This window comes from Lampris incognitus, chromosome 3 (assembly GCF_029633865.1).
Source record: "Lampris incognitus isolate fLamInc1 chromosome 3, fLamInc1.hap2, whole genome shotgun sequence".
NCBI classification, from domain to species: Eukaryota; Metazoa; Chordata; class Actinopteri; order Lampriformes; family Lampridae; genus Lampris; species Lampris incognitus.
Window position 1 is genome coordinate 96,434,450 of NC_079213.1, and position 72,089 is coordinate 96,506,538.

Sequence of the window (72,089 nt, forward strand, 5' to 3'; positions counted from 1 at the left end):
CTTATCCATGCACGTTACAATATTAAGAACAAGTATCCTTTGCCTCTAATCAGTTCCGCTTTTGCTCCCCTCCACGGGGCTAAGGTCTTCCCAAACTGGCTCTCTGGAAGCCTACCGCATCACTTGCATTAGAGAGGGGGATGAGTGGAAGAAGGTGTTCAGCACTCCACTCAGATATGTAAAATGTCTAGTAATGCCCTTTAGTCTGACTAACGCCCCGGCAGTTTTCCAAACCCCAGTTAATGATATTTTAAGACACATGATCAGAGGTTTTGCATTTGTATATCCTAGACGATCTTCTAGTCAAGGATCTTGACTCACACTAGCTACAGGTTTGTCAGATACTTCAGCGCTTGCTGAGAACAATCATTATCATCAGGTCGAGTATCCTCGGGTGCTGAGAATAAACTATTTGTTAAAGTCGAGAAATGTGAGTTTCATTCATGCTGACATTGCATAATTTTTAGGCTATATATTGTAACGTGCATGGATAAGTAGACACGTTGGTCCTTGACTAACGGGTCGGACCCTTTTTAGGGATGGTGAGACCGTGAGGTCATCGGAAGCGCGTGCGCCCACAGCCGTGAGGGAGCTGATATACTGAAACGTAGGGACGCGCTTCTCGAAGGAGGGGGGTAATGTAACGTGCATGGATAAGAAGACACGTTGGCCGCTGGCTAACGGGTCGGACCATGTAGTCGACTGGTTAACGTTGTCGCTTGTGGAGTGAGAGATACGCGTTCACGTCCCGACTGTGGCGGTACCCGGGCTGCCCCCCCCCCACCGCGAATTCGCTACATTGGTGTCAGAGGAGGGATGGTGAGACTGTGAAGTCATTGGAAGCGCGTGCACTCAGAGGCGTGAGGGAGCTGATATGCCCCGAAGGGGGGCACAGCCCGGACACGAACCCGTATCTTTCAAGGGACAACGTTAACCAGTCGACTACAGGGTCCGACCCGTTAGCCAGCGGCCAACGTGTCTTCTAACGTGCATGGATAAGTAGACACGTTGGTCTTTGACTAACGGGTGTGACACTTTAGTCGAGTGGTTAGCGATGTCTCCCGTGGTGCGGGCGATACGGGTTCGCTTCCCGGCCGCGGCAATTCCTGTGGTTGCCTCCCGAATTCGCTACATCGGTGTCTTAAGTGGGATGGTGAGACCGCGAGGTCATCGGAAGCGCGTGCGCCCAGAGCTGTGAGGGAGCTGATATGCCGAAACGTACGCGGTTCCCGAAGGAGGGGGGTAATGTAACGTGCATGGATAAGAAGACACGTTGTCCGCTGGCTAACGGGTCTGACCCTTTAGTCGAGCGGTTAGCGATGTCTCCCGCGATACGGGTTCGCGTCCCGGCTGCGGCAGTTCCTGTGGTTGCCCCCCCCCGAATTCGCTACAATATCATTGCACAGGGGCAGGTGCAGATGGACGCCGCCAAAGTCACGACAGTAACTGTAGGGCCATCTCCATCCACCCGCAAGCAACTGCAATGGTTCTTGGGGTTTGCCCACTTTTATTGGTGTTTTATAAAGAACTATAGCCGCCTGACAGACCCTCTCACTTCGACCACCATGCCATTTCACTGGAGGCAGAGTCAGCATTCCAGGAATTGAAGCGTCATTTCACCACTGTCCTGGTGCTCTCAGCCAGACACGGAATTACAATTTGTGGTGGAGGTGGAAACCTCCAACACCAGGGTAGGTGCAGTTTTATCTCAGCACTCTCCTTCTGATAAAAAAAAAAATCACCCATGTGCCTTCTTCTCTCGCAAGCTGTCCTCTGCGGAGAAGAACTATGACATCAGCAACCATGAACTCCTGGTGGTGAAGATGGCACTGGAGGAGTGATGCCACTGGCTGGAGGGCGCAGAGCACCCCTTCATTGTCTAGACAGTTTAAAAAAACCTAGCTTATAGTCAGACAGCCAAACGCCTGAACTCCAGGCAAGCCTTATCCTTTGACCAATTTAACTTTAGTCGTCCTGTAGCTCCACTCAGTAATCACAACGAAGCAAGTCTTGGATAGTAACGGGGTTTATTCTTCGGGAACAGGCCAACCCGTGAGACTGGGTTGAGAGCAAATAAAAATAAAAATAAAATGCATACATGTACGTCAATTCTCAATAACTGCACAGATAGTTAGCACATTAGCAAATTAGCTAGCACAACAGACAATTAGCAACACATAACGTTACCTCGTCAGCTGCTTAGTACTGAGAGGGGCTAAATTCTTCACTTCGTCTGGACTCCGTCTGGTCTCCGTCTAGATTATCTTCTTTCCTCAGGTCTTACAGGTAAGTATACAATTAAATCTTCTTGTTATCTTAACTTGTCTTTCTCTTAATTAGCTTTGTCTTGTGTGCTATTTTCTTGTTGTCGCTGTTAGTGCTATTATTTTTGGCGCTTGTTATCGAGGCGCTACATTCTTAAATTGCCGGTAACAATAGAGCCGCGGAGATTAGTTCCGCCCTCCGTACTACAATATACAGGTGAGAAGTAGGAACCAAAATTATAATGCAGAAAACAAAACTAAAAACTTAACTGACACTGTCTGCAGTTACACTCCCACCAAATCATTAGTGATTTCTTAGAACGACAGACTTTGAAAGACGTCATGTTGCATAGAAACATTAACTTAAAAAATATACTGTGAACCACCTGAACTACTGGTGGAGGGATTGGAGATAAAGACAGCTTTAGAAATGATTATTATACTGTCAACTTAATTCACAATTCTTATCTTTAATTAAGCTGTTAACTACCAGCTTCTACTGTATTTGTATTAGTCTTTAGATATACTAAAGCCTTCAGTCTACAGCTTCCAACAGTGTAACTGTCTTCTGGATAGGCCTCTCCAGGTGAACTGGCTTGGAGATGCGCTTTCCTTTAGAATCCAGAGTTGAGTCACTGATGAGCAACTTGAGTCTCCTGACTCCTCCATCCTTTCCTGGGTACACTTCGATAACCTTTGCCAGCTTCCACTGGTTTCGTGGCGTAGCATCCTCTTTCAGCAGAACGATGTCGTTGATCCTTGCGCTTCTGCGGTCTTTAGTCCACTTCTGCCTTTGCTGGAGGTTTAGGAGATACTCCTTTTTCCACCATGCCCAGAAACTGTTGGCTAAGAGTTGCACTCGGCGCCATCGCTTGCGGAGGTAAAGATCTTCCTTGGCGAACTTTAGTCTGGCAACAGCTTTCACCAATCTTAACCAGTCGGAGAACTTGTATAGGCAATCTAACAATGACCTTACTTCCTCTGCCTGGGTGTCATAAACCTGAGCTTTCTTGAGCTCTGGGTCGCCACTTTTAATTTCTCCCACCTTGACTTCTCCACTTGGTAGCTCTTTGTGCCAGAGAAAATCTGGGCCTGTGAACCAGTTACAGATTTCTGATTCTGGGACCCTTTCTGCATCTCCGCATGAGATTGTTTCATCCATGAAGGTCTTATAGTCTTAGTTGTATTTTTCATTTTTCCTCAACTTCCTTTCTAGGCATCGGAGACGGTGGATGGCGCACACCTTGTTATCAGGTAAGTTGGGTCTTTCTTTCTTAAATGGCAGTGGCATTTCATAGTGTCCATCATCTTTGAGCCTGATGCCTTTTTCCATTGTTGACAGGAATTGAAGCTCTTCTTGAGAAAAGTGGTCATCTTCTGACGCTCTTTCGACAAAGTCAGATTCCAGCACTTTGATGACATCCACAGGTGAGTATGCCTCCCTGATCTGTGTTCTAAGGACATAGTGCACTTCACTTGTGAGATCTGCAGGGCACTGAAGGCATGGCATCACTTGCTTCATGATGACCTGGTGACTTACTCCAATTACATCTCCATAATCGAGACATGGATTGCCATAGCCGACTACACTCCAGCCCAAGTCTGTTCTCTGAGCGAAGGGCAGATTGTCCTCCTTACTTGACACCACTTGTCTTGTGAGGAGAGCTTGAGGACAGTTGTAAACAATTAGCAAGCCAACATCACATTTTTGCATAGGAGCGATTTCATGCGCAATGTGTTCAAGATGAGGCCAAGCCATTGCAGTCTTTGGTGTAGGAATATGATCTCTGTTTGCAGGGATGAACTCTCTAGTGTAGGTCCCTGGCAGAGGAATTATCTTGTCTGAGAAGTATCCTCTCACTTATAAACCAGTCAGTTTCCTGCATGACACAAGCGTGATTTTTGCAGCCATTGTGGAGAGCTTTAGCTGAACTGGTGCATTCTTTGTTTGGAGAGCCTTTGCTGTGTCTTCGAGGATAAACGTTGTGTCACTTTGTGTATCGAGAAGTGCATACACAAGAACTTCGTTGGTGGGCTCACTTGCTGCTGACACCCACACTGGAACAATTGAGGATGTATGAGTGTCCTTGACATTCTGAACAACTCTCAATGACCTTGCTTCGCTTGATGTGCTTGGTTCACTTGAAGTTGTTGCTTTACTTGATGTTCTCACATCACTTGATGCTCTTGCCTCACTTGATGTTCTTGCTGGTGTATCATGTAAGCGTTCCACTCTCCTTTCCTGTGACTTGTCAATGTTCCTTGCTCCATCAGGCCTTGTTGCCATCTTTTCTTCTTTAGTGTGATTATTGTGGAGGCAAGTTGGATGTCTTTTCTCACAAGTATCACAATCATTTTTGTTCTTACATTCATTTGAGCGATGGCCGTACTTCAGACAGCCGAAGCACAATTTCTTCTCCTGAACAAACTTGACTCGCTCAGTGATTGTCTTATCCATAAATGTACGACATTTGTGTAGACTGTGACCTGCCTTCTCACAGAAATCACAGGATAAATAGACAACCCTCTCGTCTGAATTGGTTGCCAGCACCTTTGCTCTGGGACTTCTGCTTTTTGAAACCTTGAACCTTTCGCTCTCGTGTAGTTTTAGAGCGTGGAGGGATGATACTGGATGACAAGCAATCTTGGCTTCATGTGTGAGGAACCTAACGAACTGGCTGAAGCTTGGGTAGGTGTGACTTTGCTCTCCCTCTTTTATGACTTTCCTATTCCATCTTGAGGTCAGCCAGTCTGGAAGTTCAGTGAGTAATTTATGGTTCTCATTACAGTCATTGAGTACTTCAAGCCCTTTCATCTGCAACATGGCAGCCTCACAGCTGGCAAGGAAATCTGTGAATTCTTGAAGTTCTGTGCTGCCCTTGGTGCTTATCTTGGGCCATGCATCGAGTTTGTCTCTGAATGCTTTAGCAATGAGGAATGGGTTGCCATATCGTTCTTGCAAAACGGCCCATGCTGCATTATAGGCTGACTCTGTGCCTAGAAGGAAGTAGTTCTCTATGGCCGCCTTGGCAGGTCCACCCACATACTTTCGCAGATAATATAGCTTTTCTTCAGCTGGTATGCTTTTTCTATCAATGAGTGTCTGATAGGAAGCTTTCCAGTCGTTGAATCTAAGTGGGTCACCATTGAATGTTGTTGGTTCAGGCACAGGAAGTCGATTAGCACTCATAGACTCTGCGAATGCTCTACCAAGAGCTGCTGTGCTGTCTTCTTGCTTTGGCTGTATCACAGCCATTGGTTGTGTCACAGCTTTTGGCGAAGGATGGTACTGCGATGGGCTTTTATGCTTGACTTCCTTCCTCAGAGAGACACGATCACGGAGCATGTTATATATTTCTTCGTCGGAGCATTCACTCTGCTCATATATTTGGAGTCTAGCCTTGGCAGCATTTAGCTTCTTAATTGTCTCCAGATGCTCTACTTGTCTGCGCTTGGATTCTATCTCTCGTTGTCTTTCTGTATTATCAGCTTCTTGTTTAGCTCGTACTTGAGCAGCTTCAGCTTGGAGCCTTCCAAGTTCTTCCATATAACGTTCTTGCTCTCGCAGTACCTCTAAAGTGGCTTCATTGGCAGCAATGTCAGCAGCAGCATCTTGTCTCTTGGCAGCAGACAGGCTTGAACGTGAAGATGATGTTTTTGAGGTCTTGCTGCGGTGAGTGTTGATACTTAATTTTTTTAATTCTTCAGAAGTAAGTGCAGGCGCTATCTCCTTCCTGCCTTGATCATTATCCCCATGACCATCATTCTGTCTTGTGTCCAGATGATCCTTTGAAGTCTCAATTATCTTCCTTGCTATTGCTTCACAGGTGTCTACCCTGCGACGTGTGTCATGGTCAGGACTGTCAATATCCCGTAATTCATCATAGATGAGGAACACATTTGATGTGCCGCTTACCCTTCTGATGTGCTCTTGCGGCAGTTCGTTTGAGCATTGTTCACTCAGCGCTTGATTGGCGTCTTTGGAGATAGCCTTCCACTTCTTATAACTCATACTGAAACGGTGTGCAAGTCTTCTTACTTGCTCATCGTGCGGCTGGCCCTTTTCCATTAACATGTGGATTCTTTTGCCTCTTTGTGGCTCTTGTGAGGAATTAGGCTCATCAGCTCCTTTGCCTTCAGCCGCTAATGGTTGCGTGTCTGTGAAGTGCTGCAAGTTGTCATCTAAAGGCTTTTTGCTACCCTCACGATAATACTCATTCTCTGACATTTTACTTGACTTATCCTCTTACCTTAGTTTGGTTTAAATTGAGTCTTGTCTTTAACTGTAATTTAACCACATTTACAGTTACATGTTATGTTCTAGTTTAGTTGAATAGCTACCCCCCTTTGATATAACTACTATAACTTACAGCAAATAGCACTATTTTTGACTTATTTGTTATAGCCTTGTAGTCAAACCTTAGTTGAGCAGTTATTTTATTTTGGTAATTAACTATCTTATCTCGAGGCTAATGACACTCAATTGGGTTAATTTTATACCTAATAGACTTATTTCACCTTAAATGACCAATGTAACAACTTAAATTAACCAAAATGTTCACTGAAGTTAACTTGTGCAATTAGTAAATAGCTGCAATTCACCTTTAAATTTACTATTCTTATATGAACATTCACATAACAACCACACACAAATGCAATATCAATTATTAAATGACTTAAATGAACTTCAGTTGAAAAGGTAAGCAAATAAACTTAATTAACTTGGTATAAGAAATGCAAATAAATGTGTTTTAGTCTCTTGGTAGGACTTTAACTTAAGATAAGAGGAGCACCGATGACAGTCTATGACGGTGAGTGATGGACCTTTCCATGTTGGGTTGACAGCTTGGGCTGTCTTTTGGCGGCGTCTATTGGTCGAATCCGGACGGTGCAGTAGAGTCTCACTGTAGCTCCACTCAGTAATCACAACGAAGCAAGTCTTGGATAGTAACGGGGTTTATACTTCGGGAACAGGCCAACCCGTGAGACTGGGTTGAGAGCAAATAAAAATAAAAATAAAATGCATACATGTACGTCAATTATCAATAACTGCACAGATAGTTAGCACATTAGCAAATTAGCTAGCACAACAGACAATTAGCAACACATAACGTTACCTCGTCAGCTGCTTAGTACTGAGAGGGGCTAAATTCTTCACTTCGTCCGGACTCCGTCTGATCTCCGTCTAGATTATCTTCTTTCCTCAGCTCTTACAGGTAAGTATACAATTAAATCTTCTTGTTATCTTAACTTGTCTTTCTCTTAATTAGCTTTGTCTTGTGTGCTATTTTCTTGTTGTCGCTGTTAGTGCTATTATTTTTGGCGCTTGTTGTCGAGGCGCTACATTCTTAAATTGCCGGTAACAATAGAGCCGCGGAGATTAGTTCCGCCCTCCGTACTACAATATACAGGTGAGAAGTAGGAACCAAAATTATAATGCAGAAAACAAAACTAAAAACTTAACTAACACTGTCTGCAGTTACACGTCCAGGTTTGAGAAATGTGAAACTCGATTGCTCTCTCCCAGCAGTTCACAACAGATGACACCAGCCATGAGTCTGAACCCGTTCGGCCCCCTTCGTGCATCATGACTGTGCTGTCATTGGAGCTCGAGTCCCCTGCTGAGCCCAGGAAACCCAGCCAGACCCAAGCGATGGACCCATCAACACCTGTTTGTTCCAGGTGCTCTCTGCTCCGACGTCCTCCAATGGATTCCAGCTAGCTGCCCTGCGATCCAGGAGTGAAACGGACCTTCGTCTTCCACCATTGGCATTTGGGCCACCATGGAGGACACAGACATTATTGCGGCCTTCTTGGTCTGTGCCCAAAGTCAGTCCTCCACCACCCCCTCCCCTCCATAGTCCATCCCCTACCTGTACCCAGCTGTCCATGGTCACACATAGCCCTGGACCAGTTGGTTTTCTATTGAAGGAAAACAATGGAATGCAGGGACATTGCCGTTGTGTGGTAGGTCGATGGGCAACACACTCTCTATCCAACCACTTATTCAGGCGTTTCCGTGTATTTGAACAGCCACGCACCGCACAATCTGTCCCTGAACCATTTTTTGATTTTCTAATGTTCATTTTTAATGTTTAATGTTGTTGAAGATATCGCAGATCTAGGCTTGCATGTTCACATCCGGCTACGGATGTTTAGACCGGAAGAACAATGCGCCCACCCCGGCGCCCTAGGTAAGGGCGGGAAAACTCATCTATAGACCGCTACGCTACCCGGACGCCCAAAGCGTCATTCCTAAACATATTTCAATCATTATATGATAAAAATTGCCCAATGGAATAATTCAAAGGTAAACAGAAATGTAAAGATAGTCCATGGATCGCAAAGGGACTACGCAACCCTTGTCATAATACAGTAAGTCGACTAAGGTGGTCAGGGCTTTTGTTACTTTATTTTTGCACAACATAACACCCATGAACAACTTCAATTTGCTTCCGCTCTTTCTCATGCGCTGTATCTTCTTCTCTACCCCAGCATCCGCCTTCGCCTTCATAAAAAGGTCTATAAAGAGTTCATCAAGCACAGAACCATTGAAGTATAAATAAAATACAAAAAAATACAAAAACAAGCTTACTGTAGAGCCGAAGGAACGGAGAAGACCGTAGGTTCACACTTTAGCCGTGTAGGCAACTTTCTTTAATCCACGGTAAATCAGAGAGAGAACAAAACCACAGCTCGACTGAGCGGAGGTGGCAAGAATAACCAGAAAACTGGCTGGACAACCATAACTTAACCCTGCGTTAACCTGCCAGGGCAACCATGACTTAACCCTTAGTTCCTGGGTTGAATTCTGTCCCCAATACGTGTCCACCACATGAGCCCCCCCAGAATTCGCCCTAGTAATCGAAGTCAGGCAGGCGCGGGGGGACGACAGGCCGTCCGAGGCGGCTCCGGATAACAGGGGCCGGAGTGTCTCTGGGAGGCATTGACGCGGGCCTGTGGAGGTCGGCCTGAGGAGCAGAAGAGGCAGCTCGGGCCTCCACGGGGGGAGGAGGCGGAGCCGGGGGACGACCGCGACGAGGAGGTTGGGCTAACTCCAACGGCTGCGTCAAGTCCAGGTGTGCGGGTTTAACTCGGTCCACTGAAACATGCTCGGCCGTGCCCCCAAAATCCACCACCAGGTGCTTAGTTCCCCGTTCCAGGACGCGGAAGGGGCCGTCATAAGGGGGCTGCAGAGGGGGGCGGTGTGCGTCGTGACGGATGAACACGTAGTCCGCTGACTGCAGACCTGGGGGCACCTGGGACACCGGAGCGCCGTGTTGGGCGGTAGGGACGGGTGTGAAAGCTCTGACCCCGTCCAGCAAGGAGGCTCGTTGGTCCACAGCTGACCAGGGACGCGTTGCATTGGGCATGAAATCGCCTGGGACTCGCAGCGGCGTGCCGTACACCAGCTCCGCAGAGGAGGCTTGTAGGTCTTCCTTCGGGGCGGTCCGCAGGCCCAGCATGACCCATGGGAGCTTGTCGACCCAGTTGCAGTCCTTGAGAGTAGCCCGAAGCGCAGCCTTCATGGACCGGTGGAAGCGCTCACATAGGCCGTTCGCCTGAGGGTGGTAGGCGGTAGTGCGATGAAGCTTGACACCCAGAGCCTCACCCACAGCATTCCATAGCTCTGAGGTAAACTGTGGCCCGCGGTCAGATGAAAGGTCGGAAGGCATACCGAAACGTGAGACCCACGACCCAATAAAAGCCCGGGCCACATCAGCAGACGTCGTGGATGCCAGGGGAACAGCTTCAGGCCAGCGCGTAGTCCTGTCCACCACAGTGAAAAGGTAGGTGAACCCATGGGAGGGGGGTAGGGGACCAACCAGGTCGACGTGGACATGGTCAAATCGTCTCTCCGGCACTGCGAAGCGTTCCAGGGGCGCCTTAATGTGGCGGTGTATCTTAGCCCGCTGACAGGCAACACACGAGTCGGCCCACGCTTTCACGTCTCTCTTAAGTCCCTCCCACACAAACTTAGCAGAGGTCAGGCGCACGGATGGCTTACCGCCTGGATGAGAGAGGCCGTGCACAGCTTCAAATACGGGGCGTCTCCAGCTGTGCGGGACGATGGGCCTGGGCTGTCCTGTGGAGACGTCACACAGGAGGGTGACACCTGTGTCGCTGAAAGGAACGTCCTGCAGGCGGAGCCCCGTGTCGGAGGCCCGGAGACGGAGGATGCTCGGGTCCGTGGCCTGGTCAGCAGCCATCTGTGCATAGTCAAGGCCTAGGTGGACCGCTCCAATCACCGCCCTAGAGAGGCAGTCAGCTACCTGGTTAGACTTACCAGCGAGGTGCTGGATGTCGGTAGTGAATTCCGAAATGAAGGAGAGTTGTCGCTGCTGGCGAGCGGACCATGGCTCGGCCGTCTTGGACATGGCAAACGTGAGGGGCTTGTGGTCCACGTACGCAGTAAACTCGCGGCCCTCTAGCAGGAAACGGAAATGCCGGACGGCGAGCCAGAGACCGAGGAGTTCCCTGTCAAAAGTACTATACTTGCGCTCTCGGGGTGTAAGCTGGCGACTGAAAAAGGCCAAAGGCTGCCAAGCCCCCCCCACCCACTGTTCGTGAACCGCACCAACAGCATAGTCCGATGCATCCGTGGTTATGGAAATAGGCGCTGTAGGTGAAGGATGCGCTAGCAGGGTAGCCTGGGAGAGCGCAGCTTTAGTCTCGGTGAACGCACGGTCCCGCTCTGCTGTCCAGTCGACCGCCTGGTTGGGGGACATGCCTTTCAGCGCCTCGTACAGTGGCCGGATGATAAAGGCGGCTCGGGGAATGAAGCGGTGGTAGAATGTCACCATCCCGATGAACTCCCTGAGCGCACGAGCTGTTTGGGGGCGCGGAAAGGCCGCCACCGCTTCCACCTTTGAGGGCAGGGGGACTGCCCCGTCCCCAGTGATGCGGTGCCCGAGGAAATCAATGGCTGTCAGCCCGAACCGGCACTTCGCCGGGTTGACGATCAGCCCATGCTGGCTGAGGCGTGTGAAGAGGGCATGAAGATGGGACAGGTGTTCTTCCTCGGAGGCGCTGGCGATGAGTATGTCGTCCAAATAGACGAAGATGAAAGGAAGGCCACGGAGCACTGAATCCATCAGCCGCTGAAAGGACTGGGCCGCGTTTTTGAGTCCAAATGGCATTCGTAGGAATTCAAATAGGCCGAATGGGGTAGTCACCGCTGTCTTGGGGATGTCTGAGGGGTGCACGGGAACTTGATGATAACCACGGACCAGGTCGACTTTTGAGAAGACGCATTTGCCAGACAGGTTTGCAGAAAAGTCCTGGATATGCGGGACAGGATAGCGGTCGGGCGTGGTGGCGTCATTTAGTCGGCGGTAGTCCCCGCATGGGCGCCAACCTCCATCAGGCTTAGCGACGATGTGGAGTGGGGACGCCCACGGGCTGTCAGAGCGGCGGATGATCCCCATGCGTTCCAGGTGCTCGAACTCAGACTTGGCAATGGCGAGTTTGGCGGGGTCGAGACGCCTGGCTCTGGCGTAGACCGGGGGCCCCTTCGTAGCAATGTGATGCTCCACCCCATGCTTAGCGGTGGGTGCAGAGAAGGTAGGCTGGGTGAGGTCAGGGAACTCAGCGAGGAGGCGGTTGAACTTGTCTGCCTCTGAGAGAGAGTTGGCTAGACCTGCATAGGCCGCTTCCCTCCGCGTACATGCGAAGGAGGAGAAGGTTAAGGCATCGACCAGACGGCTGTTCTGAATGTCCACTAGCAAACCGTAAGCGCACAAAAAATCAGCTCCGAGGAGGGGAAGCGTTACATTGGCCATGACGAACTCCCACGTGAAACGTTGTCCACCAAAACACAGTTCTACAGACCGCACGCCGTAGGTGTGGATAGGGCTGCCGTCAGCCGTCGCCAACTGGGGGCCCCGCTCCCCGCCCATGATGTAGACGTCAGTAGCAGGGAGCACGCTTCTCTGTGCGCCCGTGTCACAAAGAAATCGCCGACCGGAGATGGTGTCGAGGATGAAGAGTAGCCTGCTCGTATCGCCAACACTCATGGCCACTACTGAGTGTTGGCCCTCTCGTTTCCCGTCGGCCTGTAGTTGCAGGGGGAACGGCACCGTTTAGCTTTCGCACCAAATCGAGCGTGGTACATACAGAGTCCAGAGGGCTTGTAGCGGTCTGATGCTGTGGCGCCACCGTCGGGCCACGCCCGCGATGTCGGCGGGGGGCCAGTGAAGGTAGGAGCCAGCACCCCGGCATGGGAGGAACGTTGTGTAGCGACGAAGAATCGGTCAGCCTCCTTTGCCAGCTCACGGGGATCAGTGATGGTGGAGTTAGCGAGCGCAGTCTGGACGTCGGGCGGCATGTTGCGCAGAAACAGCTCCATAAACAGGAAACATGGCTTTTCTTGACCCAGTAGGTTTAACATCCTGCTCATTAGCTCCGATGGTTTGCCATCTCCCAAGCCCTGAATTGCGAAGAGGCGACGTGCTCTCTCCGTTGCTGACAGTTCAAAAGTTTCAAGGAGGAGATGTTTAAGTGCGGCGTATTTACCGTCGGCCGGTGGGTTGGTTATGAAACCGCTTATCCTGGAAGCCGTAGCGCACCCCAGCGCTGCCACTACGTAGTAGTACCTGGTCTCGTCTGCTGTTATGTCTCTGAGCGCGAACTGTGCCTCAGCCTGCGCGAACCACGTAGCCGCAGAAGACTCCCAAAACTCCGGCAGTTTAATTGCAACGGCGTTCGTAGCCATAATGTGTGTGGTTTCAGAAAACGTATCCGAAAACCGACGTCGGGGTCACCAGTGTAGAGCCGAAGTAACGGAGAAGACCGTAGGTTCACACTTTAGCCGTGTAGGCAACTTTCTTTAATCCACGGTAAATCAGAGAGAGAACAAAACCACAGCTCGACTGAGCGGAGGTGGCAAGAATAACCAGAAAACTGGCTGGACAACCATAACTTAACCCTGCGTTAACCTGCCAGGGCAACCATGACTTAACCCTTAGTTCCTGGGTTGAATTCTGTCCCCAATACGTGTCCACCACATTACTAACATTATGAGCGCTATATAAAATGCAACTTGAGTGATTGGTCTAAGAAGGAATACTAAATCAAAGAATTGAAGACCAACAGAAACAACACTAAAGGTATATGGAATGTGTTGAATAGTATTATTAGAAACGGATCTAGAAGCCCAAGCTGCCCTCAATATTTTACAGGTAATGATAAGACTATAAATAACATGGAAGACGTGGTCAATGGCTTTAACAGATTCTTTGTAAATGTGAGCCCAAAACTGGCAGAAAAAAAAACAATGACACACAAACAAGCACAGTGATAGTGATTAGGGGGCCAGAAATTCCAAGTTCCATCTTTTTAGAGCGATGGAAGAGAGGGAAATCGTGGACATTGTAAACAAATGCAAGAACAACAAAAAAAACTACTGACTGGAATGATATTGATATGACAATCGAAGGTACTGCAAAACCACCAATCCACATCTAGTATAACATGTCCTTTCAATCTGGTAAAGTTCCAAGCAAAATTAAAATCGCAAAAGTCATACCCTTATATAAAACCGGAGATAGACACCAGTTTACAAACTACAGACCCACAAATTACAGAAAACTCATTTCTAAAGGTTGCAGGAAACCTGTGCTCCGAGGACAAGATGGAGTGATATTTCTTTACAACCACTGGGAATCAACGTCTTGATGCATGCTCAATAATCCAGGTAAGAAATTCAAAGGAGGTTGAATCAGTTCATCTGGACACAACGTTTATTGACAAGTACGTTTCATCGCTCATCTAAGTGACCTCTTCAGTCTAAACAGATTGCAGGTATCCCCACCCTTATAAACAATACAGTGGCATAACGACCGAAACCAATGCTCGGTTTCATATGCAAATATGGGTGTGACCACCGTTTCAATGGCCATGTGTACTATCCACACAGGATTTGGGAATGGTTGTAATCACAGCATTGTAAATGGTCACGCCCTTATTTACATATGAAACTGGTCGTTGGTTTCGGTCGTCATGCCACTGTATTGTTTACAAGGGTGGGGATACATGCAGTCCGTTTAGACTGAAGAGGTCACTTAGATGAGCGATGAAACGTATCTGTCAATAAACGTTGTGTCCAGATGAACTGATTCAGCCTTCTTTGACACTGGGAATCAAGTTCCAGCATTTTGAACTACCTGGAGGTGTTGCTTTCCTCTCCAAGGCATCGTTCCAAGTGTGAGTAAACAAATGCATCACTGAGCTTCTCCACGTCTCATGAGGACAGGAAATATTATCAGTATTTTAGTCGGGTCTCACCTCAAAGGAGCATGATTGAGCGCACATTCTTACCTGTTCAAACTATTTCTGCTTAGATGGTGCAGATGTCAGTCAGAAAGGACGACGGTGTGAGCCAAACTGAAGCATGTTTTATACTGGTGTAGTTGTCACAGTGTCGAGCTTTAGGAATATAATATTGCCTTTGTCTTATCAAGCATGATTTGCAAACCATTATAAATGAAGATGCATAAAAAGTCAACCTTTTATGTGTCATTTGTGCAAGGCTTGAAATGCAAAAAAATTCGTGTTCTTGTATTGTTTTTGGTGTATCCCTTTGGACGTAATGTTGTTAGCTCTTTATAATAATTAAAAAAAAAACTAAAATCGTCAAACGGTGTAGCCTTCCTATTGGCTGATATTCGCTACCGTCCTCCGTCATTTGAAGATGTTGGAGTATCTTTGTAGAAAGCCTACTTAGCGGAATATGCATATCGGCACCCAATATAAGCACCCAATGCCCATATGTCCAGCATTAAAGTAAAGCGCACGTAAACATCCAAAATATCTGAGGTATTCACAACACGCCATAGTTTACACCAAGCTCGTTAAATATGCGTAGTGAAATTCAAAAATCACCGCATCGGTCGCGTTTCGGTTAAAATAGCCCACATTATTTATGTATACACTTCAGACACAGGGCCAATACTTCATCGTGCGCACGCACATGTAGGCTACTTGTCTGCAGTCGAACGCCTCGACGGGAAATGTAGTTTTTTCCTCCGCCCTCCCATTTTCCATAGGTTTCGCGAGGTTTGCATGGGCGGATTGTGTGTGGCCACATTTCTCTGCAAGACGTACTCAACAATACTGATATGAAATCTGCGTAAAGGTAATGAAATACCGTCGGCTGGGCAGGATAAGGCTGTCAATACCCGGTCGGTGGTTTGGTTTGTCGGCGCCGGCAACATTGAACAGAGAGCCGCCTCTACTTTTCTCAACATCTGCATTGAGGTAGAGCTTGGGTAGACCACAAGTATTGACAGCCTATTGCCTCTCCAACATAATGTGACAATGGTGTATTGTCCTTATAGTCCGGGACGGGTAGTCCACAGCTCGGATGGTTGTGTAGTCTACTAAATTTACATCAGTGTGCTTGTTATTTTTCTTAAATTGTGCTTAGCAGAAAGGAAATAGCTGCGACAAACCGAAGCGGATATTTTTTCAGACGGTGAGATGGCTGACGTATCCTCAAGTTGTGTCACGGCAAAATCTGTTTTACTGCTATTTCCCGTTTCTAAATCCGATTGCGGTTACACACACAGCAGCCTTGTACGGTGAAATAACAGACAACACATTTTTCCACAGCGTTATAACCAAGGCCGGACGAGCCGCTCTCTGCTACCACTACTTTAGTGTGGGTTATAAACAGTGACCTCCATGGTTGTGTAGTTCAAGAAATTAACCAGGAAGTTATTCAGTCATGCTAAGCAATTGGCTGAAGTGGTTGTCAGTCTCTCGGTCTCCGCCGCGCGTAGCTGCGGGCTCAGAGAGCGAGCGAGAGAGCACCCCCCTCCTTTTTTTCTTTTGATGACGTAGCCAAAGTCTGGAGCATGGCAGCTCTCATCACCAGATAACCGTTTAACGCTGCCCTCTCTTTTTCTCTCACCCAGAAGTCTTTGAATTTCTGGAGGCATGTCCAAGAAAAGGGGCAGGTACGTCAAACACGCACCGTGTGTCATCGCATGATGTCATTATTATTGCTTGCAATTGTACTGTGTATAACAATGTAAAAAAAAAAAGACACAAAAAAACATATGAAAGTATTGCATGGATTTCATTTGATGGTTGAGCAAGGTACACTGTACAGCATTGTGATGGCTTCCCCAGTAGTTTTATACTAAAGTGATGTGACTGATTGTGCACTTAATGAACAGGTCGATTGTGTGACTACTATTTAATGAATGTGTCACTTGTAGGCTATTAATTCTGTTGGAGATCCAGGGGAGCTTTCTAAGATAGCATGCCTCTATACAAAAACACACGGAAGAAACGTTTGTGATAATCTGATTAATCCTCTGCATTTAAGTATTGTTCAAGTTATTATTATGGAATGATGATAACGTAGCATTAGGCCTGAACCAAAAGGACTCGGGAATAGTTAAATCACTTGATTTGGCCTTTATTAAGCATCCATTTAACAGTAACTTGCTAGGTAGCGAAACTGTCTCAAAAAGGGGTAATATCAGAAAGACTTGGCAAATAATGCTACTATGTTAAAAATGAACAGACACTGGAGCTGTATTCTGCTGCAGTTTGTCACAGGTCTAGTGACTGAATCTAATGAAGCTGTTTGTTTATGTCACGTTCCTACTTTGTCTTTCACCCTTAACCACTCGCATACGGACAACGATTGTATCTTATCTTACCAGAAAGCGGAGTAGTGGGGAACTGAGTGACACAGTAACCCCTGATCCCAGTTGCATTCTGGGAGTCCGTATTCAGCACAACTGGCGTGAGAAGGGGAACCAGAGCAAATGGAAGGGCACTGTGCTGGACAGGCTCAGTGTTAACCCCTCTCTCTTTATGGTCAAATATGATGGCTTTGACTGTGTCTACGGCATTGAGCTGTTCAAGGATGAGAGGGTGTCCAACCTACAAGTACTCTCAGAAAAAGTGGGTGAGTGGTGTTTTTTCCTCTGTGTGTGTCAACTATTTATCATTTTGGCCAAGATCCCTTCACATAATAGTTAACTTGCTTGTCATCTAAAATTTCCTCTAAAGGAGTAATATCAGCAAGATAAGACAAATCAAACTGTTTAGATCAAAAACAAACATTGGAACTGTATTCATCTGTCACAGGTTTAGTCCGTTAAGGTGCCTTATTAAATATGTATTTAACTTTCTAATAGTTCAGATGAAATTAAAATTAGCACACTTCGCGCTATAAAAAGCATTAGTGCTGCCAAAACTGATTGGCACACATCGTCAAAGGAGCGGTGAGAGAGGGAGCAGCAAGTCTTATTTCCACACATTCTTGTTTTCTTATTTAAATTTCCTATTTCATTTGTGTTACTATAGTAAACAACAAGCTCAAGATACCCCATGGGGCTGAGGAGCTGGTGGGCAAAGCAGTGGAGCATCTCTTTGAAAAGGAGGATGGAGAAAAGAATGAGTGGAGGGGTATGGTCCTCTCCAGAGCACCTATCATGACCAACTGGTATTACATCACTTATGAGAAGGACCCAGTGCTTTATATGTACCAGTTATGGGACGACTATGCTGATGGGGACCTGAGGATTCTGCCTGAAGCAGGTAATAGCAATGAGCAATAAAAAAGGTTAATATTTTTCAAAGCATTATTATATGCTTTGAAAAAGATATTTATATATTGCCAGTCTTAGTAAACTGTTTGTTATGCACAATGAGGTCACGTGAGACTCGGAATAATATCTCACTTTGGTCCTACATTTTCTTTCTTTTTTTGTGATGTCAAAGTGAAGTGTCAATTTGAAATGGATATGCACCATAAAACAGAAGTCCCAAAGGGAGCTTCCCCTGGACAGCCTAGACTTGTTTTCATGATGTAAGACAAGTAGCCAAACACTCCAATTAGTGATGTCATCAAGCAGTGCTGTCTGACAGTGTTTGATTTATAATGTGCTTAAATACACATAAACGGCTCCTCATTTCATGTTATTCCAATGTATCTGTATTGCATTGGAAATAGCATATTGATTTAATAATGACCCTGAGTAGCGCTAATACTAATTATGATTTACTAGACTAAGATTCCTTGGTATTCCAGCTTTATCTGGAATACTAAGGCATGCAAAATACAGTACTTCATCAGCACTGTCGGTTTTAATGTGTTGATGCATGCTCCATAATCCAGGTGTAGAAATCCCAGAAAAGTTGAATCAGTTCATCTGGACAAAAAGTTTAGTGGGGAAACGTTTCATCACTCATCTAAGTGACTTCGTCCAGTTCTTAGCTAACTGTAGGTATCCCCAATGTTATAAACAGTACAGTTGCATAATGACCAAAACTGGTGATCTCACACCGGTTTCATATGCAAATTGCTGTGACCATTAATCAGAGTTACAACGGTCACATCGTGTACTGTTCCCAGAGGATTGGGGAATAGATGAAATGACTGCTGTAAGATGTTTACAGATGTACTCCTCAGTTTAGGCATGGTCATTCCCTCTTCATGTGGATGGCCTCTTTGACTCCCCGGTCACTTAGATGAGTGATTAAATGTTTTCCCACTTAAATTTTTGTCCAGGTCAACTTTTCTGGGATGTTGGTTTTGCTCTTCATAGATGCTGTAGCTATAATACAATCTAAAGTATTTAGTTTATTCATGTATAAAGGTGTATTAGCGAGCAGGAAATGAAGATGCACATGACTGACATTTGCAGCACAAGAACTAAATGGAGCTACATCTGCTGTTCATTCTTGGATTGATGTAAACAAAACTAATCAACTGGACACAATGACTTTGCTAACACTGTTCCTTACTGGTACCTAGTTTATTTCAGGGGATATAGGTACTTTATCCAGTTCACAGCAGTCTACAATTGTTACGAAGCGTATTTAGGTGATGAAGCTTATATGTCTACAAAAGTAAACTTTTTCTACATCATAAGTGTAAATAGTCACAGGGGCAGTATTATTTTTCTAGAGTCTAGTTTTGGTGGAAATTTATTCATCTTGAAAAATAAAGATTCAACAGTACATGTTTTGCATTGGATGATTTGAGTCCTAATTAAAGATAGATCTTAACTTTTAAGGGTGACAAATACCAATAAATACTCCAAATGACACAATTAAGACATATAAAAAACTGTTTTTACTATAATTATCTGTATAAGCCCAAATTATCTCTAATTTCCAATTCATCACTCTCTCCTCAGAAAACAAGCACCTTTTGCCTGCAGACAGAAAGCCGGGAGAGGAGACAGAGAGCCTGGTGGGGAAACAGGTGGAGTATGTTACCGATAAGGGTGTCAAGAGAACAGGCTTGGTCATCTACCAGGTCCCAGCCAAGCCCTCTGTCTACTACATCAAATACGATGATGACTTTCACATCCACGTCTATGACTTGGTCAAAACCACCTAGAGATGATGGACACTTTATCTCACCCTCCCCCCAGCCTCCCATCCATCCGCTTACTTTTCCACACACTATCATTTCTCATTCAATGCCTTTGTGGAGTTTAAATGATAATATTCTGTATTGTTCAGAAAAAAAATTACAAACAAAAAAAATTTGGTATGCACGGCAGAACTAGCATTGCTATGCTAGGCTATTGAGAGGAGGGCGAGGACCTCTTTTCATGTGAGAGAAGCTGTAAAATCAATGCTTTTTGTTAATCTGCAATGAAACGGTTTGGATAGTCCTGAGACCTATACTACGAAGCAGGATTTGGGGTTAGCAAGGTAACTTCAGGTTGTAGTGTTGTCATTCTGTGTCAAGTACACTAAGAGAGCCATGAAACCGGAGTCAAATTCCATGTATGTGCAAACCTACATGGCCAATAAACATGATTCTGACTCGGTACCCTGGGTTTTTAGTGTCACAACAGTGGTTCCCTTTTTACCGGGGTACATCGCCATAGTAACTAATGCTGCACACCTTATCTCCTCCGGAGCAGGTTATGTTCATAACAGATCAACGCATAAAAGCATTGTCTACTGACCAATCAATTCTCTTGGAAAATGGGGTCACCATCCCTAGAAGATCCTGTTGACATCAGTGCAGGTATAGTGAGAGGATCTCTTAGGAAGGCAAGAGTTTCAAGAGACTGACAACCCTTTGGCTCTCTCTGACAAGTTATCTATGAAAGATATAGAGGGAATGGCTTATATTTGTCAGCTTCTTGAGCCGTATGTTGCCAGTGTGACGCGTCGATGTGATGCCCTTACAGTTCCGCAAACTGTATGCATTGGCTTGCGTTTTGTTGCTAGAGGTACTTTTATGTATGCTGTGGGTGATGCAGAGAACCTGAGCAAAAACACGGTCTGCCGCACAATTTGCAAGGTGGTTCTTGCTCTAACAGAGCTAGTTGATGCGTTTGTTGTGTTCCCAGGCCACTTGCCCACGCGGCCAATAAAAGAGGGCTTTTATGAAATATGTGGACAATAACTTAAGTTGAATTCTTGATCTATAAATAATGTAGACCCTATGAATGCAGCCTGCTCCTTTCATAGGGCTCCCTAGACTGATTGGTGCCATAGATTGCACCCATATTCCCAACACAGCATGTCTGTGAAAATAAAGGTGATTTTGTCAGTCGCAAGCCATTCCACAGCATCAACGTTCGGATAAAGGATAAATAAGGATATTTATTGTTTGGTCATTCTGGCACATTGCCTGCATGGACAATAAGGGTTTGCAGAAAATGCAGTGGCCTGGATAAATAGAAGATTTTCAAGTAAACTTACTTACCGGTTTGAATTATGTTTTTATATTTGTTCTTTATTTGCCTTCAAGACCATTTAACACTGCCGGGGTTGTAGACGGTAGACTGGTACACTTGTCCATGTTTGCGATTGGTCATAGGGTGCAAACACCGCCCCTTTTGCGTGAATGCGCTCATAGCTAGATTGGGAAAACCTACGTAATGAGTTGATAACCACCGTTGTGACACAGCTTATGCACAGTTGCGGCTGTTGGGCTTAGTGAAGCCAGCTAACCAAAAGATATCCTGGGTATTGCGAACTTGCTTCGTAGTGTAGGCCTCTGGAGTGTGCTACAAAGTTATTGTCCCTAGGATACATACTATTCTGGTCTTATAGCAATTGGACTGATGAAATCCCAAAATTCAGCCTCTTCAGTGTTGCGTGGAGGTCAGGGAAAGTACCTGTGGAGTGGCAGACTGGGGTGGTGGTTCCCATATTCAAAAAGGGGGACCAAAGGGTGTGCTCCAATTATTGCGGCATCACATTGCTCAGTCTCCCTGGGAAAGTCTAACTCCAGGGTGCTCGAAAGGAGGCCCCCGACCGATTGTCGAACCTTAGATCCAGGAGGAACAATGCGGATTCCGTCCTGGCCGTGGAACAACGGACCAACTCTTTACCCTTGCAGAAGTGCTGAGGGGAGCATGGGAATTTGACCAGCCAGTCTACATGTGTTTTGTGAACTTGGAGAAGGCTTAAGACCGTGTACCCCGGGGCACTCTATGGGGGGTACTGCGGGAGTACGGGGTACCGGGGCAGTTGCTACAAGCCATCCGGTCCTTGTATAACCAAAGTGAGAGCTGTGTCCGCATTCTTGGCACAAAGTCAAACACGTTTTCAGTGGGTGTCGGACTCCGCCAAGGTTGTCCCTTATCTCCGATTCTGTTTGTGATATTCATGGACAGGATCTCAAGGCGCAGCCAAGGTGAGGAGTGTGTCCATTTTGGGAACCTCAGAATTGCACATCTGCTCTTCGCAGATGATGTGGTTTTGTTGGCTTCATCAGAACGCGACCTCCGACACGCACTGGGGCGGTTTGCAGCTGAGTGTGAAATGGCCGGGATGAGAGTCAGCACCTCCAAGTCTGAGGCCATGGTTCTCTACCGGAAAATGGTGGATTGCTCCCTCTGGGTTGGAGATGAGTTGTTGCCTCAAGTGAAGGAGTTCAAGTATCTCGGGGTCTTGTTCACGAGTGAGGGTAGGATGGGCGAGAGATTGACAGGCGGATTGGTGCAGCATCAGCAGTAATGCGGACGTTGTACTGGACCGTTGTGGCGAAGAAGGAGCTGAGCCGGGAGGCAAAGCTCTCAATTTACCAGTCAAGCTTCGTTCCAATCCTCACCTATGGTCATGAGCTTTGGGTAGTGACCGAAAGGGTGAGATCACGGATACAAAATTAGTTTTCTCCATAGGGTGTTTGGGCTCAGCCTTAAAGATAGGGTGAAGGGCTTGGACATCTGGAGGGAGCTTGGAGTAGAGCCGCTGCTCCTTCACATCGAAAGGAACCAGTTGAGATGGTTCAGGCATCTGATTAGGATGCCTTCCTTTGGAGGTTCACCGGGCATGGCCAACTGGGAGGAGACCCCCAGGGTAGACCCAGAATGCGCCGAGGGACTACATGTCCAATCTGGCCTGGGAACGCCTTGGGATCTCCCAGGAGGAGCTGGAGGGCGTTGCTGGGGAGAGGGACGTCTGGAGTGCCCTACTTAGCTTGCTGCCACCGCGACCTGACCCCGGAAAAGCGGCTGAAGATGAGATGAGATGAGATGAAATCCCAAAATTTAATGTTTACATTGAAGCCGAAAATAGCCTTTTAAAGCCATTTCCTTTAATTGTCTTGATGAGTTACGACCATGGTAGGTTGCTGAGCAGGCCTTTCATGGAACAGCTAAACTATTACGGACCAGCAACCGTTTATAGCATCAAAATAAATCTTATAACCACCTAAATTCAAAATATCCGAGATCTAGGGTTTGCTAGTGTGAAGCATTTCCAAAATGTATTCATGTTTAAGTATCGGACAATCATCTAGTCCTTAGGGTTCTCAATTGTTTTCATGTCATAGACACATCAGATCCCTATTTGAAAAGTTCTTTTTTTTTTTCCAAGGAACTACATACAGATAGTTATTGGTTGTCGTCAATTTCGTATCGAATTATAGAGCTATCATTGTAATGTAAACCATTTACACTGTACATTGGGATTAGTGAGAATAAAACCCAAGATTAGAAGAGCAACCTTATACATTCTGTAACAGAAAAAGTTTTAGTAAGTTCAGAAGTTAAATAACGATCCCGGGAACCTCTTGAAATCCGATGACAGATCCCTTGAGAACCATTGACTTTGTGTTGACGACTCTTAAAAACAAGACAGTTTAGGTCTGATGGCACCAGCCAAAGAGAAGAACACCACCACATGTAGGCCAAACAGGTTATGTCCTTATGTATGGTCTTCCCTAGAGGTAGCTATGGATATAGCGTGATTGGGCAGGAAAAAAACGTGGAGGTATCATGTTAAACTATGACGTTGGATCAGAGAACAGTAAATGAAAAGGACAAATTCAGAGACATTGGAGTGCGGCCCTTGTAAGTTAAACTAGGATAACAATAGTCTTTTACTCTAATTTGGAAATACACCAGTGCTACTGCCCATTCAATTCATGTTTAATAGAAAAGCATCCATGACTATGATTAGGCTTGGCTAGATTTAGCGTATTTAATAAAGCCATCTCTTAGTAAATTCGAAGTCTGGGTTTCTACCTAGGCACTCGCACTCCTTAAATAGCACAAGGAATATCAGATCCTGTGTATCAGCAGTGAAGGTGTAGTTCGTTAAATTATATCATACAAAATTAATCCCACACAAGTCATTAAGTGCCTTCAGGCCTATCATGTTGCAATATTGTATAGATCTGCCATTTGCTCTCCTAACATAGCTTATGAAGGCCACCATTCGGTCTTTAAAAATGTAACACCGATAAGTATTTTGCAACCCTCAAGTTTGTTTTGGAGCATATGTGCAATTTTTTTCCCTGTTCATGCAGTTTGAACATATTCTACAAATATAACATGTTCAGTCATTGGTTGTTAATTCTCATCATTGGTGATATTGTAGGGAGCACTTAATTATATATATTATATATTGTATAAAGTTTATAGGTGTTTAGGTTGTGGTACGCTGCATCATTTCCTCAGCAAGCTCTTTTGCTCAAAAGCAACTGTGGCAGATTATGCTTTACGTCAAACGCATGAAGAAAACTTATAACGCACTTATGTTATAATACATTCATCAATACAGTATTTTATCTGTAACTTTTGTGTAAAATGTAATGTTGCCTGTTGTGATTGCCCTCATTTATGTGAATATCTCCATAAAACACCAGCTTTTCTTAAAAAACCAAATAACCACAAAAAAAGTTAGTATACCGAAATATATTAAATATGTATCACAGTGCTATTATGAAATGACATTGAACAAATCTCACCTAGACAGTGATTAAAATTGGGGTCTGACTCTTCAAAATGAGATAACTTTGTCTCCTGCAGTCAAGAGAAATATGTCCGTGTAATTTCATGCCAAAATTTATTCTAATTTATTTCCAGGAATCACACCCATCACCCCTGTCAACCATCCGTATTCAGGGTATTCAGTGTATCCCTCTGTAAAGTAGTTGATTGGTAGTTTACTGTGATATTCATGCTGTGATTCTCATGCTTTTCTACTACCTGGCTGTCAAAAATTTGCATGCATCAGTTCAACAAATATGTGGAGACATTTCAGCCTGTTATTTTGGCATTCGAAGAAGGAAAATGTTTGGCATAATTTGGACTGTTTGCCCCACGTTTTAAAAAAAAAAGTGATTAAAAAGGTGATCAACCTCATTTTGGTTGGCAACAAATCCAACTGTATCTTTGATGTACAGTATCACCAACTGTTGCGTTGTGGTGTTTCTATGTTGAGTGGAGTGGAATAGAAAATAACGGTGCACTCCTTCGCCTGCCCGATCCCTCATCCTTCCTGTTCTGAAATTGTAGCAGCATTGACAGGCAATTGGTGTCATCCCTCTGTCATGAGTAATAAAGATTTTTGCACATTTCTTTGTGCTGGATCATTTACTTTGAATACAGTGCAACTGTACAAATGCAATCAATGGAAAGTGCAAATTAAAAAAAATGAAAAGATCAAGCAAAATTAATCTACAGAGTACATTAGTATTCAACAATGGAAAGCACAAATATTTCCTGGCCTAAATACAACATTCGTATACAACAAATTGGAGGCAAGAAGGAATTATCACAGAAGACAATTTTTTTTTTATGTTGAACAACTTACACTGAACATTTGACATGTTCAGGGTTTATTTATTAACACCCAGAAATAGTGAAATTGAATATATACAAAATATTACAATTCTCCTTATAAAAGACATCAGAGCCAGAATGGAGGAAAATGTGTTGACAATGAATTGACGGTATACACATTAACTCATGTATAGCTTCCACATAATTTCACTTTTATTTGCAGAAATGTACTCTTCAGGAGATTTACATTACTTTTAAATTAAAAACTGTTTTAAACTTTTCAGGCAGATTTCTTGGTAAATGGAAAGATATTTGACTTCTGTCATTCAATATTGTTAGTTCACATCAGCCAAATGACTTAATGTAGGTCGTTGTTTCTTTCCCCCATGAGTGATGTTGAAGTATAGATGCAATTACTGAAGTTTGGAGTGATGTCGAGACCCATCCAAAAACACGAAAAAGACTAAGGTTCAGGGTCTTTCATGGTAACCTAGTTCATTTCACAAGGTCTTTCAAATATTGCAGACTTTGGCTGGTGTATTCACTTGCTTTTGTAGGGGCCTCAGAAAGAGTTGAAATAGTTTTCCGCACTCCTGGATTAAGAAAAAAAAAATAGACGAAAAAATAAATTCCTGCAAGTTCCTTCCTACAATTTGCACCAACTTTCATTTTGTTGTAGGCAGCATTTGGTCATACGCTGCTGACTTCGTTAAAATAAGAATCAATGAGGCTGACTGCTACATGTACATGTGTACATGTAGCAGTCAGCTACATGTATCCACAATGAAAATAACTGGTCAGGGGGCATTGCACTGCAACAAGTGAAAGCTGCAGCCAAAAGCTGTAGTTTCTCTCATTTATCACCAACTCATTTTTAATTCCAATACACGCCCCAGAAGGAAAGCTAGTTATATAGCTAAATATATTTAGCATAAAAAGTAAGGAAAAATGTGTGTTTGGTAGATTATTTCTTTGTTGTAACAATGCTTCTTGGCAATAAATCTTATACCGTTGGAAAGCCTGTTTATTTCCCTTTTAAATGGTGCCACATTTGTAAGGAACATGCATTTGTGGGATGAGCAGCAGAGCTGAGTATGTGGGTTGTGCCCATGAAAATTTGCCAGATCTTCTCTGCCAGTGCCAAACAGTTTATTTTGCTGTTGCTATTGACTCTTGTTTTGAGCTTCTGGTACCCCAGGTGCTGACAATCAGGTGCCTGATATAAGATTTATTGCCAAGAAGCATTGTTACAACAAAGAAATAATCTACCAAACACAAATTTCCTTACTTTTTGTGCTAAGTTTAGAACGCTACAGTAGATAGCTTGAAAAGTAAATGAGCAATCCAGCTTGTCACCCAGTTCTTACCAGAGTTCCATGTTTGAACAGGGGAAAATTCAATTTTAGGCAAAGTTGGAACCTTAGCCTAAAAAGAAGGATAAATTAGTTAGCTATGCATGAGATTGAGGTAATTGAAAATAAAGACTGTAATATATCACACAATCTTGACACTTTAAAGAAACATCAACTGAGACAGAGGCTGATCATTCTCTGACAATGCTAGTTAAAATATGGAGTAAAATAAAAATGAATAATTTGAAAAGAAACATTTAAGGATTATCCAATTAAGGCAATTAAATGGAATCTTTAAAAAAATTCTCTCTATATATCACACAGAAAAACACCAAATAACTTTGTTACTTCATGCTGTTACCATCATAGCTATTGCAATGCATCTGACAGTAGATTCAGTGGAGAGGTAATCTAACAGTAATCCGCTATAGTGTAGAAAAGCTGTTTGGCTCACTGGCTGCTGAAACATTTGCCTTCTGATCTTTTAAGACTCCCAAACTTTATATGGTTAATTGTACCAACTAATTTACCTATAATAACCTTTACAGAAATTTGTCATAACATTCTGAAAGGTCCACAACGTCTAATATGGAAAAAGGGGCCAGGAAGGTGACAACTGTTATTTTGTTTTGGTGGGAAGAATGTGGGTATACAGACAATCGTCACGTATACCACGTCACAACAGGATGTCAATAACTCTACTGTGGTGTGCAAGTCCATGAAGATTGTTGATAGGAAGAGCATAATGTAACAGCTCTACGTTGTAAATTAATACTTTTTTCATTTTATTTCCTTTAGTGGTGAAATAATGCATTACCCAAAACACTAAGGGGTGCGTAAAACGACAGACGCTGTATCACGCTATTTGTTTCTACAAATCGGCTGTCAGGTCCCAGGTAGATACCAATGTCAACTTGTTACATTTGCATTCATGCATTGTATCGTAGTGCTACAGTATTTGAGATCGCTCTACCTCTACGCCAAAATACTTCATCCATTCTTCTGCTGCGGGTGGTATTGCAGCCTTAGCCTTCTCCAGGACCTCTGAGCCCTGCTCACTGTTTCCCAGGAGCCCTGAGTCATACACCACATACAGAGCTCCTCCTGCTATGGTCACCTTGGTGGCCAGTCTGTAATTGGAAATAACAGAAACACTCAAGTTCCTTATAATTCCTTGAGGGTGTGGCCCAGACGACACAGGCAAATCTTGCTATCATTATAGCACTATGTTTGACGTGTTGTCCCCCTTGTCATTATATTTTAAAGGGAATTGTATGATTTTTAGGCCTAGGGGCAGAATAACGAGACACACATGAACGTTTGTATTTTCGACTGGTTAATTTGTGATATTGACTTGACTCCATGACTGGCAGCTAGAGAGCGTTCAGCCGGTATCACAGCTGGCTAGCTAGACTGATATTGTGTTAGCGACTAGCACGCTAATATGACATTTACGAATGAAAAAGAAAAGGTGATACTCACTTCAGCACAGGCAAAATCTTAGCCGCCATGATGCCAAAAAGTATATTTATATAAATATGTATTTATCAAGTATAGTGTCCAGTTAGTTATTGGCTGTTTTGGTGGCAACGCGCTGTAAAATGGACAGCACACCACTTTGCTAAGCTAGCTACATTGAAGGACAAGCTTGTGCAAAAGGGGCGTTCTTCTTCGTCTTCTTTTTCCCTCTTCTTCTTCCTCCCCGCTTTTTGTGTTTATTGGCGGATCGCAAAGGTGCACAACGCCACCTACTCTATCGGAGTGTGACGATTCATGGCATCGTCAGAAGAGAAAAATCACACCTAATCCTAATCCTGCCTGTATTATTATAACCCCCTTCTGACTTCCCTGATGTCCTGTCCTGTTACAGGAGTGATTTTAAACTTCACTGCCCTGTCTCATGTACAATATTTCTTAATGTCTCCCTCTCTGAATTATATTTACTACAATATATTATAATGTGTTTCCCCATTATGTATTACGTGGAGTGAAAACCTGCATGCCCAAACCTTAATCGTGTAATGATTACTTCCTCTCTGCAGTTACGATATCCTCCTTTAAACTGTTTATCATGAACTGACTTCTTTATGTGTCTCCCTTTATGGACTGTATCCCGTTGCTTCTGCCAGGTGTTAATTACGGCTGTTCTAATTAATGATTTTTCCTCTCCCCTACCATATACTACTTTTATCACTTTCGTGTACTTTAAGAGCCTTCTTTACCAAATTATTTGCTTGTCTATTACCTTTAACACCCATATGAGCAGGGACTCAACAAAATTGCACTTCTATACCCATCATTTGTAATCTAAAAAGCGTAATGTGATCATGGGATCTTCTCTGATCATTTGCGTTGATGACAAACCCCCCTGAGAGCTGCTACTGAATCTGAGCAAATGACTGTTTTAAATGGCTGCACTTGCTATATCCACCGAAGGCCAAGAATGCAATGATTGCAATTCTATGTGCATTATATCAGTATTCCACGTGTTCTTTTCATCAAACCATAGCCCTGATTATTTGAATTCTGGCACTCTAGGTTATCTGTTACACGTATAGAAATAAATTGATGTTAATTTTTTTCTTAGTCAGGAGCAGCCTAGGGTTCTGGCTGGAACCAGCCCAGGTGCAACATGACCGAAGACTGTGTGTAATTTATATTTCTTGCCATTGAATAGGCCAGATTGATTTTTATAGCTGTTGTCATAGTTTAGGTCAGATTGTTATTCATTGATGTTTCAGGTCAGATTACTATTTATACTTATTGTTGCTGTATAGACAAAATCCATATTTATTATGTTGTTGTCATATAGGCCAGATTACTATTTATATCCACTGTCTTAAATAGATCAGACTGTATTTATAACTTTTGAGATTGGTTTTCTGATGTATTGTCATGTTTTTGTCTTTATTGTTCTTTGTCTGACTGTCCAATAGTTTTCTTATGTATTGTTGTTTCTACTTCTGTATTAATTGTTGTTTGTTTGCCTGCCCAGGGACTGCAAATGCAAATTAGCTGCCAGCTAACTCTGGTGCAATTGTAAAATTGTGCTCGTCCCTGTCAAATAAACAATAAACGAAACGAAATTGGGTGCACAAGGGGTGCGTCAAAGTTGCCTTCAGGGCAGCTTTCGTTTCTCGGGTTCTTTTTTATTTTATTTTATTTTTTTGCCGCCCTCGTAAAACTTTCTACACAATAAACTTTTCTAAACACATTTATTTCAAGAGACAATGTTATAACGTCAAGAATTAAACACCAACTTGTTTCTACTTTTTCTCCAAAAATTAGGCGCCGCCTGTCTTCTTCCTCTTCTTCTGTTGTCATCTAGTTTATTTGCGAATTACTGCCACCTACTGCTCCGGAGTGTGAATCAAACACTAGACTACACTCTAACCCCCCCCCCCCCCCAAAAAAACCCCATCTCTCACACACACACACACTTCGGTAGCGACTGTACAGAAAACGGCTTGTGTTCTAATATAACAGATGTCTGTAATTCAGATTTGACCAGAAATGTAAAGCGGTTTGAGCTAGAAAAGCGCTATATGAAATGCAACTTGATTGATTGATTGATTGATTGATTGATTCACACACACACACACACACACACACAAAACTATATTTTATCCTCCATGCTTTACAACACAAAATTCATACCAGCCACCTATGTCAGTCACCACTTATCCATCATATCCTTAAAAAAACAACAACCCTGTATCGCTTAAGAAAGTTAGTTCAAGAGTTCCCTGACCTGTGGTCTTTCACCCATGCTCAGTAAACCTTTAAATGTGAATTCCTGCACTCCTAATTCCCTCAGATTATTCTTCATAATCTTTTCCCCATACCCCCTACAATTTAGAACTACGTGCTCGACTGAATCCTCTCCCTGACATCTTTCTCACAAGCCTGTCTGATGTTTCCCTACCATTTTCAGTGTTTTGTTTAGTGCAGTGCCCCAACCTTAACCTTGTCAACAGTTTCCTCTCTTCTGTGTCCCCTACCTTCTCGAGTAACTTTGACACTCTTTTGAATTTGATATAGATGCCTCCCTTTCCTCTCTCTGTCCCACCTTTTTTTTTACACATTTGGTTGCTTTTCCCCCAGATTACACATTTAACCTCTGCTTTACTGATACTAATATACATTTCTATATTTTCCTTTCTTTAAAGCCCTCTTTGCCAACTCATCCCCCTCACCCCCACATGCGCTGGATCCCACAGAAATTTTGCCTGACCTCTCTGATTTGCTATTTTTGTGACGGACTGAAGGACACCATATAGTACATTTTGACGGCTGTTTAAATGGAAAGACCTAGGGCTGATTCATTACCCATATCTCTCCCATAGGTGTTGTTCTTCCTATTTTGTTGGGGGAAAAAATCTCCCAACTTGTCCTCTTAGCTTGACATACCATTCTTCTCACCACGGCCTGTGCCTTCTTATTCTGAATCAAATGCTGCAGGTTATGGGTTCTTTTAACTTTTCTGAATGCTCTATTGCTGTTTCGAAGATAGCTGAATCAGTCCATCTGGACACAACGTTTAGTGGGAGAAACGTTTCCTCACTCATCTAAGTGACTTTGTCAGTCTCAGCTGACTGCAGGTATCCCCAACCTTGTAAACGGCACAGTTGCGTAATGACCGAAACCAGCAATCGGTTTCATATGCAAATTGCCGTGACCATTAATTAGTTAAAATGGCCACATGTACTATTCACTATTTCTGGGATTTCTTTACCTGGATCATTGAGCATGCATCAAGACATCTATTCCTGTTTCTTTCAGCCTGACGACGCTCCTCTGTCCATCATGGTACCCGTTTTTGATTCATCCTATTTTTACACCTGGGTATAGATCCATCTGCTGCCATAATAATTGCTGAGGTTTCCTGTTTTTTTATTTCTACTATACCTCCAGAAATGTCAGTTCTTGTCATTGTTTCCTCATTCAACTTCTGGAATTTATCCCAATCTGCTATTCCAGAGACCCACTTTGAGATTCCACCATCTGGTCTCACATCCACTCTTGCTCCCACCGAGCATGAGAATGAGTAGTGATTGCTGCCCACTGTCATTTCAGCCAAGGGATTAGACATTAACGTAATATCTAATGCTGATTCAGTACCTGGTGTTATGTTTATCCTCATTCCTCTTCCATCATTCATTCAGATCAAATCCCTATCATCTATCAAATCTTTAATTGCCTTTCCATTTGAGTCTGTTTGTGCCCCCCCACACACACACACAGACACACACACACAGACATTGTACTGTGAGCATTGAAATCTGCACACGATACTGCTTTGTCTGCTTTGTCCTTGTACCATTAGTTGGCTATCCAAATCCAACCTTTTGCATGGATTGTAGTAGTTAATTATAACCACCGCTGCTCTTCTTTCCTACACTTCCACTACTATGTATTTCTAATCATCTTCCTTTTCCAGTACTACTACTACTACTCTCGGCTGCTCCCGTTAGGGGTCACCACAGCGGATCATCCATTTCCATTTCTTCCTGTCTTCTGCGTCTTCCTCTGTCACACCAGCCACCTGCATGTCCTCCCTCACCACATCCATAAACCTCCTCTTTGGCCTTCCTCTTTTCCTCTTTCCTGGCAGCTCCATATTCAGCATCCTTCTTTCAATATACCCAGCATCTCTCCTCCACACATATCCAAGCCATCTCAGTCTTGCCTCTCTTGCTTTGTCTCCAAACCGTCCAACTTGAGCAGTCCCTCTAATATAATCATTCCTAATCCTGTCCTTCTTCGTCACTCCCAGTGAAAATCTTAGCATCTTCAACTCTGCCACCTCCAGCTCCACCTCCTGTCTTTTCGGCAGTGCCACTGTCTCCAAACCATATAACATAGCTGGTCTCACTTCCATCTTGTAAACCTTCCCTTTAACTCTTGCTGGTACCCTTCTGTCGCAAATCACTTCTGACACTCTTCTCCACCCACTCCACTCTGCCTGAGACGTGTATCCCGTTTTAAGTACATTACGTGGTGTCAGAAGTCTGTCAAGAACAGAAAATTAAGAATAATGGCATATTCGCAACTTGAACACCCCAAGGTCGACTGGGAGGCTCCTGGTTTATATCAAGAGTTTGAAAGATTCAGGAGTCATGTCACGTTCGTCTTCGATGGTCCTCTCTCTGAGCTAACGGCTAAACAGCGACCCGGTTGGCTAGGCATGTGGCTCAGCGAGCAAGGTAGAGAAATCTACAAGACATTAAACTGGGCTGATGGTGAAAAAGAAGATCCCTTTAAAGTTTTGGATAAGTTTGCCAGCTACATCAGACCGAGGAAAAATAAGCGAATAGCCAGGCATCATTTCAAACAAAGGAAACAAGGACCAAGTGAAAGTTTTGATAACTTTGTTAAGGATTTTGGATTCATACTCATGGATTGTGAGTAAACTGACCCAGATTACATGTTCATAGACGCCATAATCGCGGGAGTAAGAGAAAAAAAGGGTCCAAGAAAGACGGCTGGACAAAGGTGAGGACCTGACACTACCTAAAGCTATAGAAATCTCTCAGCAGTTTGAAATGTCACAGAAACAAATAAAAATCGTCAGAGAGGATGATTCACAAGTATCAATAGTGTCTGCCAAAGCAAAGTACCCAGTACCTAATAAGATAACATACAGTAAAGGACAGTCAAAACCCACACATCAGAGGCAGGCATCAGTCAAGCGATCCAAAAGCTGCCCAAGTTGCGGAAAGACCCTCAGCACAAGTGGAGCAAAGGAAAGTGCCCAGCTAAAGGCTCGGTATGTTCCTACTGTAAAAAAACAATCACTGGGTGGCTGTGTGTCGCAAACGTGCAGTAAATTCGGTGAGTGTTGAGCCAAGTCAGGATTCACTAGATGATGAAATTCTGCACATAAATCTAACACAGACTGATAGTCCTGCAGATGACAAATGGAAAGCAAACTTGGAAATTCTGTCTCAGGAAGTGCAGTTCAGGATTGACACAGGTGCCAAATGCAATACACTGACCCTAGACAGATACCAGTTCCTCATACACACAGGGGAGCTAAAATGCTCTAGCACAGTACTTCGCTCTTATTCCAACCACAAGCTAAAGCTGTCACAAGTGTGAAGTGAGCGCAGAGTTTGAAATTGTGGACATTGCACAGGAAAATGTACTCAGTGGTGATACAGCTGAGGCTTTAGACCTGATTGTTCGTTTGGACTCACTAAAAACCACTACTGAAAAAAACAAAACAAATCGAGCAGTACTGATGTCGCCATTCCAACACAGAGTGTACCAGTTGGACTTGAGTTCCCAGAACGGACACACACCACCAGAACCTTACCAGGTACATACACAATCAAAATTGATCCAGATGCAAAGGCAATGGTCCATCCTGTCCGCTGCCAACCAGCTGCACTCAGAGAAAAGATAGTGGAGAAGCCACATCATCAAAGTTGACCAACCTACAGAGTGGGTGAGCTCTATGGTAGCCGTAGCGCATAATGGCAAGATAAGAATGCATAGATCCAAGTGATTTAAATAAAGCCATAAAGAGGGAGCACCACCCCATGTGCACCATAGAGGAGGTTGTTTCCACCATACCTGGTGCCAAAGTCTTCTCAGTCCTTGATGCCAAATCTGGATTTCTTCAGATAGCACTGGATGAAGTATCATCCTTTCTCGCGACCTTCAATACACCAATTGGAAGGTACAGATGGCTGAGACTCCCATTTGGACTAAAATGCACACCAGAAATTTTCCAACGTATCATGGATGAATGCTCGAGGGCATTGGAGGAACCGTCAGTGTGATGGATGATATTCTCATAGCAGCCCCCACAGTGGAGGAGCACGATGCAGTCCTGTGCAGAGTAGTTGAGAGAGCAACGAGCTACAATCAGAGACTCAACTTCAACAAATGTCACATTCGTCAAACAGCAGTGCCATATGTGGGACATCTAATAATGGCAGATGGACTGAAACCAGACCCTGCAAAAATTGAGGCAGTACAGTACATTTCACCACCAACAGACAAAGATGGTGTCCACTACTTTTTGGGCTTTGTAACGTACCTGTCAAAGTTCATAACAAACCTCAGTGAAGAGGATGCGCCGCTGCGTCAGCTCCTCAAGAGCAATGTGGCGTTTGCATGGCAGCCAGCATGGCAGCCAGCACAGCAGTGAGCTTTTGACAAACTCAAGGATTTGTGCACGCATCCTCCAGTGCTGAAGTTTTTCGACCCCGCAAAGCCTGTCGAAATATACTGTGATGCCAGCAGCACTGGACTAGGAGTGGTTTTGCTGCAGGACAGTCACCCCGTTGCCTTCTCATCCAGGTCACTGACTGGCGCAGAAACACGCTATGCACAAATTAAAAAGAAGATGCTCTACATTGTGCATGCCTGCATCAAGTTTCATATTTGGAATGCATGTCACAGTATACAATGACCACAAGCCTCTCGAAGATATCGTTAAAAAATCACTACTGTCTACTCCCATGTGCATCCAGAGAATGCGTCTTCAACTACAATGGTATGATTTAACAGTCAAGTACAGGAGAGGAAAGGACATGGAGCAGCTGCCTGACACGCTGTCTAGAGCACAGCTTCCAGAGAGCATGCCTGAGATGGATGGCCTACAGTGTGTCTCCATGCTCAACTTTGTTGCAGTTAGCAACCAGAAGTACACAGAACTGCAGCAGCACACAAAAGAAGAGCTAAGCTGTCTCCAACAGACAGTTCAGCATGGCTGGCCAGAACACAGACGGGAAGTGCCAATTCCTGTTCAGCCATATTGGGACTCGAGAAGCCAGCTTGTGTTATCTGATGGAGTTGTATACAAAGGGCTACATATAGTAGTGCCCCCACCATGCGAGAGCACATGCTAAGGCGTATACACCAATCTCACTTAGGGATAGTGAAGAGTAAACACTGAGCCCGTGAAGTGCTATACTGGTCAGGCATGAGTGCTGAAATGGAAGAAATAGTCAGAAATTGCAACAAGTGTGCTGATTTCCAAAATAAACTGCCCAGACAACCACTCAAGCCAACAGAAACTCCAGAGCTGCCATTTTAGGAGGTCGCATCAGATCTGTTTGAGTTTGAAGGCAAACAGCGTATCCTAGTGGATTACTACTCAACATTTATTGAAGTTAATGAACTGAAAGACATGCACAGTCGCACCACCACAGAGACTCTGAAAGCTCAGTTCAGCAGGCATGGCATCCCTGCCATTCTACAGACAGACAACGGTCCACAGTATTCCTCAGAGGAATTTAAAGACTTCTGCAAGAGTTATGGTATTTCACACAAGACATCTTCACCCCACACGCCACACTCAAATGGTGAAGCAGAGCGTGCAGTGCAAACTGTGAAGAGGCTTTGAAGTAAAGCACCAGACAAACACCTTGCACTGTTAGACTACAGAACTACTCCAATTGAGTCAGTAGGACTGTCACCGGCTCAACTGCTCATGGGCAGGAGGCCACATAATAAGCTGCCTACTGCTCGTGTGCTACTCGCACCAACAGCCTATGACCCTCTCAAAGTAAAGCGTCTGCTGGACAAAAGTAAGGACATCCAAAAGTTATACTATGACCGCAAGAGAGCAGGCAAACCTCGTGTTGCCCTTAAGCCTGGGGATGAGGTTAGGATGCAACCCTGTCCTGGCAACCACAAATGGTCCCCAGGAGTTGCAGTTAAACCACACAGTGCTCCGCGGTCCTATGTTGTGGACTGTGGGAATAAGGAGTACCGCTGCAACAGCCAACACCTCTGCAAAAGCACCGCAGCCACCAGCCGTCCACACCACTGGGTTCGGGATGAACCTTGGACTGAAATATCAGATCCGCTAACTGAGAAGGAGCCACAACCTCCAGCTCTTCCTGAACTGCCACACTCTACACCTAAAATACCTTTGAACCCCAGTCAAGTCCAGCCAGCTGAACACGTTACTACTAGGTGGGGCAGAGTTGTGAAGCCTCCTGATAGACTGAATCCATAAAGTGTTTGAGTTGAGTTGGATGTTTTGAGTTGTTTTTCTCACCTTGAGAAAGTGAAGCGCTGGTAAGCACTCCTTCCAAGTTATTGTGTGTAGAATCACATTTAGACATAAACAGGTATTTTGTTTCAAATAAAATTTCATTAGAATGACTATTTACTCTGTGAATCAAGCAACAAAAAAAGTGCCACTGTTAAAAAAAAAAGAAGTGTCGGGATGGTGCAGCGGTCTAAGCATTGGCTTTGTGTCGATGCAGTTGCCCACTGGGGACTGGGGTTCCCGCCCCGGTCTCGTTAGATCCGACTATGGCCAGATTCGATGAAGCAGCAATAATTGGCAACCCTGTCTTTGGGAGGGGGGTGGAGTTGGCTTGTGTTCGTCACATGAATGGGTCTCTAGGTGTGTTGGAAAAAGCAGTGGTTCGGACTGGATTCGCCTTGTCATGGAAGTGGCAAGACATCTCCTTCGAGACTGCCGGCTGGAGAGATGCAGTTGGTGAATACATACAGCACGAGGGTGGGTGTTTGAATTAGAATAGGGAGCAATTGGCCATTAAATTGGGAGAAAAAGGGAAAAAATCAGAAATAAATTATATTTAAAAAAAAATGTGTCATGGGTATTGTGCAACACAGTGCTCTCTTCAGGTGACACAAGGGAGTGTTCTGCTTCACTAACCCAATGTAAGTGAATTTAAGTTGACGTAGTACCTTACACGCTGTTGATTGGACGGTTATGGTTTATGACACGTTTTAATGCCCACCCATTGAAGCAGTGCTTCACCTATTCTTCCCTCGACCTGAAAATGATTGACACCTGTCTAACGAATTAGAGAACACCAATTCAGTCTTTCAATTCAGTTCAATTCAATTCAATTTATTGTCATTAAAAACAATGTGCAGGCACATGTTAAAAATGAAATGAGGGCTGTGGCTTCACCAAACAGTGCAAGACAGACACAGACAAACACAGCAAACACAGTTTCAGATATACACACATGAAGACCAAAAGCTAAAAATAAGTTCAAAAAGAGCAAGAGTACAATATATTTAAAACTATCTACAGACATTCAGTGGGTAGCCAGGTTCAGGTGGGCAACAGCTTGTGGAAAGAAGCTGTTTTTGAGCCTGGTAGTGCGGGCTCTGAGGCTCCTGTAGTGCCTCCCATAGCGCAGGGGGGAGAACAGTCCATGGTTGGGATGGGTGGGATCTCTGCTGATGCTGAGACCCCTTCAAAGGCAGCGTTTGTGATAAAGGTCTTTTATGGCTGAGAGCTGGGTACCGGTGATATGCTGGGCCGCCTTGACGACCCGCTGCAGAGCTCTCTGGTCTACTGAGGTGCAGTTGCCGTACCACACTGAGATGCAGATGGTCAGGACGCTCTCTATGGTGCAGTGGTAGAAGTTGGTAAGAATTTTGGGGGATAGACAGGCGCTCCTCAGCCTCCTCGGGAAATGCAAGCGTTGTTGGACCCTTTTCACAAGGGCCTGTGTGTTTAATGTCCAGGAAAGTTCCTCGCTGATGTGGACTCCAAGGAACTTAAAGCTGGAAACACGCTCCACTTCCACCCCATTAATGTGCATGGGGGAGTGGCTGCAGCTTCTAGACCTCCTGAAGTCCACAATCAGCTCCTTCGTCTTCTGCATATTGAGGGCAAGATTGTTGGTAGTGAACCATGATGTGAGGTGCTGAATCTCATCCCTGTAGGCCGTCTCGTCATTGTTGGTGATACGGCCAATGACTGTGGTGTCATCTGCAAATTAACTATAACATGTGAAGGGTGAGTTGGCAGGCAGTTGTGGGTAAAGAGGGAGAAAAGGAGGGGGCTCAGAACACAGTCTTGAGGGGCACCTGTGCTGAGGGTCAGGGTGGAGGAGATGTGGTCACCTAACCTAACAGACTGAGGTTTGTTGGTCAGGAAGTCCAGGGTCCAGTTACAGAGGGAGGGGTTAAGGCCATGGGAGAGGAGTTTGGTGGTTAGTTGGGCGGGGATGATAGTGTTGAAGGCAGAGCTATAATTTATAAACAGTATCTGGATGTATGTGTTGTCAAGGTGGGTCAGAGCAAAGAGCAGGGCAGTGGCAATGGCATCCTCAGTAGACCTTTTGGGGCGGTAGGCGAACTGATGTGGGTCGAATGTGGGGGGATAATGTTTTTGATGTGAGCCAGAACCAGTCTCTCAAAGCACTTCATGGCAATAGGGATGAGTGCTATGGGTTGGTAGTCATTCCGACATGTGGATGTTGGGTTTCTTGGAAACAGGAATGATAGAGGTGGTCTTAAAGCATGCCGGGACTATGAATTGGGACAGTGAGAGGTTAAATATAGTTGTGAAGACTTCAGCCAGCTGGTCGGCTGGGGATTTTTGTGAATGGGTCAGTATTGTTCTTGTTGAAGCGGGCATAGAAATTATTTAGCTCGTCTGGCAGGGAGGCATCATGGACAGTGGGACCGCTATTGGGAGCTTTTGTGATAGACTGAATGCCTTGCCACATTCACCAGGGTTCGGAGTTATTGTGAAAGAGGTCCTCTATTTGTAGGGAATATTTATGTTTGGCTGTTCTGATGCCCTTTTTGAGGTTGGATCTGGCTGCGCTGTAGGCCTCACGGTTACTTGACTTGAACGCTGCATACCGGACTTTCAGCAGCTGCCGGACCTTACTGGTCATCCAGGGTTTCTGGTTTGGAAAGGCACAGATTGATTTTTTGTTGTTGTGTCGCTCTCAGTGTAAAAGTTAATGTTGGCTAGTATGGCAGATGTCTATTCATTAATGTCTATGTGGGAGCCATGGGTAGCAGCTGAATGTGCAAAAATACTCCAGTCTGTGTTGTCAAAACAGTCCTGGAGTTGAGAGACTGCTCCTTCTGGCCAGACAGTGATCGTCTTTACTACTGGCTTGACCCGTTTTATTAGGGGTCTGTAGGCTGGGACCAGGAACAGGCAGAGGTGGTCAGAATGCCCCAGGTGGCGGCAGGGAGTAGCTTTGTATGAGTCCTTAATGTTTGTATAGAGATGGTCCAGGGTGTTTTGTCCCCTAGTGGGGCAGGAAACATGCTGATGGAATTTGGGCAATACAGCCCTGAGGTTAGCCTGATTAAAGTCACCACCTATGATAAAGGCATTGTCCGGGTGTTTGGTCTGTTGTCTGCTGATGGCACATTGTAGCTGCTTAAGTGCTACCTTAGCATTAGCATGTGGGGGGGGGGTGTATGCAGCGGCGATGGTAATGGCCGTTAGCTCCCTGGGCAGGTAAAAAGGCCTGCACTGAATCACAAGGAGCTCGAGATCAGCAGAGCAATGCCTTTCAACGATCTTTATATTGTTGCACCAAGAGTTAATGACTTAAATACTCAAACCTCCTCCACGGATCTTGCCGGAGTCCGTTGTCCTGTCGGCACGGAAGGCTGTGCGGCCCGCTAGCTCGACTGCCGAGTCGGCTGTGTTGCTGTTGAGCCAAGTCTCCGTAAACATCAGCAGACAGCAGTTCTGCAGCCTTCTCTGAGAGGACAGCCTGAGTCTTATCTCGTCCATTTTGTTAGCTAACGATCGGACATTAGCCATGAAGATGCTGGGGAGGGAACCTTTGAAGGGAGCGCTACTTAGCTTAGCATGTAGCCCGCCACTTTTACCCCTCGTCTGTTTACGTTGCCGACGGGGGCAGCGTTTCCACTGCGCAGGCACGTAGCCAGGTAGGTGGTTTTCGTGTCTGAACCCCCCCCCCGAAACCCCACGGCCCGTCTGAAATGGCACCAATAATTATTTAGTTATCGTTTTGATTATTTGTCACCGCCCCTCTAGCCTACTCATACACTGCATCTATCGTGACTGACAGGCGTCAAACCTGTCCGTTAATTTGTTTTCAAACATGATGTATCTTATTGGTCTGTTTCGTAAAACAAATAAAATCACACGCTTTTGATTGACTCAGGGGTCTGACGAGTCAGCTAAGCAACCTGCCACTGGTTATGCTAGCTAAATGGTCGATCTATAGTTTGCTTTTCAAAAGCAATGGAGCCGCCGAAAGCTACCTGTAAATCAGGCAAGAGCAGTAAAGTTAATATTCGTAAAATCAGTGATTTTTTTGTTTCAACGTGTTCCGACTCAAAAAAGAAAAAAAAAGAACATTACAGATGATCTGGTCACTAACGTTACCGATTTTCCGGAGCAAGTGTTAGCAGACCCGCCGTCCTCCTCCTCGGAAACGTTTTCACACGACTTTGTGGATTATATTGGTGGGAAAATATCAGACGAACAGAGAAGAGAAATATACTCACTGGACTGGACGGCCAATATCGGACAAACATTCCCTACAAAACTAGGAGGTAAACTACGTTTCCAACGTCATTGGATTGACCAGTTTAGCTGGCTAGTATACTCAACAAGGTCCGACGGTTGTTTTTGTAAGCACTGTGTTGCGTTTGCAGTCGAGCATGTGGGCAAGGGAGGGCACAGAAAAGCTGGCAAGCTAATTAATGTCCACTTCTCAGACTGGAAACATGCTTTAGAGTCGTTCAAAGACCATGCACAAAAGGCATATCACAAGGATGCATGTTTGAAAGCGGACAAATTCCAAATGGTTCTCAACAATAAAACGGATGCAATTTCAATGAGGCTAGATTCTGAGAGAAAAAAGCGAGTCCAAGAAAACAGAGAAAAACTCAAAAGCATCATTGCAACGTTGATTTTTTGCAGTCGCCAAGAACTCGCCCTGAGAGGTGATATTGATTCAGGACCAGTGACATTGAATGAGCCAACTCACAATGACGGAAATTTCAGGGCTTTACTCAGGTTTAGGGCTACATCTGGCGACACAGTACTGTTACAACACTTGAGTAAATGTGCAGCAAACGCTAGCTACTGCAGTCCTGATGTACAAAATGAAATAATCAGCATAATTGGAGATGTGATAACAAACAAACTGGTGCAGAAAGTAAACTCCGCGCAGTGTTTCGCTGTGTTGGCAGATGAAATGAAAGATGTTTCAGGGCGGGAGCAGCTTTCTGTCTGTGTCAGATACGTGAACCAGCATGACAGCCAATATCGCATCAGAGAGGATTTTTTTGTCCTTTGTTGATATCGAGAAGTTAACAGGGGAGGCAATCACCAATTCAATCGAAAGTCAGTTGACAAATGCAGGCGTTGATTTACAGTTTTTACGTGGCCAGGGATACGACGGCGCATCTGCCATGAGTGTCCGTTTAAATGGTGCCCAAGCTAAAATCAAAGAGAAGCACAAGCAAGCAGTTTATGTGCACTGTGCCAGCCAGTTTGAATTTGGTCCTAAACAAGTGCTGCACTGTACAAATGGTGCGAAATTGCTTTGGAATTGTCTCGGAAATCTGCACTTTTTTCCATGATTCGGCTTTGCGGTCTGCCAGTCTGCGACACGAGGCGGAGCGTCTTTTACCCGACTGCAAGAAAACGCGACTGACGACGTTGTGTGAAACGAGATGGGTCGAACGCCACGACGCAATATTTACATTCAACGAGCTTTTAGACCCTGTGCGATTCAACCTGCAGAAAATCAGTGAAACCTTCACAGGAGACACATCTGTCAAAGCCACTCAGCTCTTTAATTCAATTGACAATGCAGAATTCATGCTGTCCATGAATGTGAGTGAGAAGATGCTTGCAAAAACCTACCACCTGTCCACCTTCCTTCAGAAGGAAAATTGTGACTTGGTGAGTTGAGTTTCAGCTGCTGATGCTGTTATTAAGCAGGTAGATGAGATGAGGGCTAACTCTGAGATGGAGTTCAGGCAGATTTTCCAAAAGACCTCTTCCCAAGCAGCCAAGTATGGGGTTGAATTTCGACCACGAAGAGGCATGGACTGCAATGAGGATCCATTGAAGGCCTGTGAAAATCACTACCGGCAAAAGCTTTTCATAGTCATGCTTGACTTTTATTCATCACAGATGAAGGAACGCTTCAGCAAACACAGAAATGTGATCTCCAACCTCTGCTCCTTACTGCCATCTCAGGTCAGCATGCTGAACGACAGCTCAGCTCAAGCGCTCTCCAACCTGTATCCTGATGAAGTGTCACCGCATCTGGAAGTTGTAAAGTCAGAAATTGACACCTGGCGGGATAAATGGAAAGATGCAACTTATGTTCCACAAAATGCCATTGAGGCATTAAATGCCTGTAACAGTGAGTTGTTTCCAAGCATCTTCAAGCTTCTCCGCGTTTTGACCACGCTTCCTGTCACCAGTGCCCATGTCGAGAGAAGTTTTTCCCGTCTGGGGAGGATCAAGGACAAAATGCGCAGTACAATGACGGAAAGACGGCTTAATGGACTGACATTGCTCTCGGAGCACAGAGACATTGTGGTGACGCCGGAAGAGGTACTGGACATCTTTTGCAGACAAAAAAGACGATTGGACCTGCTTTTATAAGGTAAGACCCACTTTTATTTATTAATGCATTGATTATTATCTATGGGCCATTAATACGTTGACATTTACCGTACGGTTGGGTATTAGGCTATAGTATACAGTGTGGGAATTTTATTTACCGGTAGCTTTCGGCAGTGTTGCCTGACCCCCCCCCCCCAAAATATGTTTCTGGCTACGGGCCTGCCACTGCGAGACCGGTGAGCGGATAATACCGATGGGGAATTTGTCCGTGATGGTGGAGGGAAGTGAGTAACCCGTTCTGAGGTTTAAAAGTTCCTGACGGCTGTAGAAGAGCGCATGACCTACACGTGTAAGTAAACTTAAAACTAACATATAAATAACAAAGAAAACAGCACTGAACAGGGAGCCGCAGTAGCCGCTGCGTCCAGCGCGCCGCCATCTTTGATAAACCGATCCTATATTGACTTGTTCTCCAATCGTCATCACCCCTTTTGGTATTCGAAGTGTGGTGAAAGATAAGAAAAATAAGAAAAAGAGATTAGCCTAAGATAAATTAGTGATTTCTATAGCAATTTTTGGTGGTTCTTGTATATATGTTGTAAATGTTATAATAATTAATTAATCTGATCAGCTCGTTATTTTTCATCTTTACATTTGCATTTTTGATCTTGACCTCGTGTAGTAGCCCTGTACTGTAGGTTAAAGTTAGTTGTTCTAACTAGCTTACCTAACTAGCTGCTCCTATCTTTCGCAATTTTTGCAAAGAAGAATTATGATGGATGCAAACATCGTAGACCGGATCCCACAGGAATCTTTACACACTTTCTCCTATGAGGAACAACTGGGAGTGAAGGCACGTGGGAGACCAAAGTCCCCCATCAAGCTGGTGCAGAGAGTGGGCTTGGTAAGTCGGAGTTTTAAGTGTTCTACCTATGACACGGTGGAGTGGCTAACAGGGAGTGTGCTAACAAACCACTTGTATTGCTGGCCTTGCGTGATGTTTAACTGAGCTGCTGCAGGAGATGGGTGTTCTTCAACGTTTACAAGAGATGGATTTGAGGAGCTACGACATTTGTTTGTTTTTTTTATTTCTGATTTTTTCCCCTTTTCTCCCAGTTTAGTGGCCAATCGCTCCCTATTCTAGTTCAAACACCCACCTTCGTACTGTATGCGTTCGCCAACTGCATCTCTCCGGCTGGCAGTCTCGAAGGAGACGCCTTACCACTTTCGTGACAAGGCGACTCCTAGCCGAACCACTGCTTTTTCCGACACACACCGAGGCGCATTCATGTGACGAACACAAGCCGACTCCGCCCCCTCCCGAAGACAGCGTTGCCAATTATTGCTGCTTCATCGAATCCGGCCATATAGTGCGGTATGCTATGTCAAAAAAACAGCTCCCGTAGGATTTTTGTGCCAAAATTGATTTTTTTTGCTGTTTTGGCTTCTATAGGGAACAAACTAACAGAAAATGAAGGGTGCCAAATTTTCTGACCCCCACCCCCAATTCTGGGGGGCCATCTATTTTGGGACCTCCCAGAACAGTAAAATAGAAGTCCGCCTGGGACTACTCTTACTAAAATGGCTGTAGAATTGTTATGCTTCAGTTGTATAACACCAAATTTGGAGGAGATGCAGTTGAGAAGTTGTAGAACAGATCTAAATATATGTGGCCTGCTGGTAAATGGTATTACTGATGTTATTCACACTCAAATTGTAAGTTTTGTTTAGGCGAACCTAAAAAATTGAATTTCTGCTGTAGTTTATCTGCAGTCCTTCTGTCCTGGTGGATGGTACAACTAAACTTCCTCTTGAAGTACATTTTTCCAGGTGTTACCTATACATAGACACCAGAATTGTGCATCTGGGCGCTGTACTTGCGGAGCTATTACTGAATTATTTTGGGCATGTAATTTCAGGCGAAAATTCAACAAAATTGCCTGGGGCTGAAGTGGTTTTTAATGTCCAATTTTTATAATATTATAGTTGTTTTGTAGGATTTAAAATATTCTCAGTTGATTTATAACACTATTAAAACAGCTAGAAGAGTATTTGTCTGACTTTTGGTTCCTCACCTGGGACACCCCGGACTGACCCTTGTGCCTATCCCATTCATCATTACTCTCCTCTTTTCACTCCTGCTCTTTTCTTGGCCAATATAACTTTTACAATTATTTTTCATGGGCATCCAGTGACAATTAATACTTTACTGAAGGTGTTGACCATTCTGAAAGACATTCCTGTTCTGACTCTGAAAAAATAAGGGTTGAAATGTGGCCATTGTAGCATAATCCTTTTTAATTTGGTTCATTTCAAACAGGTGAGATCATAATTAAAGCACAGCTGTGTTTGTAGCTGACTGAAAACAAAAAAGAACAGTACTCAAGATAAAATAAAATAAAAATAGGCCAATACAAAAACAACAACAACAAAACAAACAAACACCACAATAGATTTGAAGAGTCAACATTTTGAGAATCACATTCATGGAATTGCTGAAAGAAACTACCTGGTAAGTGATACTTTTATTTTAATTTTTTTTCATTCAGGTGAAATTTAAAACAAGCCTGAAAGATTTATAAGCCAATGTTTACACATATTTTGACATATATTTACATTGTTTTCCCATTATCAGGTCTAATCTTTCAGTCTGACATGCCCTGATCCAACAATTTTGGACTACTAACAGTAAGCTAAGGTGGGCTAAATTTAAACCATGCCCGCTAGATTTAAAAGCCAACATTTGCACATATTTATATTTACATTGTTTTCCCATCATTAGGTTTCATCTGTCTGGCATGCACAGATCCGACAACCTACAACAACAAACTAGAAAGCTAAGCTAAACAGTATGCTAAGGTGGGCTGAGAATGATCTGGTAAATGTGTCATATTTTTCTGATGAAATTTAAACCAAGCCTTCTAATTCAAATATATATTTACATTGTTTTCCCATCATTAGGTTTCATCTGTCTGGCATCCAACAAATTGGACAACTTGTGAGCTAAGTTGGGATGAGATCTGGTCAATATGGCAGAGGAATGCAACATTTGCGTGATCTGCAAAGAAGGTGCCACCCCTGGCAAGCGACTAGTTAAAAATCCAGCCATGACTGATGACCTACTGCAGGCTTGCAGGGACAGAGTTTCTTTAGGTCAAAGTGATTTTGAGGAACTTTCTGACTACTTATCTGGTCTAAATGAAGGGGAACTGAAATTGGTTCATTATCATAGTGAGTGTCGAAAATCTGTTATAAACAAGAATACAATTGACCGTCTCAGGGCTAACCAATCCCGACCTCAGTCACCTGTCTGTTCTAGAAGAGGACCTGGGTGCCCTTCAATTACTACAGGATCTGTTAGACCTAAACGGTCGAAATCTGTCCCAAAGGAGCAAGTGTGTTTATTCTCACCTTGTGACTTTTGTTCCAAGGGTGATTCAGAGCCACTGCACCGTGTTCTTTCTGATGCAATGGGTGAAACGCTTCTTGAAATAAAGCAGCAGACCCAAGATGACCAAGTGAGAATCTGTGTAGCAGACCTAGTGGATGCTGGTGACGCTTCAGCTCTTGAAAAGTACTATCACAGGGATTGCTTGCGGAATGCAAAATGTACCACAATAAAGAAAGATCATGATAATGAATCACTCATTCGCTCTTTATGTGATGAACAGTTAATCCTCGCCATTCAAAATACCGTCACAGATGATGTTACTCTTGACATGGCTCAGGTCAATGATGCTTACTTGTTGATCCTGAAAAGATATCACATGGATGTCGATGAGACTACAAACTATCGCAAGCATCTGAAAAAGATCATTGGTGAGCGACTTCCAGATGTCCAGTTTGTAAGCTCACTGCAACGAAATGAGCTAGACAAGCTTGTTAAATCAACTGTAGTTAGCAAAGCTATTGATTGCAGTATTTCCACTATGAATGATGGTCAGGTTATTGGCAACCTGAAGAAAGTTGCTAACCTACTGCGGGCAGAGATCATGCAAAAGCCCAGCTGATCATTTGCCGGGATATTTGATAACTTTAAGAATCCCTCTTTACTCCAATTCTTCCTAAGTCACCTCCTCTTTGGCAGTCATGTTGTCAAAGTGTTTGGAATGCGGGATGAAGAAGTAGACAAAACTGTTGATGTTGCATGCCAGTTTCTAGTCCAGAACACTCGCACTGATCGTCAGGTGAAACATCCGCCAAAGAAAGATGATGCCTTTCGGCAAAATGTCCAAACACCCCTCTCAATCGGACTGCCCCTTGCTATCCACTCTAGAGTGCGTGACAAAATCCTTGCCCAGAACCTCTCAGATGTCTACATTGGAAGTGACTACTTGAAGATCCTTGACTTAGAAAAAAAGTGTGGAGCAGTCTGTTCTTCAACGAATGAAGGATACTGGCGGATTTTGTCTCCCTGACTTTGTGAAGAAGGGTGTGAACATCTGGTTTGCTATTGACAATATTGATCTTTTGGAAGACACAGCCACTGGGCAAGAAACCTTCCATGGCACAGTGGTTGTAATCAACCAGCAGGATGAAGATGGAGACTTGATGAACCAACCACTTGTTATAACAGAAAAACCTCTCACGGCATCACCTCTGGCATTTGATATAAACTTGCTGCAGGAGCCAATGATCAAAACCACTCCACTGAGATTTGATTCTGTGATAGGAAACTGAAACAATCTCATTTCCCAAGACTTCACTCACACCTGGGCATTCACAAACTACCTTGCAACTGATGATAACAGGGGGGCAAGCTCAACTGAACCGCAGCTGGCAAGCAAACAGACCCAGAACAGTGAAGAAGAGAGAAGCCATGCTGAATCTAATAACGACAGAAATCAAGATGACTCTATTGTGTCGATCAAAGAACAAAGGCGTAAATCAGTGAAATTGAATAAGGAAGATGTGATGCCAACTTGGGCTGCAACTAAATCTCTACTGTTATCTCAGTCCTCTAACAGTTGCACCTCAACAAACACAGGGGTGATTGCTCCACTGTTTAAGACCTCGCCAACAGATTATGCTACCCTCTATACTGCTTTGAAGTTAACCCAGGGTATCTCTGCCACTGTCATTGGCCCTCACAGAAAAACACTGATAACCCTAGATCTTGACCTTTACTCCCGTGCATTGAAGATTCAGCAGTCAGTTGGAAACACCAACTGGATCCTAAGAGCTGGAACTCTTCACATTGCATTTGCTGTGTTGCATGGTCTAGGTAAAACAGTTGATGGAAGTGGCCTTGACATATGTGCTATTGAAAGTGGTGCATACACATCAGCAGCTCTTCGTGGTATCTTTGGTGGCAAAGCTTACAAACGAGGCCTTGAGTACCACATCACTACAAGCCTTGCAATTTTGATGTTGCGATTTGATGCCATCTTGTCAAAACTTCCAAATTGTCCAATTCAGATGCAATGCATTGCTCTCAAGGACAAACCCCATGAACGTAACCCACTGATGGTAGAGATCTTTGAAGAAATCCAATCCTGGTACACAGAAAATGTCAAGCCACTCGAAGATGAAAAAGACATTGGTGAGTTCACTCAATTCTTAACCCAGTATCTTCACCAGGTAGAGAGTCTTCTTAATCTCATCAGCTCTTGCCGCTCAGGTGACTGGGAGGGATACTTGTCTTCATTAGAGAATCTCATCAAGTATTTCTTTGCTCATGATCTCCTCAACTATGCCCGCTTGATGCCAGTCAATCTTGCTCAAATGAATGCTCTTGAAAAAGATGACCCAGAAACATGGGATGCACTGAAGTCTGGTGCATTTGTGGTGGCAAAGTCAGAGATACCCTTCACTCATCTCTTCACTGATCAAGCCCTCGAGCAGGAAATCAAGAAGCTAAAGGGACATGGTGGGATGGTAGGACTCAGTAGAGATGAAGCAGCTCTGGACTGGCTGATCATTGCCACACCTCATCTTGCTGATCTAGTGAATCTACCTCAAGAACTTCCCAAATGCTTCCAGATCTACTTCAAGGACAGAGCATTATCATCTCTCAGGAGAGATTGCATTGAGGTCAAGAACAAATGCACTGAAGCTACGCGACTTGATTGAGTTGCACTGTGGAGGCAATCCATTCAAAGAAAAAACACCATTAAAGAGTCTTGTTTCATCAGCGCTTGTGACAGATGCGGCAAAGCATGATATTCTCCAGTTTGCGGAAAAGGGTCAGAAGCGCTTTGAGTTTGTTTCTGAACGTTTGATCGCTACGTCAACACTCTCATTGTGGGACAAAATGAAGAAACTCAAGTTGAAGACCGTTTCAAACTGGATGGAGAAAACAAAGGTACATGTTGGAGACAAGGTCATCAAGTTGCGTGAGGAACGTGAACTGCTTGGAAGATTTCTCATCATCCAAGGCAGTCGACCAAGTCTAGTTCCCAAACTTGAGGAGACAATAGGAGACTATGAAATGTCAATGGTTCCCCGCTCTCTGTGTGCTCTGGATGGAACCTTGTACATCCCTACAGACAAAGCTAGTCTCATGCATGCAATTGAAGATGCCAAGGCAGAGCTCCTTGAAGCTGTCCCAAAGCCTGATCCAATGTAAGAAGATCCTCCAGGTGTCCCTATCAAAGTTCTAATAGTTGATGCCATGGGTGTGCTTCAGAGCATGAAAAAGACACCAACCATGCGGAAGCTGTCAGACCTTCAGGACGCATTTAACAAACGCATCAAAACAATGATGGCTGGCTATCATGAGGGTCGAGTTGTCTTTGATCGATATATGGATGAGTCATTAAAGAAGAAAACTCGACAGAAGAGAGAACTACTTCTGTAGAATACGAAATCCATCCAGAGACGAAGCTCACTATGTCGATCAAGGATCTCCTCTCTGCATCATCGACCAAGAAGAAGCTGACATGTGAGTTGGGCCAGGGACTGCTAGAGTATTGCTCAAAGGACAGTTCTTTCCTACTGGTTGTCATCTATGACACCTTCATCAAGGGACGTGATTTTGTGGAGGCACACACACATGAAGAGGCTGATACCCTAATACCTCATCAAGTCCTTGCTTCTGCTGCCAATGGTGCCTCACGAGACATATGTGTTTGGTCACCCGACACTGATGTCCTCTTACTGCTACTTAATTTAGTATCATGTGAATGCATTGCAACTCCAACTTCTCTGACATTTACAACAGGCAAAGGTGCAAAGAAATGGGAAATAAATGTTTTTGAGCGTGTTCAAGTTATTGGACGTCAGAAATGTCAGGGATTACTTGGCCTGCACAATTTTTTCTGGTGCTGACTGGGGAGGAAAATTTGTTGGAATCTCCAAAAAGACGTGGATCACCGCATACCTGAAGCTTGATGATGATGATCCTGCCATTGACTGCTTCAAGGACCTTGGCAAGGGTTCCATTCCCCCTGAGCTTATCAATGGTGAGCTCCCATCACTGGTGAAGGCATTAGAGAATTTTGTGTGCTGTGTTTACAGCTCAAAAGGTCCAACAACCCTGCCATCACTCAGATGGGAACTATTCCGATCAAAGAACCTGGAGGGTGAGATGCTACCTCCAACTCGTGCTGCATTGCTACCCCATATCCTACGTTCCAATTATGTCACAATGCGAGATAAGTCATACAAGACGAATTGCCCTGAGCTTCCACCAATCGAACAGAATGGATGGAGTTCAGTGAGTGGCGGATATGTTTCAGTCAGGTGTCTTGCCCTCCCTGCACCACAGGCAGTACTTGAGCTAATCAAATGTGGCTGCAAAGTAGGTTGCAAGGGACAGTGCAGCTGCTCAAAGAATCACCTGCCTTGCACTCCTCTCTGCAAATGTTATGGTGGAGACTGTGCAAACACAACAAGTGAGTACGTTCCAGAAGATGACAATGCTGATGAATAGATCATCAAGTATTATTTAAATTCCTTTATCATCGCCTGTATTTGTTTTGTTTTGTTGTAGATGTTTCTGGGGAATTTAGCAGCTTTTTCTTACTCTCTATTTACCTACTGGCGCAACATAGAGAAAATTTGGCACCCATCATTTTCTGACAGTCTGGTCCCTATAGAAGCCAAAACAGCAAAAAAATCAATTTTGGCACAAAAATCCAACGGGAGTACATACCACACTGCACTAATAGTCGGATCTGACGAGATCGGGGTTCGCCCCAGTGGGCATGAACACAAAGCCGATGCTTAGACCGCTACACCACCGCGGACCCGGAGCTACGAAATTTTGACAGATCTGTTAAGCTTCATGAAAAATCAAAGGAGCGTGCCAGTGCAGCCGTGCAATTAAGTCTGGCGGGAAATGAGATTTGATACCCTGATTGATGAAGGCAAGCGTCTCCAGTTGACAAAGCACGGTCCGGAAAGACCGTGACATTCTGAAAAGGTTGATTGATTCTTAGACATTATTGGGTCGTCAGGAGCAGCCATTTAGGGGCATGATGAGAGTAAAAAGTACGCTAATAAAGGAAACTACAGAGAGACGGTAGACGTGTTTTCCCGCTATGATGATGTTCTGGCTGCTCATTTGAAATGAGTGCAGTGTGGAGTTAGAAAACAACGAGACAGGAGACGTGAGAGTAGACGTAGTCGAGGTAGTTTACTAGCTCCAACTTAGCATGTCATACATTCGACAACGACACTGAACTCAACTGTCAACCGGAAGCGGAAGTGCATTATCTGACCCCTCGCCTCTTCCCTTAAAGGTACACCGTCCTCTTAGGTGAATGTCTCTTGTTATATAGATGTGGGTCACCACACAGCCCCCCCCCCCCAGAATTCACCTACTCAAAACAATGCAAAACAGCAAAAGTGCAAGTCATGAACATAAAAATAGACTCTACAACAGAACAGTCAATGACATAGTGCAAAGTCACGGGGAAAACAGGTGACGAGTCGGGGGGCTTCACAGGAGGGGAAACAGATGGGGCCGAAACCCGGGCCATAGGCAGGGCCGAAGCAGGAACAGAGGCAGGTGCCGGGGCCGACCTAGGAGGGCGCCCCCCCGCAGCGGGGGTAGGGCCAATTGCATTGGCTCCTCAATGTCCAAGTGAGCGGGCTTGAGACGGTCTATAGCGACCCGCTCCGGCCTGCCCCCCATGTCCACCACAAAGTTCTTATCCCCCGCCTCCAGGACGCGGAAGGGCCCGTCGTATGGGGGCTGCAGCGGGGACCGATGGCTGTCGTGCCTAATGAAGGAGTACCTCACCGATGGCAGATCCTTGGGGACGTAGGACCGGGGGAGGCAGTGTTGAGACATCGGAACGGGAGCGAAGGCACCGGCAGCGCTCCGGGACGCACTGAGGTGAGAGGCGGCTGACCAGGGAGCCGTAGCATCCGGAAGAAACTCCCCCGGAACCCGCAGGGGCTGGCCATACACCAGCTCAGCGGAGGAGGTCTGGAGGTCTTCCTTCGGGGCCGAACGCAGGCCGAGCATGACCCACGGGAGCCGGTCCATCCAGTCGCAGCCAGTGAGGCTTGCCCGCAGAGCGGCTTTCATGTCCCGATGGAACCGCTCACAAAGTCCGTTGCTCTGCGGGTTGTACGCCGTAGTGCGGTAGATCTTCACCCCCAGGTGCTCAGCGACCGCCGTCCAGAGCTCCGAGGTAAACTGGGAGCCCCGGTCGCTCGTGATGTCACCAGGCGTGCCGAAACGGGCCACCCAGCAGTCGATGAACGCCCGTGCTACCTCTGCTGCCGTCGTGGAGGACAAGGGAATAGCCTCTGGCCACCTGGTGGCCCTGTCCACAATAGTGAGGAGGAACGTATAACCACGGGAGGGGGGCAGGGGACCCACCAGGTCAACATTGACGTGGTCAAACCGCCTCTCTGGAACCACAAACGGCGCCAAAGGGGCCTTGGTATGGCGGTGCACCTGGCGCGTTGGCACGCCACACACGAGCCGGCCCAGGCTCTAACATCCTTACGGAACCCCGGCCAAACGAACTTGACGCTCACCAGCTTGGTCGAGGCCTTCACTCCCGGGTGGGAAAGTCCGTGGACAGTGTCGAAAACTCGGCGCCGCCAGGAAGTAGGCACCAGGGGGCGCGGTTGACCGGTGGAGATGTCACAGAGGAGGGTGGTGTTGGCCACGTCGAACGTCACGTCCTCCAGCCGTAGCGCCGTAGGGGTCGACCGGTAGTCTTGAACGGTCGCGTCCTTGGCTTGGTCCGCTGCCATAGCGGCGTAGTCGAGTCCCAAGTGAACGGCGTTAACAACCGCCCGTGAAAGGCAGTCGGCGACGAAGTTATCCTTGCCCGACACGTGTTGTATGTCCGTGGTAAACTCGGAAACCGCCGCGAGATGGCGCTGCTGACGCCCAGACCACGGTTCTGAGGTTTTGGCCATACAGAACGTCAGCGGTTTGTGGTCCACGAAAGCGGTGAACTGTCGGCCCTCCAATAGGAACCTAAAGTGTCTGGTTGCGAGGAAGAGACCCAGTAGTTCCCTATCAAAGGTGCTTTATTTGCGCTCGCTCTCACGGAGTTGTTTACTGAAGAACGCCAACGGCTGCCAGCCCCCCCCCCCACCCACTGCTCACACACGGCCCCCACGGCGTAGTCGGAGGCATCCATTGTAAGGGCTATGGGGGCGGCAGGCGACGGGTGAGCTAGCAGCGCAGCGTTGGCCAGCGCGGTCTTGGCGGCCACAAAAGCCTCGTCCATCCCCGAAGACCAGTCCAGCTCGTCCTTAGACTTCTTACCCCGCAGGGCCTCATACAGGGGACGCATGATGTGGGCGGCACGGGGCAGGGAACGGTTATAAAAGTTCACCATGCCCAGGAATTCCTGCAGCGACTGTACAGTGCGGGGGCGGGGGAACATGGTGACAGCCTCAACCCTGGCAGGGAGGGGAACGGCCCCCTGTGGAGTGATGTGGTGCCCGAGGAAGGTGATGGACGACTCCCCGACCTGACACTTAGCTGGGTTGATGATGAGGCCGTGTTCGCTGAGCCTGTCGAACAGCTGTCTGAGGTGCGTCATGTGTTCCTCCGCCGACGCGCTGGCCACGAGGATGTCGTCTAAGTACACAAACAAAAATGGCATGTCGCGGAGCACAGAATCCATAAGGCGCTGAAACGTCTGCGCCGCCCCTTTAAGGCCGAAAGGCATACGTAAGAACTCAAAGAGCCCAAAGGGTGTGATGACAGCCGTTTTTGGGACATCCAGTGGGTGGACCGGCACTTGGTGATACCCCCGCACTAAGTCGATTTTGGAATAGATGGCAGCGCCCGCCAGGTGGGTAGAGAAATCTTGTATGTGCGGTATGGGGTACCGGTCGGGGGTCGTAGCATTGTTTAGGCGACGGTAGTCCCCGCACGGGCGCCAACCGCCGTCGGCCTTAGTAACCATGTGAAGAGGGGAAGCCCACGGGCTGTCAGAACGTCGGACAATGCCGAGGCGCTCCATAGTCGAAAACTCCTCCCTGGCTATTGCGAGCTTGGCCGAGTCGAGGCGTCGGGCCCGGGCGTAAACTGGGGGCCCCACTGTGGTGATATGATGTGCCACGCCGTGCTTGGCCACCGCCGAGGAGAGGGTGGGTGTGGTGAGCTCGGGGAAATTTGTGAGCAGGCGTTGGTATGGATCCCTGGTGGAGAGTGTGTTAGCGAGGCACAGCGCTCCAGCCCCCCCAAGTGTGCAGGGGTATGACGCAAAAGAGACGGCATCAATCACGCGACAGTTTTTAACATCCACCAGCAGGTTGAAAGCACAGAGGAAATCCGCACCTAGGAGCGGGGTGGATACAGCAGCCATCACAAAGTCCCAGCCGAAACGTCGGCCGCCAAAACACACGTCCACATGTATGATACCGTACGTCCGAACGGACGAGCCGTTGGCGGCGTCCATCGGGGGGCCGTGACTGTCGGTCATCGTGTCCACAGCTTGTGCTGGTAGTATGCTGCGTTGAGCGCCAGAGTCAACCAGCAGCCGCCGGTCCGACAAGGAGTCTCTGATGAACAACAGCTTGCAATCACGGCCGGCGCCCATAGCCGTTAACGAGCGCCGGCCTTGGCGTTTCCCTGAACCCTGTAACTGCAGGGTTTGCGACACTGTTTTGCTTTTGCCCCAAACCTGGCATGGTAATAACAGAGCTCGTCGTCAGGTTGGCGGCGGGCTGTCACCGCAGCCGCGGTGTCCATATAGTCGTACACAGGTGGTGGTGGGGCGGTCTGGTGGGGTAGCAGGGCATGCACAAACTGTTGCCGGTTGGCCAGGAAAACCCGGTCTGCTTCAGCAGCCAGAGAACGGTAGTCCTTGGAGGCGGCGAGAGGAGAACTGGCCAGTGCTGTGCGTACAGGTGCGGGGAGCTGCCTCAGAAAAATGTGTGTGAAAAGAAAGGCCGGATCAGCCGATCCCAGCACAGACAGCATTTTTTCCATTAACTCAGACGGTTTGCCGTCGCCGAGGCCATTTAGGGACAGTAAACGGTCTGCCTTCTCCAGCTCCGACAGTTCAGATAGATTCAGGAGGAATGTCTTTATAGCATCGTACTTGCCAGCAGCTGGCGGAGCTTCCAACAGTGTCATTGCTCGTGCCGTTGTCGATGCGTCTAACGCCGCCACTACGTGGAAGTACTGCGTTGCATCCTGCGTTATCCCTCTCAGCTGGAACTGGGCTTCCACATGTTGAAACCACGGCAGTGGATTATGCTGCCAAAAATCGGGTAGCTTCACAGTAGCGGCGTAAATGCTAGCGTTAGCAATAGCCATGTTGTTAGCACCGGCGTCGGGAGCGGGTACCGCGGCAGCATTATTCCCGGCGTCTTCGTTGTCAGACATACTCGTATTAGTAGTTCGATCACGTCGGGGTCACCAATGTGGAGTTAGAAAACAACGAGACAGGAGACGTGAGAGTAGACGTAGTCGAGGTAGTTTACTAGCTCCAACTTAGCATGTCATACATTCGACAACGACACTGAACTCAACTGTCAACCGGAAGCGGAAGTGCATTATCTGACCCCTCGCCTCTTCCCTTAAAGGTACACCGTCCTCTTAGGTGAATGTCTCTTGTTATATAGATGTGGGTCACCACAGCAGGATGTTTTAAAAATATAACGGGGGTGGGGGGGGTTGCTTGGGTGGTTGCTTCACCAAAAATGTTGGTCAGCAGCCGCCACTGTCGTCCATCTATTATAAACCAACAACAGAGAAATATAACACATCACAGCATAAAAAACGTAGCGACCAGGTGCCAGATCGAGATTGTAAGCAGGCATCCAAGAGGCATCTACGACAATGGCGGACACAGCGGTGAAAAGACGCAAATATAGCGTGGTGAAACACCAAGAGGACAAAACTCGATCCAAACCGAGAGTGAATCTGGAGTTGCGTCTTCACCCGTTGGCGAGCACTGAAGGAGAGGATGGGGATAAAGAGCGACGCGGAGTTAGTCTGTACACACTGGGATGTGTTCTGTACGCGGTCAGGGGGCGTGTCTTCCGATGACGTTGCGCTTGGGAGGAGGGGCCAATTTTGAACGTTGTCTTTACAAACCGCATCCGACAAATCCTACTCGTTCTACATTTAAGGAACTTCGCATCTCGTATTTCTCCTGTCTTACTTGCCAGAGTGCGCAAACGGGTTGACTTTTTGAGCCCTTTTATTAAACCTTATTAAGACAATCCATTTCTCACGTCATTCCCCCTGAACTTGCTCATGCCCTTCTTCCTCACTTTACGATCTCTCATCATTGCGACTACTACCTTCGGCTGCTCTCGTTAGGGGTCGCCACAGCTGATCATCCATTTCCATTTCTTCCTGTCCTCTGCATCTTCCTCTGTCACACCAGCCACCTGCATGTCCTCCCTCACCACATCCATAAACCTCCTCTTGGCCTTCCTCTTTTCCTCTTCCCTGGCAGCTCCATCTTCAGCATCCTTCTCCCAATATACCCAGCATCTCTCCTCTGCACATGACCAAACCATCTCATCTTGCCTGTCTTGCTTTGTCTCCCAACCGTCCAACCTGTGCTGTCCCTCTAATATACTCGTTCCTAATCCTGTCCTTCATCGTCACTCCCAATGAAAATCTTAACATCTTCAACTCTGCCACCTCCAGCTCCGCCTCCTGTCTTTTCATCAGTGCCACTGTATCCAAACGATGGTCTCACAACCATCTTGAAAACCTTCCCTTTAACTCTTGCTGGTACCCTTCTGTCGCAAATCACTCATCAACCACTAAGATCTCTCATCAATGTTATTTCTTATTCTTGTGTTCCCTTTTGCTTGTTTACCTCGATTTTCATTCATCTGTCCTCTCCAGAGGTGGACACCGCGGCTTCAGAAAGTAAAAGTCCGACCATGTATTTATTCTAGCCATTCACTAAACAATGTGAGTTAACTCTACCTGGCTGAAGAGTTGTGTTAATTAAATTCAGCTGGTGTAGTTTATGGGTAGCACAAATACGTGGCAAGACTTTTACTTTCTGAAGCCAGGTTGTCCATCTCTGGTCTTCTCATTTTCTTCAACTCTCCCTTCGTAATAGTCCATTTTTGCCCAACCGCGTGCCTCTGGATCCATCCTCGGAGCTGTCGTGCTCAGCCGCCACCAAGAAAGTGCCTTCAACTCGATTTGAGTTTCCCGCGTTTTGCCGATTATTATTCCGTCGTTCACACGTCGCCGCCATCTCTCTCCACCACGGATAACAGGGATTGTGTAACTTCAGTGCGGTGGTCACCAACCCTGCTCCTACCGTCCTACTGGTTTTCACCCCAACCCCAATTTAACACATCTGATTCAATTAATCAAGGTCCTGGTAAGTAGGTAATTAGTAGAATCGGGCTCGTTAGATTAGGGCTGGGGTGAAAGCTGTCCAGGAGCAGGCTTGGTGATTACTGCTTTAGTGGTTAGCTGCAGATGTCAAGTCGACCTGCCAGCGGCACATCAACCGAGTAGTACGCGTACACTTTGACACCCCCCCCACACACACACGCACGCACGCACGCACGCACGCGTGCATAAATTCAATGAAAAGCAAAAGGGGAGGGGGTGTATGTATGAGGAGTTGTACAAATATTGCTACCTCTCAAAACCAGTCCTTCGTTTCATTCCTAACAGGCCATTGCCTGAAACAAGCGCTAAGAGACACAACCCATTTTGCGAGATGAGAACTTTCGTCACAGCCGTACTTGCCAGTATAGGTGTGTGTTACTTGCTGTCATCTGGACTGCACGCACATTTGATGCAGGTAAGAAAAAGCGCATTGTAAATTGAAATCAATGCTGTTTTGTGTAATCTCTGAGAGTATACAGCTGAACTTGTATGGGCAGTTTATTTTTTTATGTCAAGGTGAATCTTAAAGCAGACAAGCAGAAACTGTCTGCATGAAAGCAGAATCGCAGCTGCTGGTAATGATCCTGTAGGTGATTATATCATTTTAGATATTGCAATGTTATTTAATGACAATCATTACTCGGCATTCAAATTAAACAGGCAAAAAATTAAAAGGCAAATGCCACTCAGATGAATTTGCAGCCTACATGTTATTCTTCTTGTAATGACATTGACATCCGAATCTGTTAATAATAATAACAATAATAATAATTCATATAACACTTTTCTAAAAGAACTTCACAAAGTGCTTCACAAAAGATGTAAAACCAGACAAGGCAAACACAAGGGTAAGACCAAACAAGTAAGAGCAACAACAAAAAATGATAAATAAAAACAAATATCAAACATTTGTAAAAGCTTAATATGAACAGCTCTGCTCTTGAGCTAGAAACCAGAGCTGACGTTTACATCTACTAAGTTATTTTATTCATTGCATTTATTGAACTTTTTTTTTTTTTTTTAGAATTTTCCCCCTTTTCTTCCCAATTGTACCCGTCCAATTACCCCACTCTTCTGAGCCGTCCCGGTCGCTGCTGCACCCCCTCTGCCGATCCGGGGAGGGCTGCAGACACATACCTCCTCCGATACACGTTGAGTCGCCAGCCGCTTCTTTTCACCTGACAGTGAGGAATTTCTCCAGGGGGGACGTAGCGCGTGGGAGGATCACGCTATTCCCTCCAGTTGCCCCTCCCTCCTGAACAGGCGCCCCGACCGACCAGAGGAGGCGCCCCGACCGACCAGAGGAGGCGCTAGTGCAGCGACCAGGACACATACCCATATCCGGCTTCCCACCCTCAAGACACGGCCAATTGTGTCTGTAGGGACGCCCGACCAAGCCGGCAGGTAACACGATGACTCGAACTTGCGATCCCCGTGTTGGTAGGCAACGGAATAGATCGCTACCCTATCCCGGACGCCCACTTTATTGCACTTTATCACCCCTTATTTCGCCTGTACATAGTCAATCCTTGTGTAGCTATATCTTGTGTTGTTATTCTATGTTAAGTACACTGAGAGCGCATGAAACCGGAGTCAGATTCCATGTGTGTGCAAACACATGGTCAATAAACCAGATTCTGATTATCAAGATGTACGTACAGTGTAGGGCTGGGTGATATGGACAACATTTAATATCACAATATTTTTGACCGAATACCTCGATATCAATATTTTGACGATATTGTAGAAATGACTATCGGTGCTCTTGCAAAATAGTTACACAATGATGACATTTTTTAATAGATTTGATGTCAAAACAGGTAGAGACAAATAATATAACAGCTACAACAATCTGGTAAGTTCAGAAATTTGCATCATCTTTACGGGGATGCAGCCTTTAAAACCAGGAAAAGACAACACTTATGTCATATTATGATGTTATGATATCCAAAATCCTAGATAATATCTAGTTTCAAATCATGATATCGATTTAATATCGATATCATATCAATATATTGTCCAGCCTTACTACAGCGTAGACATGTTTTCTGAATAAAAACAGACAAAGTCATAGAGCCCATTCATTGTTGGATTTCCCACTAAATTGAGCTGTATTTTATAGTAAAAACTGACAATTATGAATGTGGCTGAATCCACAGAAAATGTACCTTACTTACGGTTTCTATCTTATTCAAGCTTACCTTTCCCATCTTTTCATTGTGCCATTGCGCATTTCGTTACGATGAGTAAGCCTGATAAGCTGGATAACGGGATAGTCAAGTTCAACTCATTGTCAGCGGAGAGATTGAATGATGAGTCAAGTCAAGTCAATTTTATTTGTATAGCCCAATATCACAAATTACAAATTTGCCTCAAGGGGCTTTACAGCAGCACAACATCCTGACCTTAGACCCTCACATCGGATAAGGGACAACTCCCTTAAAAAAAAAAACTCTTTAACAGGGAGAAACAATAGGAAGAAACCTCAGGGAGAGCCACAGAGGAGGGCTCTCTCTCCCGAGACGGACAACGTGCAATGGATGTCGTGTTTACACAATTTGCAGAATACAACATTGAAAGAGGATAACAGAATTATAATGGAATTATAAAATAAACTTGTTAAAAAAAGAGAAGAAAATTAGTCACACATCTTAGAATCACATACTTAATTTAAAATATCTGAAATGCAGAAATCCCCTTTCCTTTATTCATTCATATCGCGTTGCTCCAATGACACATTACCATTATTCACTATATGATAATGTGCAAATTAGCAAAATACGAGGGCCCGACTGTTAATAATCTGCCATGGTTTCCACTTGTGATTCTGGTCAGAGAACAATCTCTGCATCCATGCACTTCTCATCAACATCTAACAAAGAAGCTACAATTTAACTTGTCATGTTTTGCAAATATGTGTATATATATTTGGTTGTGTGTGTATATATATATATATATATATATATATATATATATATATATATATACACACACACACACACATACATAGTATACACACACACATATATATGTGTATATACAGTGCATCCGGAAAGTATTCACACCCCTTCACTTTCCCCACATTTTGTTATGTTACAGCCTTATTCCAAAATGGATTCAATTCTTTTTTTTCTCATCAATCTACACACAATACCCCATAATGACAAAGCGAAAAAGGTTTTGTAGAAATTATTGCAAATTTATTAAAAATAAAAAACTTGAAATATTGCATGTACATAAGTATTCACACCCTTTACTCAGGACTTGGTTGAGGCACCCTTGGCAGCGATTACAGCCTCAAGTCTTCTTGGGTATGAAGCTACAAGCTTGGCACACCTATATTTGGGGTATTTCTCCCATTCTTCTCTGCAGATCCTCTCAAGCTCTAAGGATAGATGGGGAACGTCGCTGCACAGCTATTTTCAGGTCTTTCCAGAGATGTTCAATGGGGTTCAAGTCTGGGCTCTGGGTGGGCCACTCAAGGACATTCACAGACTTGTCCCGAAGCCACTCCTTCGTTGTCTTGGCTGTGTGCTTAGGGTCGTTGTCGTGTTGAAAGGTAAACCTTCACCCCAGTCTGAGGTCCTGAGCGCTCTGGAGCAGGTTTTCATCAAGGATCTCTCTGTACTTTGCTCCATTCATCTTTCCCTCGATCCTGACTAGTCTCCCAGTTCCTGCCGCTGAAAAGCATGCCCACAGCATGATGCTGCCACCACCATGCTTCACTGTAGGGATGGTATTAGCAAGGTGATGAGAGGTGCCTGGTTTCCTCCAGGCTTGGCATTCATGGCATTCAGGCCAAAGAGTTCAGTCTTGGTTTCATCAGACCAGAGAATCTTCTTTCTCATGGTCTGAGAGTCCTTTAGGTGCTTTCTGGCAAACTCCAAGCGGGCTGTCACGTGCCTTTTACTGAGCAGAGGCTTCCGTCTGGCCACTCTACCATAAAGGCCTGATTGGTGGAGTGCTGCAGAGATGGTTGTCCTTCTGGAAGGTTCTCCCATCTCCACAGAGGAATGTTGGAGCTCTGTCAGAGTGACCATCCGATTCTTGGTCACCTCCCTGACCAAGGCCCTTCTCCCCCGATTGCTCACTTTGGCTGGGTGGCCAGCTCTAGGAAGAGTCCTGGTGGATCCAAACTTCTTCCATTTACGAATGACGGAGACCACTGTGCTATTCGGGACCTTCAAAGCTGTAGAAATGTTTTTGTACCCTTCCCCAGATCTGTGCCTCGATACAATCCTGTCTCAGAGGTCCACAGACAATTCCTTTGACTTCATGGCTTGGTTTCTGCTCTGACATGCACTGTCAACAGTGGGACCTTATATAGACAGGTGTGTGCCTTTCCAAATCATGTCCAATCAATTGAATTTACTAGAGGTGGACTCCAATCAAGATGTAGAAACATCTCAAGGATGATCAGTGGAAACAGGATGAACCTGAGCTCAATTTTGATTGTCATAGCAAAGGGTGTGCATACTTATGTAAATGCAATATTTCAATTTTTTATTTTTAATAAATTTGCAAAAATTTCTACAAAACCCTTTTCACTTTGTCATTATGGGGTATTGCGTGTAGATTGATGAGGAAAAAAAAGGAATTTAATCCATTTTGGAATAAGGCTGTAACATAACAAAATGTGGGGAAAGTGAAGGGGTGTGAATACTTTCCGGATGCACTGTATATGTGTGTGTGTGTATATATGTAGCATATATATATATATATATATATATATATATATATATATATATATATATATATATATATATATATATATATATATATATATATATATATATATATATATTGTAGCGAATTCAGGGGGCAGTCCGGGAACCGCCACGCGAACCCATGTCTCCCACTTCGCAAGCGACAACGTTAACCAGTCGACTAAAGGGTCCAACCCGTTAGTCAAGTACCAATGTGTCTACTTATCCATGCACGTTACAATATTTATATGTGTATACACACACACAGTAGACTTAATCATCAACTCTGAAGAGATTAACTGACAAACACAATCAACATTTATTCACATGCAAGGCAGTGCAATCCAGAGAATTAAAGTAAATGTTCAAGCTGCTACGAGGAGTTTCTCTGATTATTTATCAGTCTCTGATGCCTCTACGTGAGCAACAAACGCAAATGAGAACATCAGCAAGAAGACTGACATTGCTTTATAATGACTCCAAATGCTTGCCTCCAGGTCGGATCCCCCGCTAAACCTGACAGAATGATCCATGGCCCATAGTCAGAATACATAACCACAGTTAGAGCTACATTACCTCATTGTACATCTTTCAAACGCCAACTAATACTATGAATAACGTTATAAGAGCTGACTTAACATTAGCCAAAAGTTGGAAAGTCAGCTAGCATGGATATTATAACCACTATGTGACTTTAAACTTAGCTTTTATTCATATTCTCACGATAGCTTATGGAAGGAGATCGCTTATTGTAACAGGGAATGTAATGTATTATAATTACGGAGGACCACAAGGAAGTAGCTTAAAACATAACACAGGTCGTAATAAGCAGCTTGTACAAACGACCTGTGGGGTCGTTTTTTGGTGGAGGACAGTCTGAAGTAAAGTTTAATCAACAATATTTTAAAGAGAAATGACCTTTCCAGCTAAGGCTGCCCATGGCTGTGACAGCTAACATTTCTGACATTGCAAATAGTCCACTTTTCTGAACAACTGCTTTTGAAGAATTGATAAAACTATTTTAAGACGAGAAAGTCTCTTAGCACAGGGTAAAGGTCATTACTTGTGTGATTCGTGTTCTGTGAAATTTGAAGCAATCTTTTTCGAGGGTACAAACAGAGGACGCTGTGTGGTTTGCTATCAAACGTCATGCTTTTGGGGATGCCATTAGGAGCATGTCATTTGACAAATTCAATCATGTGCTTAAGGTTATGCCCTACTCTTACTAAGAAGTAGAACCCTTTGAGCTGCGGCTATGAGCTGCAGTCTCATATGAGTAACAATTGTTCAACTAAGCAAACGCTGACCACAGGATCTATGGCTGGGGTTCTCAAAGTTGTTACAACTCCCCAGATAGCAAAATTGCTCTGGCCCGGACCCGTCCCACACCCGACACTTCATCCGGCCCACATACCACATGGAATGATGGCACTTAGGCAGTCTGCTCCTGTTTGCCAGATCTGGGCCAGAGCCAAGCCATAGCAATGCCGCATGTGCCACATATTTGCCAAAAGTGGCCCATTTTTGTTTTGTGATATTTGGGCCATAGTCACCATTTACCACACAGGCCACTTCAGGGTCACATCCAAATTTCCAAATTGCATGTTGCTGAGAGCACCGCATCTTTGCCAAAAAAGGCCCGCATTTGATTTGGAATATTTGGGCCACATTTGCTATTATACATGTGGGCCACTTCAGGCTCACATCCATTTTGTCAGGGCCAGAAGAAGGCCATCAGTGCCGCATCATTGCCTGAAGTGGCCCACATCCGGATGCTATCTGGGAAAAGTCCGCATCTGATTTTTATTGAAGGCCAGAGGTCCGGAACGATTGGCGATAACCTCACCTCATTAGCTAATATACCAAGTTAGAAGTACCGGTAGCAGAATTTCGTTCCTTAGGATGGCAACGGGGTATTCTTTGAAGGCCCGCCCCACTCTGCCTCTGATTGGCTCTAACCCTAACAAAAGCTCACATACCGGTAGGCTACTCGTTACTGTCATTTAAGGTCAAGTCAATTTTATTTGTATAGCCCAATATCACAAATTACAAATTTGCCTCAGTGGGCTTTACAGCAACACAACATCCCGTCCTTAGACGCTCTCATCGGATAAGGAACAACTCCGTAAAAAAAAAAACCTTTAACAGGGAGAAAAAATAGGTAGAAAGCTCAGGGAGAGCAACAGAGGAGGAATCTCTCTCCCCAAGACGGACAACGTGCAGTGGATGTTGTTTTTACACAATTTACACAATGAAACATTGAAAGAGGATAAACAGAATTATAATGGATTTATAAAATTTATGAAGAATATGATGCACAGGATGCCAAGCAGCGTCCAGACGCCACCGGAACGGTAGCGAATTCGGGGGGGCAGCGGGGAATCGCCGCGGCTGGGACGCGAACCCGGGTCTCGTTGCCCGTGATGCGGGAGACCCGGCTGCGGCGGTTCCCGGCTGACCACCGAATTCGCTACAGTATATTGGCTGTGAGCAACAATTCTTGACTTTGTCCGCACTGATACAAGTGGCATATTGTAGTGAATTCGGGAGGCAACCACAGGAACTGCCGCGGCCGGGAAGCGGACCCGTATCGCTCGCACCGCGGGAGACATCGCTAACCGCTCGACTAAATGGTCAGACCCGACAGCCGGCGGCCAACGTGTCTACTTATCCATGCACGTTACACTACCCCCCTACTTCTGGAAGCGCGTCCGGGCGTATCCCACTTCTGACACCAATGTAGCAAATTCAGGGGCAGTCCGGGAACCGCCACAGCCGGGACGCGAACCCGTGTCTCCCGTTCCGCAAGCGACAACTTTAACTAGTCGACTGAAGGGTCCGACCCGTTAGCCAAGGGCCAACTTATCCATGCACGTTACACTAGCCCCCTCCTTCGGGAAGCGCGTCCCCGCGCTTAAGCATATCAGCACTTTCCCACCTCGAGGCGCACGCGCTTCCGATGGCTTACGGTCTCATAATCCCACTTCTGACACCAATGTATAGCAAATTCGGGAGGCAACCACAGGAACTGCCGCGGCCGGGAAGCGAACCCATATCGCCCGCACCGCGGGAGGCATCACTAACCGCTCGACTAAAGGGTCCGACTCGTCAGACAGCGGCCAACGTGTCTACTTATCCATGCACGTTACAATATGTTCTACGGGAAATGTGTGAGTTCTTATTTTCCATCCCTTCCACTTAAACGAGAGCTACGGTGACAGATGTGTGCACTGTCGGATATTGCCAAAAAGTTTAAAAAAATCCATGTAACTGCGTTTCAAATTCCCTGAAAGGTGCGAGAGTCTTGGTGACGGGAGCCAGTACAGGGATCGGTGAACAAATTGCATATCACTACACCCGCTTTGGTGCCCAGATAGTTATCACAGCAAAGAGGCACAATGTGCTGCAGCAGGTCAGTGAACTTTCCAAGAACACACCGAGCACAAAGGCAGCATAATGTGCCCCATAAATCTCGGTGCTCTGCATTAGAATAACATTCAATTTGCATCAAATTTGAATAAAACAGAACCCATATTGTGTTTTGAGAGCAGTTAATGTATGAATTTAAAAAAAATTTAATAGAGAAAATGCATTGATTAGCTGAGGTGTAGCAGACATGCGTCTCTTCGAAGGACAGATGTTCTTCCTACTCCCTACTGCAAATGAGGCTTTAAATATTAATTCCAATTTTCTGTCCTGTCTTGGGTTATAGGTGGCACAAAAGTGCCTCAGTCTAGGGGCCCAGGAAGCTTTGTATGTAGCGGCGGACACGGGCATACAGACAGACCCAGAGCGAGTGGTTAGCTTTGCTGTTGACCATCTGGGAGGACTGGATTACCTGAGCCTCAATCACATTGGACCCTCCCCCTTCAGCGTGTGGGAGGGGGACGTGGATCACGTCGGGTGGCTGATGGAGGTAAAGTTGCGTATCCATTGGCAGATAAACTGAAGAGACTGCTAAGTGTGTGTGTCTTCGTGACTCTGTTTGTCTGGCCTTTAAAGGTCAATTTCTTCAGCTATTTGCAGATGTCTTGGAAAGCCCTGCGCACCCTTGAGCAAAGTAAGGGATCACTGGTGGTTGTCTCATCTCTTTTGGGTAAGCTCACTAAACCATGCCGTAGACATGTTATAACATTTCGTTGCCTTAATATCATCTGGCTATGAAACCTGGAAGAGTTTGGATGTTTATTATTCTATTATTTATTATTCTGTTGACATGAAGAAACTTAACGTCATCACAAGAATACTGTTGCAAGCATCCTGATTTTTGCCAATGCCGTTTGTGCACCTCGTACGTTGTATTTTATCGTTAACTGTGTTGTATTTTATACCTTATACTGCTTATATTGTTTAGACTCTGCTCCTTTTTATTGCTGATATTTTGCATCTTATCTGCATGCATCATTTTGAGGTTGACACACCTGCAATTCCGTTCTGACAAAGTTCTTATCAAATCCTGACTGTAAATGCTTGTGGCTGCTCAGTGACAGGCGTACTTCTGTTGACTGGGTAATACTGCTCACCCCGAATATACAATCTCATGCTCAAGTTTGCCTGTCTTTGACAACAGCCAAATCCATATTTGCTTTATCGTGCATGGATGGATGGATGGATGTATATGTACGCATGTACACTACCGTTCAAAAGTTTGGGATCACCCAAACAATTTTGTGTTTTCCATGAAAAGTCACACTTATTCACCACCATATGTTGTGAAATGAATAGAAAATAGAGTCAAGACATTGACAAGGTTAGAAATAATGATTTGTATTTGAAATAAGATTTTTTTTACATCAAACTTTGCTTTCGTCAAAGAATCCTCCATTTGCAGCAATTACAGCATTGCAGACCTTTGGCATTCTAGCTGTTAATTTGTTGAGGTAATCTGGAGAAATTGCACCCCACGCTTCCAGAAGCAGCTCCCACAAGTTGGATTGGTTGGATGGGCACTTCTTTGAGCAGATTGAGTTTCTGGAGCATCACATTTGTGGGGTCAATTAAACGCTCAAAATGGCCAGAAAAAGAGAACTTTCATCTGAAACTCGACAGTCTATTCTTGTTCTTAGAAATGAAGGCTATTCCATGCGAGAAATTGCTAAGAAATTGAAGATTTCCTACTACTCCCTTGCGCATGTACTACTCCCTTCAGAGGACAGCACAAACAGGCTCTAACCAGAGTAGAAAAAGAAGTGGGAGGCCGCGTTGCACAACTGAGCAAGAAGATAAGTACATTAGAGTCTCTAGTTTGAGAAACAGACGCCTCACAGGTCCCCAACTGGCATCTTCATTAAATAGTACCTGTTAGAGCCTGTTTGTGCTGTCCTCTGAAGGGAGTAGTACACACCGGTGTAGGAAATCTTCAATTTCTTAGCAATTTCTCGCATGGAATAGCCTTCATTTCTAAGAACAAGAATAGACTGTCGAGTTTCAGATGAAAGTTCTCTTTTTCTGGCCATTTTGAGCGTTTAATTGACCCCACAAATGTGATGCTCCAGAAACTCAATCTGCTCAAAGAAGTGCCCATCCAACCAATCCAACTTGTGGGAGCTGCTTCTGGAAGCGTGGGGTGCAATTTCTCCAGATTACCTCAACAAATTAACAGCTAGAATGCCAAAGGTCTGCAATGCTGTAATTGCTGCAAATGGAGGATTCTTTGACGAAAGCAAAGTTTGATGTAAAAAAAATCTTATTTCAAATACAAATCATTATTTCTAACCTTGTCAATGTCTTGACTCTATTTTCTATTCATTTCACAACATATGGTGGTGAATAAGTGTGACTTTTCATGGAAAACACGAAATTGTTTGGGTGATCCCAAACTTTTGAACGGTAGTGTATGTTGTGTACAAATGTATGTATGCATATATGTACATTTGTATGTATGCATGTATGTATATACAAATCCATCCATCCATCCGTTATCCAAGCCGCTTATCTGAATTCGGGTTGCAGGGATGCTGGAGCCTATCCCAGCAGTCATTGGGGGGCAGGCAGGGAGACAATCTGCCAGGCCATCACAGGGCCGACACACACACACACACACACACACACACACACACACACACACACACACACACACACACACACACACACACACACACATTCATACCTAGGGACAAATTAGTATGGCCGATTCACCTGACCTACATGTCTTTGGACTGTGGGAGGAAACCGGAACACCCGGAGGAAACCCACGCAGACACGGGGAGAACATGCAAACTCCACACTGAGGATGACCTGGGATCACCCCCAAGGTTGGACTACCCCGGGGTTCGAACCTAGGACCTTCTTGCTGTGAGGCGACCGCGCTAACCACTGCACCACCATGCTGCCTGTATATACAAATTTATATGCAAATCGCTTATCGTATTACCAATGCAAGATTTTATAGTAGCATGAAGTGGATAGATGCAGGATTCTAGGATGAATAGTAATTGATGCTGCCTGTCAGATGGCCCAGGAGATTCATGACGGAGTAGTCTAATGTTCTCTATGTAACCATTTCTGAATTAGCATGTCATTCTTTTAACTGCTGAATTCAGCTGATGTGTCAAAGCTCACCCTGGATTGTGGCTCAAAGCAGGCTCATATCTTACACTACCTTGAGAATAACTGTAGGCCCAAGACATGTAAATCGAGTAAGCTTTATCTTGGGTCACGATAAATAGGTTTTCTATGTCCAAAATTAAAAATAAGAGAAAAGAGCCATCCAGGCAGTGTGGCGGTCTATTCCGTTGCCTACCAACACGGGGATCGGCAGTTCGAATCCCCTTGTTACCTCCAGTTTGGTCGGGCGTCCCTACAGACGCAATTGGCTCTGTCTGCGGGTGGGAATCCGGATGTAGATATGTGTCCTGGTCGCTGCACTAGCGCCTCCTCTGGTCGGTCGGGCGCCTGTTTGGGGGGGAGGGGGAACTGGGGGGGGGAATAGCGTGATCCTCCCACGCGCTACGTCCCCCTGGTGAAACTCCTCACTGTCAGGTGAAAAGAAGCGGCTGGCGACTCCACATGTATCGGAGGAGGCGTGTGGTAGTCTGCAGCCCTCCCCGGATTGGCAGAGGAGGTGGAGCAGCGACCGGGACGGCTCAGAAGAGTGGGGTAATCGGCTGGGTACAATTGGGGAGGAAAGGGGGGGGGGATCCAAAGAAAATACAACAAAATAAAATAAAATAAGGGGAAAAAAAGCATTTTGTATGGTTTGATTCCAGCAAGTGTGACAGTTTTACAGGTAAAATGTCCAGTCCCTTTGTGGCACCCTACACCTCCGCAAAGTTTGCACTGAATGGCTTCTTTGGATCCCTGCAGCATGAGCTGGCTATGAGGAAAAGCAACGTGTCCATCTCTATATGCACGCTGGGACTCATTGAGACTGAACCAGCTATGGAAAAGGTTGGGTGAGTCAAGTTCGTACTTAACACAGACAGCGTTATCGAAGGAAAACCTCATCAGTGTTTGTCATAAAATGAATTTACAATGGAAACCTTTTTAATCGCTTCGAAGCGTTCACAGACGATCATTTACTTTTTACAATATTTTTAAGAATCACATCAGTAACAGATGGACTGATCAAGTCGTATCCCTATAATTCTACTCACAGTGGTAAACATTGTTTTTTGTATTATAGGCGCATCACTAATGTGCCAGCCTATCCTGCAGCAGATGCAGCCTTGAAAATCATTATTACAGGAGCTACGAGGCAACCCGGGCTGTTTTATCCCTGGTTCATCATCAGCACCGTCAGAGACTGGTGTCCTGTCATGACGAGCTATGTTATTCGCAACATTTACAGCTACCACCCATGAAAATCAGTTCACTAGTGTACCATTACGACATATTTTACATTTTAAAATACTCTAAACCACATTTGGCACAATACATGTACATTTGAATGCTATTATTGACATGTCTCTGTGTTAAAAGTAGTGTGATATCTAGTATATTGAATTGTAATCAACCCATCCATCCATTATCCAAACGACTTATCCTGCTCTCAGGGTTGCGGGGATGCTGGAGCCTATCCCAGCAGTCATTGGGCGGCTGGCAGGGAGACACCCAGGACAGGCCACCAGTCCATCACAGAGCCGACACACACCCACACACACACATTCACACCTAGGGACAATTTAGCACGGCCGATTCACCTGACCTACATGTCTTTGGACTGTGGGAGGAAACCGGAGCACCCGGAGGAAACCCACACAGACACGGGGAGAACATGCAAACTCCACACAGAGGACGACCTCGAGGCTTGAACCCAGGACCTTCTTGCTGTGAGGCGACTGCGCTAACCCCTTTTTTTATTTTCATATATTACCATTACGTGTAAATATGAATTCTCCTGTTTTCACTCTCATCCTTCTGTTGGGAGAGCCTCAATTATAAAGAAGCTGTCATGGTAGAGGAATGGCTGACATTCGCTTTACATGGGCCAACTTGAATTGAAAACAATAAAGCAATGCCTTGCAAAGAACAGTACTATAAATGTCCACATGAGGGCAGTAGTGTCATAGTATTAAGGCGAGGTTATGCAGACGGGTGACAAAGGAAAAACCTGAACGCTTGATTTATTTGCAGTGACCCTACAGTGAAGGGGTCCGGGGGCTCTGTTATGCTGTGGGGGCATTTTCCTGGCATGGTTTTGGGTCCACTTGTCCCCTTAGAAGGAAGGGGCACTGCAAATCAATACAAAGTTATTCTGAGTGATCACCTTTATCCTATGATGAGACATTTCTATCCTGATGGGAGTGGTCTCTTCCAGGATGCCAAGGCCCCCCATCCCCAGGACACGAGGGGCCACTGAATGGTTTGATGAGGATGAAAATGATGTAAATCATAAGCTATGGCCTTGACAGTCACCACGTCTCAACCAAGCTGAACGCTTATGGGCAGGCGTGTAGCCAGAAATCTGATCGCGGGTGGGCACAGTCCGCATGTGTATAGCGATATAACAGCAGCAGCATAATCATATAACTTAAGTTATGCATAGAGCAGCTGGAATTTCTGCATGCACTCTGAACATTTTCAGGGGCTGACGAAAATAATCCATAGTGGAATATAATTTAAAATATTGTGCCATATTGCACAAGTGTTATGCAGCAGACTTGCTTTCCAAATCCATCAGAGCGAGACTAATCACAAATGTTCCACGATCAATACTAGTCTAACATGGTAACGCAAATATCGTTTTATTTATCAGTAACAGTAATATCATTACTCAAATTAGATAGTAGTGTGTCGCTACACTTGTGACCACAAAAAGTACAGCAAACTGCTACTTTGCAATGCGTACTTCCAACTCCAATAGCTACACAGGCACCAAGAGACAGGCTGTAGGCTTGCCTAAGATCCATGACCCGACAGACACACAGCAGACACTGCAACAGCAGCATCAGATCCAATCGCAGTTTCAAACAAAAACTACGCAAAAGAAATATACAGTGAAATAGACAATAATACAGTCTGCAATAAATTAGCCTGCCTTTGATGGTAGGCTAATTTATTGCTAACCTACATCATGAGATGACGAGGCTTGTTGTTGGACACTGAAAGTATGTCATTATATTCAGTTCTCTCGCAAAGGAGAGCAGGGACAGAGCTCAGTCTGTGTGTTGTCATTGATGCCCTGATGCGTTTTTATCCGATTGACAGTGGAAAACAGTCTTTCTACCGTACAACTTGTCAC

General features: G+C 45.2%; 3 protein-coding genes across 4 annotated transcripts; 2 read left to right on the forward strand and 1 right to left on the reverse strand.

Moving 5' to 3' along the window:
• The first annotated feature begins 15,299 nt into the window (after window positions 1-15,299).
• LOC130109288 (spindlin-1-like) lies at window positions 15,300-25,015 on the forward strand. Of its 2 annotated transcripts, none has more exons than XM_056276111.1 (5): window positions 15,300-15,399; window positions 16,181-16,222; window positions 16,940-17,187; window positions 17,589-17,822; window positions 19,427-25,015. In XM_056276111.1, the coding sequence occupies exons 2-5, from the start codon at window positions 16,203-16,205 to the stop codon at window positions 19,630-19,632; spliced, it is 708 nt and encodes a 235-aa protein (XP_056132086.1). In that variant the 5' UTR covers window positions 15,300-15,399; window positions 16,181-16,202; the 3' UTR covers window positions 19,633-25,015. The 2 variants fall into 2 exon arrangements, with proteins under 2 accessions (XP_056132086.1, XP_056132087.1); XM_056276112.1 differs by having other exon boundaries at window positions 15,330-15,399; window positions 16,184-16,222.
• A 282-nt stretch (window positions 25,016-25,297) lies between these two features.
• micos13 (mitochondrial contact site and cristae organizing system subunit 13) lies at window positions 25,298-28,298 on the reverse strand. Its single transcript, XM_056276113.1, has 4 exons — window positions 28,108-28,298; window positions 27,599-27,755; window positions 26,641-26,698; window positions 25,298-25,866 (listed from the first exon to the last, which is right to left on the reverse strand). The coding sequence occupies exons 1-4, from the start codon at window positions 28,134-28,136 to the stop codon at window positions 25,769-25,771; spliced, it is 342 nt and encodes a 113-aa protein (XP_056132088.1). The 5' UTR covers window positions 28,137-28,298; the 3' UTR covers window positions 25,298-25,768.
• Window positions 28,299-58,032: 29,734 nt separating this feature from the next.
• Window positions 58,033-70,209, forward strand: hsd11b1la (hydroxysteroid (11-beta) dehydrogenase 1-like a). The gene is given in 7 exon segments (XM_056277758.1): window positions 58,033-58,072; window positions 58,075-58,116; window positions 65,689-65,819; window positions 66,120-66,323; window positions 66,410-66,503; window positions 69,636-69,801; window positions 70,032-70,209. Coding segments are annotated over 7 exon segments (855 nt in total).
• The last annotated feature ends 1,880 nt before the right edge of the window (window positions 70,210-72,089 follow it).

Excerpts from the sequence above, each read along its gene's own strand:
- micos13 (XM_056276113.1), bottom strand. The coding sequence starts at position 28,136 with ATGGCGGCTAAGATTTTGCCTGTGCTGAA. Across the intron at positions 26,699-27,598 it reads TGAAGTATTTTGGCGTAGAG|GCTAAGGTTCCAACTTTGCC; the intron begins GTAGAGCGATCT and ends CCTTCTTTTTAG. Across the intron at positions 25,867-26,640 it reads TGTTCAAACATGGAACTCTG|GAGTGCGGAAAACTATTTCA; the intron begins GTAAGAACTGGG and ends TTCTTAATCCAG.
- LOC130109288 (XM_056276111.1), top strand. The coding sequence starts at position 16,203 with ATGTCCAAGAAAAGGGGCAG. Across the intron at positions 16,223-16,939 it reads ATGTCCAAGAAAAGGGGCAG|AAAGCGGAGTAGTGGGGAAC; the intron begins GTACGTCAAACA and ends TTATCTTACCAG. Across the intron at positions 17,823-19,426 it reads GAGGATTCTGCCTGAAGCAG|AAAACAAGCACCTTTTGCCT; the intron begins GTAATAGCAATG and ends CTCTCTCCTCAG.